This window comes from Solanum tuberosum, unplaced genomic scaffold (genome assembly GCF_000226075.1).
Source record: "Solanum tuberosum cultivar DM 1-3 516 R44 unplaced genomic scaffold, SolTub_3.0 scf00893, whole genome shotgun sequence".
Classification (NCBI taxonomy): Eukaryota; Viridiplantae; Streptophyta; class Magnoliopsida; order Solanales; family Solanaceae; genus Solanum; species Solanum tuberosum.
In genome coordinates, this window is record NW_006239792.1 from 1 (window position 1) to 63,348 (window position 63,348).

General features: G+C 32.8%; 5 protein-coding genes across 7 annotated transcripts; 3 read left to right on the forward strand and 2 right to left on the reverse strand.

The window, feature by feature from the left end:
* Positions 1-7,077: 7,077 nt before the first annotated feature.
* LOC102591452 (calcium-dependent protein kinase 10-like) lies at positions 7,078-13,145 on the reverse strand. Its single transcript, XM_006367643.2, has 7 exons — positions 12,332-13,145; positions 12,036-12,179; positions 11,781-11,933; positions 10,691-10,806; positions 10,268-10,435; positions 7,979-8,209; positions 7,078-7,663 (listed from the first exon to the last, which is right to left on the reverse strand). Exons 1-7 carry the CDS (start codon positions 12,960-12,962, stop codon positions 7,490-7,492), a joined length of 1,617 nt encoding a protein of 538 aa, XP_006367705.1. The 5' UTR covers positions 12,963-13,145; the 3' UTR covers positions 7,078-7,489.
* A 7,774-nt stretch (positions 13,146-20,919) lies between these two features.
* Positions 20,920-25,398, forward strand: LOC102591791 (pentatricopeptide repeat-containing protein At1g74750-like). 2 transcript variants are annotated; one of them, XM_015305603.1, is made up of 2 exons: positions 20,920-20,993; positions 22,637-25,398. In XM_015305603.1, exon 2 carries the CDS (start codon positions 22,640-22,642, stop codon positions 25,232-25,234), a length of 2,595 nt encoding a protein of 864 aa, XP_015161089.1. In that variant the 5' UTR covers positions 20,920-20,993; positions 22,637-22,639; the 3' UTR covers positions 25,235-25,398. The 2 variants fall into 2 exon arrangements, with proteins under 2 accessions (XP_015161089.1, XP_006367706.1); XM_006367644.2 differs by having other exon boundaries at positions 20,988-21,078.
* A 3,070-nt stretch (positions 25,399-28,468) lies between these two features.
* On the forward strand, positions 28,469-37,780 carry LOC102592123 (uncharacterized). 2 transcript variants are annotated; one of them, XM_006367645.2, is made up of 17 exons: positions 28,469-28,660; positions 28,823-31,513; positions 31,605-31,733; positions 31,875-32,066; positions 32,137-32,192; positions 32,297-32,585; positions 32,765-32,834; positions 32,966-33,121; positions 34,006-34,119; positions 34,573-34,760; positions 34,879-35,091; positions 35,192-35,467; positions 35,585-35,732; positions 35,842-35,975; positions 36,814-36,900; positions 36,983-37,087; positions 37,194-37,780. In XM_006367645.2, exons 2-16 carry the CDS (start codon positions 28,832-28,834, stop codon positions 37,067-37,069), a joined length of 4,821 nt encoding a protein of 1,606 aa, XP_006367707.1. In that variant the 5' UTR covers positions 28,469-28,660; positions 28,823-28,831; the 3' UTR covers positions 37,070-37,087; positions 37,194-37,780. The 2 variants fall into 2 exon arrangements, with proteins under 2 accessions (XP_006367707.1, XP_015161091.1); XM_015305605.1 differs by having other exon boundaries at positions 34,618-34,760.
* Positions 37,781-42,046: 4,266 nt separating this feature from the next.
* On the forward strand, positions 42,047-45,290 carry LOC102593139 (LOB domain-containing protein 27-like). Its single transcript, XM_006367646.1, has 2 exons — positions 42,047-42,846; positions 45,185-45,290. The coding sequence occupies exons 1-2, from the start codon at positions 42,047-42,049 to the stop codon at positions 45,288-45,290; spliced, it is 906 nt and encodes a 301-aa protein (XP_006367708.1).
* A 1,423-nt stretch (positions 45,291-46,713) lies between these two features.
* Positions 46,714-53,725, reverse strand: LOC102592459 (uncharacterized). Its single transcript, XM_015305604.1, has 12 exons — positions 53,303-53,725; positions 52,405-52,623; positions 51,903-52,097; positions 51,502-51,824; positions 50,804-51,035; positions 48,977-50,661; positions 48,270-48,488; positions 48,048-48,185; positions 47,520-47,754; positions 47,355-47,414; positions 47,178-47,249; positions 46,714-47,090 (listed from the first exon to the last, which is right to left on the reverse strand). The coding sequence occupies exons 1-12, from the start codon at positions 53,564-53,566 to the stop codon at positions 46,989-46,991; spliced, it is 3,744 nt and encodes a 1,247-aa protein (XP_015161090.1). The 5' UTR covers positions 53,567-53,725; the 3' UTR covers positions 46,714-46,988.
* Between the last annotated feature and the right edge of the window lie 9,623 nt (positions 53,726-63,348).

Here is a 63,348-nt window from a genome sequence, read left to right on the forward strand (position 1 = left end):
GGCCTTCTTCTCCACAGTTGTAGCATTTGCATTTATCTTTAGGTTTGGTTTTTACGAAGTCGTTTTTCTTTTTATAATATTTTTTCCTAGATACATACTTCTGTTTGGAGAAGTTTTTTCTTTTTATTAATCCCTTTTTAGATTGCTTTCTTTTTTTGTAAGGTTTATCATCACATCCCCATTGAGTAGATGCTTTAGTATCTTTACAATAAATTTGTGTATTAATTCTTTTAGCCTTTCTTTGGATGTTATGAGACATGCAAAGTTGACCAAGTCTATTTTTTAGGAAATTTATCCTCTGTCCTAGAGTATCTCCTTTTAAGTTTTCCTTACTGTATTCTTCTCTGAAGTATTTTGCCCAGAAGCCTGGTAGTTTTTGATAGTATTTTTCTAGATAAGGCATCATTTCCTTACCACTATCAAATATTTTATAGTAATATTCTTCGAATTCACAAGTGTATTCTTGAATATAACTCATTTTACATATTTGTAATTTTTCTAGTTGCTCTTTTGCAATTGTTCTTACTGCTTCTTTATTTTCTTTAATGTTTCCTTCTCCACCAAAGAATTCATTTGCAATGTATTGTTTTAGATTTGCTATACCTTCTTGTATGGAATTCTTTAATCCTTCTAAGGTATCATTTTTTATTATCTTTTCTGAATCTTCTGTTAATCCAGAATACCAATCATTTACTTTTCCCATGAAAGTGTTTACCATGATGACATATTTTTCTTCATCGGTATAATTTCCTTTTCCTAAAAGGAAGTATAGGAGCATATTTTGAGACCAAAGGTCTAGGCTATTTTTCGGATCTCTTTTGCATTCTAGATCTAGGAATTGAGCCCCAATGTCTCCAGTTGGAAGTCTATTTGGCATAAATCTTGATTTATCACTATTATGATAATTTTTTGAGAAATCATTATTCTTTTTTGCTTTATTAGCAAAATTTTTATCACTATTTTCTGGCTCTTGCCATTCTTCTTTCATTGAAGTAGATGCTTCGAATTTTCCTTGGGGTCCTCCTGTTTCCTCTTTATTCATGAATACATTAAGTTCTTCTGAAAGCCTGAGATCTTCCATTGAATAAACCAATTCATCTAATTGTTCATTCATTCTTCTTTTGTTTCTGAATTTGTTTCTTCAGAGTTATTTTCTAGATTTGTATCTAAATTATAAAGATCTTTTTCTTTAAGTTTTTGTTTTTCTAGAAATTTTTGGATTAAAATTTCATCCATGCTTCCTTTTTGATAAGTGCTTGCACTTGGTGATTTTTTGCTCAATAATTCTTTTATATATTTTTGACTGATTTTTTATCAATTATTTCAGTTTTTTCAATAAAGTTTGTTATTCTTCCTGGAAGATTCTCTTTGATGTAATTGATTTCAATTTCTATCATTTTTAACCGTAAGGTTAATTGTTTATTACTTTCTATGAGATCTTTAAGAGATTCTAAAATTTCTTTTAGACTCATATTTTATTCTGAAAAGTAATAATCAGAGGTATCCATCATACTAGTTTCACCGTGAAAACTATATGAATTATAAATTAATTCTTGTCTCTCTTCCTCTTTTTTATTTCTAAGAGTAATTATAGAGACTATTTTTCTTTTTAGATCTTCATCTAAAAATTAATTTTCACTCGATCCAGATAGCCAAATTCAAATAATTGAGCAGTGAAACTCGGTATCCCATTGGGAAAAATTGATATTCTAGGAAACAGGCTTGTGGTTCCAAGAACGCCATAAGTTTCTCCGCTTTCTTCCGGGAGATTATAGATATATCCAGTGAAAGCTAGATATTCTTCTTCTTTCGGGTGCTGTTTTCCTACCTGAAATGAAGAAAAACTTTTGTTCCAGATGGAACTTGATTAGCTTTACTCTCTGGTTTCCCAGATGTAATTTTTTCACTTTCTGGTTTCCCAGATATAAGATCTATAAGCAAGTATAAATATGCAAAAGCATGACATGATATGCAAATAGCATGATTATCATCATAAAATCTTATATTTGTTATCTCATGCATTCAGATTAGCAAACCAGAAATTATAAAAGATGAAAAGAAAAACACAAAGAACTATCCGAGTCCACAGAACCCACTGTGTGTCCTTAAGAAATTTAATCCCCTCAAGTACCCGAGGTTGCAGATTAATTCCTCCCAAGATAAAACGGATTAACCATTAAAGAAGTAGCGGTACCTCAAACTTCGATAATTTCAACAAACTCAAAATGACAGCAACGAATCACACACACAGACACGATCGATCGATTTTGTTTTTTAAGAAATGTATGCAAAAGAAGGGAAGAATTTGATGCAGAAAATGAGAGAAAACCACTCTATTTATAGCCAACAAAGGGTAAAGGTCACAACCCTTTGGAAAGAAGACAACCTTTCAGAAAGGTCACAACACTTTGGAAAAGGCACAACCTTTCAAACGGTCACAACCCTTTAGAAAGGACACAACATTTCATAAAAGTCACAACCCTTCGACATAGTCACAACCCTTCATTTCCTGTTCACACCTTTAAAACCCAACAATATATATATACACACACACTCAATTTAAGATTGACAACACAACAAATTAAATCCTACTTTTCTCTATTAATCGTTATAATTTTTATATTCTTTTATCATAGTCCATCAGTAATCATTGTTGAATAACTTTATGAAAATGCTTAATAATAAGACACCTCGTACGAGAAAAAGTTTGTTTTGACCACTTGCTGTTAGCCACTAATTAAGATGTAAGAACACATAATTTGATTGTTTCTATATGCCTAATTATAATTTGATCCAGGACAGCAAGGAAAATTTTCACCAGATAATGAGTTTATTAGATTGAGAAAATCAATTTTATACTGTGTTGGTTAGAGCCAATCTGCAATCTTATGTTACCTATATTAATTATCATCATGTAGATTAATGCATGCTATGTGTATATCTTTAATTTAGTTATGCATAACTAAAAAAAGTTTATAGAAAACAAGCGACTTAATTAGTTTCTCAACTTTTTTCGAAGTCTTTCCAGAGTAGAATGATTGTTTAGTATTGGAATATATCGTCATCAAAGCATTATCACAAAAAGCAAAGGCTTCCAATAATTTCAAAACAAAATTTATTCAATTTACACCATAGTTTGTACGCAATCATATAACCATGTAACCGGTTATTTGGTAGATTGTATCGGCACAATTAATAATCTTAGCGTAAATAATACATTGAAGAGGGCGAGAGTGTTTACTCGAATTCTCTTGGCGAAAATTTGCAATATATATATATATATATATATATATATATATTAAATAAAGATTAGAGAACACAAGCTGGTAATGCTAATTAGCTACTTGCCAACCAGAAATTACACAAAAAAAGAAGAAGAGAGATCATAGCTAGAGAAAAAAATATTCCAGTACTGTATAATTAAGGTGACAAAATTCAGTCACTTGCTCTGGTTGATGGTCCACAAAATAAAATATATACATACCTAATTAATCCGCACATCGGAAATTTTATTTAAAAAACAAGCGAATGGTGATTAGTTGAACATTTTTTTCTTAGACCAATATAAGAAAATAAGGAATTAGCGACAATATATTAGAAATTAGCGATATATTTAGTGTGCTAGAATATTAGGGACGAATTTGTGACAGATTAACTAGAAATTGTAGATAAATTTCATAACTAATTTCATATTTTTCTGCCTGTGAAACAGCTGGTTAGTTATTTTAGTGAGCTGTATACAGAATACATACTTCTATTAAATGTTGTGGAAGGTCCCATAAACAGTGATTTTGTAGTACATATATAGAAAAAAATGGTACTATAATAATAAATAGATTATAAAGTGTGAGGTGTTACGGATTGGTACGGAAAGTACCTTGTGTGCGGAAGGGGACAAATATCATGTGATATGCTTCTCATATTTGGACTTTGTATTTTCCTCCTATTCTATATATGCCCTTTGCTTGAATCCATAAGTCAACCAAATGGTTATATATATATATATGACCATATTTGCATTCCATTTTTGGAAACTTATTGTTATACGTTGCTCTATTTTCTAGAATCATATTTTTATCAGCGAATCCAGAATATAAGACGGTCGAAAAATAAAAATATAGTGTCTAGAATTTGAACTTGGAACCAGATGAATTTTGAATTCTTTATATTATTAAGTCAATGTCTAATCTTGATTCAATATATATATATATATATATATATATATATATATTGAATCAAGATTAGACATTGACTTAATAATATAAAGAATTCAAAATTCATCTGGTTCCAAGTTCAAATTCTAGACACTATATTTTTATTTTTCGACCGTCTTATATTCTGGATTCGCTGATAAAAATATGATTCTAGAAAATAGAGCAACGTATAACAATAAGTTTCCAAAAATGGAATGCAAATATGGTCATATATATATATATAACCATTTGGTTGACTTATGGATTCAAGCAAAGGGCATATATAGAATAGGAGGAAAATACAAAGTCCAAATATGAGAAGCATATCACATGATATTTGTCCCCTTCCGCACACAAGGTACTTTCCGTACCAATCCGTAACACCTCACACTTTATAATCTATTTATTATTATAGTACCATTTTTTTCTATATATGTACTACAAAATCACTGTTTATGGGACCTTCCACAACATTTAATAGAAGTATGTATTCTGTATACAGCTCACTAAAATAACTAACCAGCTGTTTCACAGGCAGAAAAATATGAAATTAGTTATGAAATTTATCTACAATTTCTAGTTAATCTGTCACAAATTCGTCCCTAATATTCTAGCACACTAAATATATCGCTAATTTCTAATATATTGTCGCTAATTCCTTATTTTCTTATATTGGTCTAAGAAAAAAATGTTCAACTAATCACCATTCGCTTGTTTTTTAAATAAAATTTCCGATGTGCGGATTAATTAGGTATGTATATATTTTATTTTGTGGACCATCAACCAGAGCAAGTGACTGAATTTTGTCACCTTAATTATACAGTACTGGAATATTTTTTTCTCTAGCTATGATCTCTCTTCTTCTTTTTTTGTGTAATTTCTGGTTGGCAAGTAGCTAATTAGCATTACCAGCTTGTGTTCAGATTGAGATTTTCATTTTCTGTTGGCATTTTCACTTTATTTTATTTGAAAAGCCAGAGTTTTTAATAATTAATTAAAATGATACGAATTTACAGAAGTGACTACATACGTTGCGGTGGATATATAAAGGAGTTAAAAGATTTTAAACAATGTTCAGTTCTTTCAAACTTTAAATAAATATTCGCTGAATTGAGCCATAAATGCAATTATAATAGACTTTGACAAATTAAAGTAAATTTTGTACGTGTTGAGATGAGGAGGAGGAGGCATTGAATCTTAATTAGATCAAAAGCACTGGAAACGTGTCATTATTAGGATAGCTAAAACACAAATTAAAAAGAAAACATTAGGCAAAGTTGTAAAGGATAATAAAGTGAAGGAGCAGCAAAGCCGCTTAATTTGGCAATTGACACGATGCTTACAAGTCACAGATACCTACTAGGAAGGCAAATTGTTTACCCGTAAAACGATATAATTGAATTTCGATTTAAAGATATGATAAATAGACCTGAAACTTTTTAACTACGATTCAATTCAAAAATTATAATTTCTAGAACTATCTTTGTTAGGTTACTCTGACCGATTATTCCAGCAACGCGTCACCTGCATTATTCGTCCATCTACTGAAAACTATTTTACCACATATAGTCATTTAATTCATCAAGCTAAGCAACAAGAAGATGTACTCATGGAACTCAAACAAGTTGAAACTTGCAAGCATCCTAAATTGTTACTAACACTCTATTTATATATATAAGTCCAAGGAATCTGACGCAATTAGTCTTAATTATGTGCATGATTGATCATTTAACTAACTCTTAGCACACTTGTATCTCCACTAGTTTCCTATAAACTGTTTGGCTGTATTCTAAACGTAGCACATATATATCTCACATGACTTCATCTGCAAATCCTTATTCAGCAAAGTTTACGAGACACGTCCTAGTCTCTTTTTAAAAAAATAAAATTATCAAATGACAACACTTAAAAATCCACTTGCTGATAAATTTTATAGGTATTTGCTATGTAAAGACGACTCTGTAGGTGGGGTATTTGAACTTGAAACCTCTGATTAAGAATGAAGGAGTATTTACAACTCAACCACAAATCGAGATTTCTAGTTAAAAATAAGGTAAATAATTTTATTTTACTAATGTGGAAAGAATGCCTATATAAAAGCTATGTATCAAAAAGTATCAAACCTAGAGAATAGTATGTATAGTTAGTTATAGTTTTGACCAACCATTTCGCCTGACATTAATTATCACCAAAATCCAATGGATTGGTTGGTTTGTAAGAAATCGTCAAATACTGATGGCTTACCTAATCCAAAGATAAGAAGAGCACCCCTTATCCAAAGTTACAAGGTTATTTTGTCGAATTCTATGATATGGCTATCTCAACTGTCCTAGTATATTCTACTTGTTTATCTATGTCTATTTGGTGTACGATCAGAGGGTAGGGTAGGGGTTCTGGAACCTGTGACTTTTGCACGGACTTGTAGTTATATTGAGAAATTCATTAAATTTATAAGAAAATATTTGTTGGAAATTCATTAACAAAGTAGGTGTTAGGACCAATGGCAGAAATTAAAGATGCTAAAGCTAAGTTGCCCCTCCTAATTTGGGTTTGAATCCCAAGGGCACTTTATACCAACTGTTTTTCTTAATTTGAGATTGTTGGAAACCGATAAACTTTAAATGTTGAATCCACCTCTGCTATCAATTCACCAGAAGAATAGTCCTTCCAATTTGAAGTTTTTTTTCCGGAAAGTTTCAACCTTGTTAACTATGATAACAATCGCGATTGCTCTCTCGCAACCCCTACTACTTTAATTAAAGAACCATACAAAATACCCAGTTTAGGCATATGATTAGGAAGAACTATGATTTAGGTCTCTAATTGAAAAATGCATAAATCCATTCCCAAGCAGATCAAGGAAAAACTAGTGCAAAACACAAACTCAAAGGATATTTTTTGTTCATTTCGAGGAAATACATCTGCAGTAAGAGTCATAAATACAAAGCTTCACTTAAAACAATTGTAAGTTTGCAACACCATATACAAAAGTGAGACAAATATGTAGTAAAACTTCTATAAACAAACCTACAAAAGCCTTAAAACAAAGCAATTAATCTACATGTCATCCACTCAAGTTCAAATCCTTCTTCATTTCCCCCTATATCCAAAAAAAATCTCAGCAGTACAACCCAATCATACCTACATATTACTCCCAGTCGCATTCTCAAAGATCTGGTTTTCTGAATATCGATATTTTTCAAGAATTGGAATATCGATGATCAGATTTTGCTATGGAACCCATTAAAACAACCAAAGGAAATCATTAGAATAGTAAAATAAAGCCTTTTATTAACTTAAACAATGACTGTTTGGCCACTGAGTACATCCTGAAGCTGGAGAGACCCATCCTTCATTAGATTAACACTCAAGCTTTTGAATCTTTCTCTTGAGTATTGTCGAGATGCCTTTCTCCAATCAGTTCCTGCCTTCATCATTCCTACAAACTCCTCGTAACTGATTTGCCCATCCTGAGAAAATGCAATAATGATGAAAAACTGGCATGACATATCAGAGCGAGGAGATAGTGCAAGTGGAAATACAAGCAGACAAATTTACAAATGCAGCATTTACTTTTCATGCTACATTCCAAAAAATAATTCCTGTGTCTTTTTTCTTTTTTTGGGTGAATTCTCGGTGTAAATCATGTAGTATTTGATAAGATCCAACAAGCTTCTTTAGCAGTGAATAATGTTGAGAAGTATTCTACTCGTTTCTCTAAATATAATGGAAGAGCAATGAAAAGAGGCAGGGTCACTAAACAGAGAAAAAAAGGTGAGTCTAACCTTGTCGGTATCAACTTCGCGCATGATCTCATTCACTACATCAGTGTCGCATGCTCCTGACTCATCTGCTAAAGCTTCTCGTAGCTCATCTAGCTCAATATAACCACTTCCATCCTTGTCAAAGAACATGAATGCTCTACGAAAATGCTCATCATTTTCCATTCTCTGTAAGTGGATTATAACTGCTACAAACTCCCCATAGTCCAGGACTCCGTTTCCATCAACATCAGCCTAATAAAAAATTAGGTTCAGCAGTCATCAGGCAAAAATATTAAATTAAATCTTTTCTGAATGGAGGAAATTACTGTATCTGCAATAGAATTTATTTAAAAGTCCATTTCCCAAATGGAAAAAAGCTTGGGAATTCGCATATAAAAGCTGCACCAGATTTACAGCAGAATACTAGGGAATATTTGATTGTAGGACTTGAGATACTGCAGAAAGAGAGTTAGTAAAGGCGCCTACAAGATCAATTATTTGGCAGATCAGACATAACCACGACAAAAATGGCAGGTTTAAAACCACAAGTTCCAAAAGACTTTATTTCTTTCTTAAGCCTTATGCCAAATCAAATACTGCCACATCAATTAGAACAGAGAGAGTATATCACAAAGACTGATAACATTTATCCAACAAACATGAGATGCATAAGACCAGAAGTCCAATCCCTGTATTCATTATCCACTTATTACAATGCAAACCAAGTATCACATACATTTTTAATAAAATAATCTAATTGAAACTTTTCAAGAAGCCTACATAAAGAAGGTAGGAAATCATTCTGAAATCTATCGTGTGTCACAGATCACCTTGCAATATCAATCAATTATGTCTCAATTCTAAACAAAAATTGGGGCTGCTATAGCCTATATGAATCCTCCTAAATCTGCTCTGTCCTAGCCCAATTCATTCTAATATTATCGCTTTGCTTGCAAATATCTTGCCTTGGGGAAAACAAAGGATCTTCTAAAACAATTGGATCTTTAAATCTCAAGGTTATCCTTTGATCCTTTGCTTCCTCTACAAACATCAGACCAAGTGGAAGTGTAACAACAACTAACCTTACTCCGAACTAATATGTATCATCTATATAGATCCTTTGCTTCCATTCTCTTGGTCTAGCTTCTTTACCTTCGTCCATCAAATTATATGCAATAGTCTACCTTTCTCACACCATATAGGCGTGACGATGTGATTTCAATAACTTCTTCAGCCACACCATCTATGGTTTGGAACCCTTACTTATACTTCCTCAGTTATGTAATGGAATCTCTTGCCTATTTAATAACCTTCATGCCATGTATGTATGCCTACATATAATGAAACAAGAAGGAAAAAAGCTAATCCTTGAAATAAATGCAAAATGCAGAGTCTTCAGAGCCAATATTTTGTGCAAAATAACCATCTAACAGACGTGAAAAATTACATGATGCTTCCACCAACCAAAAAAGCTAATCTCCGAGCAATGGTAAAGTAAGTGATGCAGGGTGAAAAGACATATGGAACAATCAATTTACACTCCTTCCAAAGTTCGAGTACTTGAAAGAATCAGGAGAAACCAAGCAAAAGAGAAGAGGAATAATGAGATCACAAGAATAAGGTGGCAGTGATTGCTTTAACATCACTTGGAAGAGTAACTTCTGCCAAACTTACAGCTTAAATGAAGAGGGGCAGAGTGTGTGTGTGTGTGGGTTCCACAAAACAGTTTATTATTTGCCCTCATCCAGAATACACAGGGAAAAGACACTATATGACATTACAGAACTTGGGGTAGTTACCATGAAACACATCAGAATACATCTATTTAGAGAGGACAGCAAAAATAAGGAGACAAGGCAAGAAAAACCAGAAGTAGTGAAGAAGATGTTTGTTAGATAAGAAAAACATGCTTTAACTGCTTCGATGTATTGATGAGATAAACTCTAGCAGTAAATTTGTAGTAGTTAAGGACCCTGATACCATGTCTACTATCAGATTTTAGAATCAGATAAAACCCAGCATAGAAGAGAGATCAAACATACACACATATGATGTATACTTGTATTACAAAAAAACTAGGAGGATGAACGTAGAGACTGGTAGAGTGGGATGGTTAAACGTGGAGAAATTCGAATGGAACTACAACTTACAGCAGCACGTACAAAAACTAGGAAGCATACAGGAAACTGAGTAAATAGAAGCAAAATATGTTCTCATATTTTAGCATAAAAAACTTGTACATATCATAAAACCAACAGAAGAACGAACAAAATACTGTTTCAGCGTGTTTTAATAGACAGGAATGCTTACCACATCCATCAGCAACTTCATCTCTGCTTCTGCCAACTGGGAACCAACTTTTCTAAGTCCAGCCTTTAATTCATCATATGTTATTTTCCCATCACCATCAGAGTCCATCAATGCAAACATCTCTCTAATTACTTCAATCTCTTCAAGTTTCAAGTGTTCAGCAATGACCTAAGCAATTTGACAGGTGCAAATATTTTAAACTAAAGTACATCCATTTGATGACGGAAATGACTACCGAAGCAGTAAAACACTAGGAATGTTAGGACATGCGCCCACACACACATCATTTACAGTTGCATAGCAACTCTCTCTATCTCTCTGATTTAATGAAATAAGGCTAAAAATGTTTCCATTGGCATTCTCTTGCGTATCTCCATCCCCAAACTTCAGATTTGTTAGTACTTAAACAAATTAGAGGCTTACCCGCAATGCTTTCTTTTTGAATCTGTTCATGATAGAAAATTGCTTCAGTCTTGTCCTAACAATATCTCCCAGTGGAACATTTGAAGCCTTTTTAGCATTTTGAATCCAGGGGTGATCTGCAATACAGTAAACAGAGTTAAAGAAATAAAACTTATGCGTGATTTGAACAGTTTTACTATATAAATGTTTCTTTGTTAGTGACATTCTTAAAAGTAAAATAAGATCTTTGTTAGAGAGAATTAGCATATGATTCACATTCAATTCATCCAATTATACAGTAGTTGTTGTCTTCATTATTGGTCCTATTAATAATTATTAAGGTATAGGCCACTCTGGATATCCCACATTCAGACATCTGAGTTTTCAAGCATGGTCCTGAATTTTTAGAGATGCCTGAGTTTTCGAGCATGGGCATACAGGTTAATATCTCTAAAAATATTCAGGGGAACAAAGGGCAGGAAAGGTTTTTCATAACTACCATATAACTGGGCCTCACCCAATTCAGGAAAAGACAAAAAATGCAAAGTGAAATATACAACTGGATATTTAGTTAATTAACATTAACTTCAAGATATTTCATAAGTGAGACACAAAGATAGTTGCAATACTAAGACATGCAACTGTTCCCACCAAAACAAATTTGATTCATAGAGATGCCATATAGCTCAATCACGCCCCAGAACCCAGCATACTCAAGGACATAAAAGAATAAAATAAAATGCAATGACAATCCAGAAAAAAAAAATACTCCTTTTTTCCATAAATCAGTATGCCTGAACAGTGGGTCATTGAAACTAAAGCCGTGATTCCTTGAGGAAAGCCTCACTTTTCCAGATTACTGGGAAGAAAATGCTAAAGAGCATCTAGAGAGATACCCGCGATAAATCAGTTTGCATAGAATAGTCTATCAAATCATAAACAGTTTCCAAATGCGTTTGAATGACTATGAATCAAACCCTGCATTTTTCGTCAACTTGAAAAACAACGGTGATCTATCTCAAATCATTTATTTGCGCAACTTATAGTTTTCCATGTACCAGGGGAGCCGTTTACTTGGAAGCTCACAAACTCTGAGTTGAAAAATACTTACCAAGGACCTGTTGAGCAGTCAACCGCTTCTTGGGGTCAGGTTCCAGCATCTGTCTGACAAGACTTTTTGCCTTTTCAGAGACTTGAGGCCATGGTTCCCTCTTAAAATCTATCACTCCCCTCAAAATTGAAAGAGCAACTCCTTGTTCAGTTTCTGCAAAAGACAATCAGATTAAAAAAAGACTTAAATCCGGAACCACAAGGAATTGCAAACATCAGAAGTCAACAGGAAACTGGAAAAGTAATATATGCATACCAGCCCAAAACGGAGGAACCCCACATAGCAAAATATAAAGGATGACACCAGCACTCCAAATATCAACTTCTGGTCCATAATTCCGCTTCAACACCTCTGGTGCCATGTAGTATGGACTTCCCACAATCTCAGAGAATCTTTCACCTGATTAATTACAAAAAATTACTAAGAATCAAACACTTCTCTGCTACTTAAAACATACAGAACAAAGGACTGATTTTTATGAGACAGAGGAAAAGGGTGTCTTTCTAATTCACTTGTGGGGTAAAGAAATTGGAAGAATTTAGAACTCGTACCAGGCTTGAAAAAGACAGATAGGCCAAAATCGATGGCCTTGAGAGCAGAATGCTCTTTCTTATTAGCAAACAGAAAATTCTCAGGTTTCAAGTCTCTATGCATGACCCCATTAGCATGACACATCCTTACAACCTCTGCAACAGTTCTGGCAACCCCAGCTGCAGCTCTTTCACTGTAATGCCCTCTAGCTACAATTCTATCAAATAACTCCCCACCTTCACATAGCTCCATGACAAGATGAACTGCTTCATTATCTTCATAAGTAGCTCTCAACTTCACAATATTTGGGTGATCAGGAAGGCTTGACATAATAGCAACTTCTCTTCTCACATCTTCGATATCCACAGCTGTTCGGAGCTTCTTCTTTGAAATAGATTTGCAAGCAAGGGCATCTCGGGTCTCCCTGTCGGTGCAAAGGTAAGTCACTCCAAATTCGCCCCGACCCAGTTCTCGTCCTAAGATGTATTTGTCAGATATGCGGGTTTTAGGGATGAAGTCTTTGAGTACTCGGATCGGTGCGGGTGACCCGGAATACGGATTGGGTCTACGTTCTCGGGGCTTCTTTGGTTTTGTTTGAGGATCGGTTTTTGAAGCTTCTTCTGGTCTTATGCAAGCGTTACAGTTACCCATGGCGAAGTGAAATGGGTTGCTCCGCCGCTAATAGTGGTTGCCGGAGGTGGTTGTTGCGGTGGTGGAGGTAGAGGACATGGCACGGCCAAGACTTTTGCTATTTTCTGGATTTCGTGAGAGAGAGAAAAGAAAACGCGGGGTCAGTTGGGAAGTAGTAGTTTTTTGAATAAACTCCATTTATTGCCAAATATTCTTTTACTCCTATTTTAAAATTGACCAATATTATTTTATCAAAAAGAAAGAAAATATTGGAGAAATATCACTCATCCTTTAAAAAGAACCTATTCCAATATTGGTAATGAAAAAGATTGGAAGATACACAGAATGAACGCGCACCTATTATTATATGATATGATAGATGTATTCTTATTTTTATTTTTTTTAATTTATACACTTCATAAAGTTAACAAGAGATGAGAATAAATGTTAATTTCTCTTTTCGTTTTAAAATAAGTGATGTTTTTAATTTGAATATACCCCTTAAGAAACTATTCGTTCCTAAAAAATAAGGAGTTTTTTAACTATAACTTATCGTTACTAAATACCTTGAAAAACATGTAACTCTCTTGTAATTTCTTGCTTACATAAAAAAAAAATTGTTTGAAAAAGAGTAAAATTAGAATAATATCTTCTTAGTTATCTAAAAACATCACTTATTTTGAAATGGGAAAAAGCTAAGTGAACACTAAATTCAAAATTGGAACATTTTGATGTGAATTGTGGTATTTTAATATTCTCTATTTCTGTTTAACAATAGTTGTCCATTATTGATTTGACACACACCTTAAGAAATAATAAATAATAGAGGTAATATTATTATATTATCTTTTGAATATATTAAATTGATTGTTTTGGAAAATATATTAGAGGAAATTTTTATTTAATAGAAAAGTAATTTTGGAAGGTATTGTCCAACTGAAAATGAAATAAATGAACTTTACTTGCTCAACTATAGAGTTGGTCAACCAGAAAATAGCAAATTCCTTTCTGGTACTTAGTCATAATTTCTTATATTTATGTTCTCACAATTAAAACAAAGCCTTCTAGAAGTTCATATCCACTAAGATAAAGTAAACTTGGAAATTAATTATTCAACACAAATTTACACATTTAAGGGTAATTTCTTATCTTATTCTATAACGTGTATAAGAAGAAAAAAGAAAATTTTGTTTTGTGCTACTGTTTTTTTCTCCATAGTACAAGCAAAGTGAAAATGAATATGATGAACTATAATTAACAATCCAGTCAATTATAATTTGTTTTTCCTCTTTTTAACTTTTTTTGGTTAAGTTTACCAAGTCTATTTGGTCTCTCTTTCTCTCACCATCAACACCTACCACTGGTTTTCATGATTACTTCAAGGACCATTAATATAACTTCTACAAGATTAATTAATTAGACCAACTTGAAAATATAATAAACTTGGTCTCAAATAAATAATAGTAACTAAAGTCAAGCTAGATATAGCTTGACCTTATACAACTACGAAAATACAGAGTGATTTCAACAAGAAATTTAAGGAGGGGAGAGAGAGTCAAACAAACAAAGATGATGACCGTCGATTAGATATGAATTTAAAATTTAAAATTTAAAATTTTATCGGTTCAATATTTTAGATTTTTTTTTCATTGAACTCATTATTTATTTAAAATCATGAGTTTGTATCTACTATATTTGTTATAATTTTCGTAAATTTTTAAATATAGATTTATATTTCGTGTTGAAAGTATTTCGATGACCCCGATACTAATATTCGGCTATATGTAGGTGCCACCTTTTGATCAGTTTAATTTAATTCCTATGTTTGCATGGACCTAAGTCATGATGATTTGTGTGTACTAATTAAGTCATAGACTCATAGGTGGATTTGGTGGTACATAAAATTAAAAAATGGAATCCAAGGGTTGAGATTAATTTGTATACCATGTAGATGAAGTAGTTGAACAATTTCATTGTTTGATGGAATGGCACACATGTAGTCCTAAAACACTGCCACAAAATAGATTTGTTTGGGCGCTATTCTAACAAACTAACCATATTGGATTAGGAGGGAAAAAAAACTACATTTGGAGTATCTTTCTCTATTTTCGAGAATGTATGCTTATCTTATCGTTATTATAAAGGTAGAAATTAGAGAGGTTGTTTTCAAATGACCCTTAGTTCAATATATAGTCGTTAAAAACTATGCAAATTAAATAATGTTTCAAATGCGTAAAATAGCAAAATTGGAATGACAATCTTATATGTGTGAAATTGTTTGTTTTGAGTTAAATTTACACTTTTTTTAAGGTCTCGCACCATTTAGATATTTCTACATATTAAAATATTGGACTTTATTTGTAGTTTCGCACACATTATTTTGGAGATTAATGATATCACCCCATGTCAATTGAGTATCTATGGCCACTAAAAATCGATTGACTAAATATTAGTATAAAAATACTCTTAACCTAGTATAATGTTAATTGTTTTAAACTAAACTTGCACAATTTTTTATTTTTTAAAAATCTCATACCATTAAAAGTATTCATGAACATAACAACAGATACCAAACAATAAAACCATATACATCGACATAATTACTAATTAGGCAGCAGGTTAAAGGTCACTGTATTATGATAGCATGACCGTTTGACTAAATGTCCTTCTAGCTTATTAACAAGTCAAAATATGGAAACTAATTTAAAGTACTAGTAAAGACTCCAAAAATTCTTCAAAAAAAATCTGCGCGCTAGCGTACAATTGCAAGAAAAGACTTCACCACTACATTTCTATTAGTCTAAAGTAAAGTTTCCATTAATTATTTTTTAATTTAAAGATCACATTTTTTTTTGTAGAATGTAAAAAAGAAAAATATTTAGGTCTTGTCATGAGTGATGATATTTCGAAGTAGTATGTGGTTTAAAGTTGAGTATAATATGTGAAATGATTTTGTGCTAATTAATGGAACGGTTGATGATTTGAGATTGACATGTTGAATTACTTACTGTTGCCGTGGCTACTTCGACAATAACATATAACCAAAGTTTCTTAATCTAATGCTTCCTTACATTGATGTTATGACGAACAACTTGGGTCCCATTAGAACCCATTGCCATATCTTACATTAAATCATCCAAATGATAAACATCTTCAAACAAGTGTAATTGTTTTTTAAATATATAGTTATGGTAGTGTACGAATTAATTTGTGTACATATCTCGATTAATTATGAAATACTACTTATTATATATAGGTATCGAGTAATCTTGTCCATCAATATCAACAACAACAACAATAATGTCTAGGGAGGATAGAATATACACAAATCTTATCATTACCTTATGGAAGTAGAGAGGTTGTTTTTAAAAGACCTTCGGCTCAAGTAAAGAAGAAGAAGACCGTGAAGAAAAGATAGTAAGTAATAATGAAACGGTGCAAGGTCTACCATAAGGGGAGCAAAGACAATGACAAAATAGTGTGATAATCAATAAACAACATATTACGACATATTATAGAAAATAAGAAAAAGATATACTCTATTACATATCAAAAACAAGAACTACAGTGAAACAATTAGTACAAAACAAACCCAACCACCCTAAGCAAGACAATATTACACTAGTATTTTTGCAAACCACTTAGTCTATACTTTGGCAACAACTTAAATTTTATAATTTGCAACTCATTTTATTAATTGCGCTAAATCATACTCTTGAGTACAACAATTAATATGATAACTGATTTCATATTTTTATAATATGGTCGGAAAGGAATTAAATAAGATTTTGAAACAAAGAATCCATATTGGATGAATTTTGTGAGCTTATAAATTCGAATAATGTTGAGTTGAAATTGAGTAAAGATTCTTAATGATAAGAAAGGGACATATTGCCGTAATATTAAATTAAAGTGTGTGGAAGTAGGTGTGGCTAGGATAAAAAAAAATGCGTGGTCAATTAGGAGAGGCTGAGACAAAGTCAACAAAGCAGTTTGTTTCCTCCAAATAATTAAAAGAATTGATTATTAATATGACATTATTTGTGATTTCTCAAATCTAAATAAATTAATCTAAATAGATTATCTATATGAATCATATTAATTATGCTTGTTTGGATAGTTCATTATAAATACTTAATATCTATCCATTACATGTATTATGGCAGACCTAACAACGAGAGTTTTAAGAACCAGAGTTAATTGATAATTTTTTTCCGTGCATTATTGGTACAAATATACAATAAAGACAGGTACGTAAGTAATCCATGCAATTGAGGGGATGGTTGGGGGATAAATCCCATTAATTGTAAGCACACATATTTGAGTGTTGTATTAAATTAAGAGGGGGAAACAATGATGGAAAGACATGAACTTTTTTATTAAGGGGGGTGTCTTTATAACCTGGCAATAGGCCTTATAAGTAGTTGTAGGCCAAACCAAACAGGAAAACATTTAAAAAGACCCATGTTCCCAACATTATTATGTTGTTTGGTGCATGGTGTAATGTGACAAGCAAAATAAAAGGCATAAAGTGTTAAGCTTCCCACAGCTCATCTCATCACGCTAAGCAGAAAAGGAAGAGGAAAAAAAAAAGGAGGTTGTACATAACTTTCCTTTCCTTTTCTAGAATTTTAATATTCTTATCCCCTTTCTTCTTTACGATTAGTTTCTTGAGCTGATTTAATAGATGGTCGCTCAATATTCACTAACGAAAATAATTGGATTAGTTTTTATAATCGAAAAGTCACTCTGTCGTTTTGCTCATAAGTATTATAGAAAGCTAGTCATTGGGGAAAAATGGAAAAGACTTTTATATGATACTTAGGAAAATTAATCGACCTCACGATGTGATTGTTGCAGTGTTTGGTTGAGGAAATTGTTTAATGACTTGTTGTGACTTATATAAAGTCGAGTTATATAGGTTAGTAACTTTCTGGGCTATACTTGGATAAAATTGAGTAATTTTTATGTTATAGAAAATAATTTAGTGATCATTTGCGAAACTATTCCTTATTTTCTTCTGAAAAAGAAAATCAAATAAAATTTATGAATCGTGTATAAGTTCCAATTGCTACCATGCATATTTATCCGGATGAAATGGGAAACATATTCACTTTTTTATTGCTAATTACGTTCAAGTCAACATCTTAAAACTATTCAAAATTTAATAGCCTTTTAAACCGTAAATAAAATTTAAATACAAATCATCGAAGGGGGGCGAGGAAGGTTTTTAAAAATATTATAAAAATTGCAGATACTGTATTATTAGTTATGAGAATTAGCAAACTAACTAAATAAGTTAATTTCTAAATCATGTTTTTTGAAATTTTCTCTTAAAAAAAACCAAAAAAAACCCACCAAAGGTTATGAACCCATCAAAGTGGCCCAAGCCTCTTAAATGATCAAATTCAGCCCAAATACAATTGGTAGGATGTGGAGCCAACGGCCCATTCAAAACTTCATCATAGAAAGTAAAGCAGACCATCAAGTTCTATTTTGTAAAAAGTACAGAATCGTGGACAAAAAAATCTTAAATTTTGAGTCTCGCGGATACATAAGTTAACATTCGGATACATACCTTTGATACATTACCTTTTAGTTTGGTACTTTAATAAAAGAAAAATAACGAAAAATCAATTTATAATCCCATAAATCACACAATCACGTTTTAATCACTATTACTCAATCCCTCATAACGTGTAGGATTCCAAAATTCAAATTTGTTCAAGCAGATCAGCCAACATCCTTTCAACTCTGTCTTGAATACGTGTTAGGAAAAAAAGAAAAGAAAAAGAGTCATCCATTACTTTTTGTCTTTTTTCTCTTGTGGGGAAAAAGAAAACAAAAGGCAAAATATTCCTTATATGCTACTTGATATTATTTACTTAAAATATTACATCTAAAAACATGTAGTAATTGGTAATAATTAACTGTTGCATTTATAAATGTTACTCAGTTTCATTTTGCTTGGGTCTTATTAACTTGACAGTATTTTCTTAAATAAATTGTTTATTTGGAGCTTATTTTTTTCTAAATTATCCTTATTAATTATGTTACAAAAAATTAAGTTTGTCTAGTACTCTATTACTTAATAGCACTAAAAGAGCATTAAGCTATGTCAATATTTTATTAAACTCTTGAGGGGACCATTGGAAGGGTCCATAGATTTTTAGAATTTGGTATTAGTCATACCTAATGTTTGATTTTAACTAATTTTGAGGTTAGTCCCTAGAGGATTAGCTAATGGACGTGAGCTTTGAATGCTGATTGAACTAATTATTTATGTTTTTGTTTAATCCTTCGATTCAATAAAAGGGTACATATCAATTTTCCTATTCATTAGTTCTTAACAAATCAAAGTGTGATTATATAAATACCCACTGCTTCAGTGTTATTCAACTCATATTATAATACTTCAATGATAATAATTTTAGAAGTTCTATGACAAGCATATACGACCTGCTATTTCAATTATTTTCTTCGTCTCAAATTATTTATCGTATGTCGTTTCACACATTCTTTTTAGAAAATATTAATAAGAAACAATTTTGACATCTTTCATATCTTTATTTATGTCTTAAAATATAGTCTCTTATCATTAATTTTTTTATTGTATTTATGTGTAATCGCTTCATAATTAAAGTGCTTATATTATTCAGAAATAATTACTAAGATAAAATAAAATAAAATAACAATTATTTTTTTCGTGAATTTCTAAAATAATAAATAATTTGAGATGGAAGGAGGAGTAGATATCACCTATATAAATTTTCTTAATTCTTCTATTGTAGCCTATGTTTAACTGAGTATGCATTGATTTCACGAATTAATTTATAAATCTTACATGAAAATTTTTCTCTCATATAATTTAGGTCTACCCCATATCCTTTTAACATCTTTATTTATCATAATAATTTTATATTTATGGATCGATATATCTCAAAGCCAACACAATATATGACCAGAGCGTTTCAAGTGAGTAAGTGACCGTTTCTTACAAGGTTTTTGGGTCCAGAAAGAACAAAATCAAAAGTTATGGGTCGAAAATAGAACACATGAGCATTAAGCAGGGCCAGAAGAGCAAAACGAAAAAGAAAAAGATGTTATTGTTAATAAAATAATTTACCGTGTTTGACCTTTCCAAAAAAAAAGAAGAGAAGACTTTCTTGAAGGCCAAGACATGTTTCGCAAGCAGTGTCATATGGATCCCACTTATTTATGGTAACAAAATCAGTAAAAACCTGACTACTTACTGCACAATATTTTTTTTTTAATAATAAATAAACATAATTCTTAACTAGCTTTAGCGGATAATTATGATCTTTAATTTTGGATGTGCATAAAAAAATATTTAAAATTGTATAAATAAAAACATTTGTCCTACCTGACAATTTTATGTCTTACATGTCGTCCTATGTGTATTATGACATATAGAACATATGTATCTACTTATTCAGTTTTATATAAGTGTAAGTGCTTACTTGCGCACTAAAAATTGAAAAGCTTAGATATCAAAAACATATCTATGTGTTTTACTTTTTATATATGTATATTTTAGACCAAGCAATCCCTTAAATGATTAATTCAATAATCCTCAATATGACCAAGAAAATTTATTTATAAAATTTGAATCGCCAACTAAACTAAAACTAAATTATGAGAGTAAGAAAAAAATAGTTTGTCAATTCACAATAATAAAAAAGACAATGTACTATTTTTTTTTCAAAACTTATGTCTAGAAAAGGCTTAAAAATCTAATTACCAAGTCATAACCTAGTAAATAAATAACGAGAACTTCCTAGAATAATGTACTCACCAAAGTGAAATAATCATAAATATAGGAGATTAATCAGAGTAAAACGAAAAGATTAAAAGAAAATAAAACTAAAAATAAAATGTGATATTTTTAAAGAACACGTGGATGAAGTGAATATCAGAGAAAATAAATATAGTCCTTAACAGTCATTGTACTCGTTTCGCCAAATTGCTTGGAAACTCAATATAAAGCTGACGCCAAAAAGAGCCGTCCTCTTTAACCCTTTCCTCTGTGAAGTGAGTATTATTATTTTTCCTCTTTTACTTTTGTTTTCCTTTTCATTCTTTTGGTGGCTCTGAAGCCGCGTCTACCAATTCCCAGGTATTCTATTCTCTCTTTCCTTTGAATCTTTTTTTCTTCTGTTATCTGTTTTTAGTTTTTAGCTCTGAATCACTAGTCAATGATTGTGTTTCTTGAGTTGTTCTGTAATGTGAGTTGCTGTTTGATCTTAGTGTTTGCTGTTGTTAGCTCTGTTTTTTCTTGAATTTCTGTTGAGAGAATGGTGTTGATGAATTGGAATGTGGGGTTGTTTTATTTTTGCTGAATCTGATAAAGATTGGACCTTTTTGTCCATTTTTGTTGTTCTTTACTTTTCCTGTAAATGGAGGGAACCAATTTTATTGCAAAATTTCGTCTTGGTGAAAAGGGTTATTTACCATGGATTTAGTTTACTAGTACAAAATGTATCAAATGTTTGTTTATGTAAAACATGTAGTTATTCAGACTTCTGTCATATGTTTTTGACTTCTTAACTTTCTTTTTTCATATTTTACCCCAATTTTTTTTTTTCTGGAAATGAGAAAAAAAAATCCTTGTAATTTCTTCTAGTATGTGTTATTAAACATCCAGGACTTTCGAACATTAGACTCTAGTCACTAGGTTTTACAGTGCTAATTAGGGCCTGGGTGTGTTCTTGTTAAACAAACATGAATTTGTAGGTGGTAGTATATATTAGTCTTTGTCTATGGTTTTCTGAAATAGCTTTTGATTGATATATTTAGTTTTTTGAAAATGCTTTTAATTGATAAATCTATTAAGGGTTTGTCGAAGTTTTTTAAATTTCTTTGAGTTCAATCCTCTTGTCCTTTCCGTAGAAAACAAGATGTGCTTGAGCTTGTTAACATACTACAAGCCTATGACAGTGTAAGTTTAGCTCATCATTGACTCATAGTGCTGTGATTGAGCATTCTTTTTTTCTAGTACCTATCCTGTAATTATTATAAGTAGGTCATAATTTTGGAGCTTCCCAACTCTATTTTTAGTCCTAGATATTATGAGTTGCTGTATTTCAACCTCTCTATCTTTTGTCTTCTCCTTTGGAAGTCCCCACTGCAATCATGCTGGTCATGCTCAACAATAAGAAGGAGGCATTCCCTTGGTTAATGAGTGGAATATGTGATGATTAATGTTGTGATACCTTTGATGGGTGATGAATACTGATATTGTCTAGTCATGTGTATGAGTCAATGATTGCTGTTCTGGACATGCTTATTTTAGATTTTATGATGACATAGTCTGCTAAGCCAAGTGTCCAAATGATAATTTATCATGTGCCATTAACTAAAGTAGGCAACCAAGAAATAGTCATAGGAGTTGAATGATATTTCCAAAAAAAGTCGTCAATTTATGAATTTCATGTAGAAACATAAGTTAATATGCAGCATTGGTTGAATGCATACTTTTGCCTTGTATTATACTTCTCTATGCCATGATGAACACTTGACTGGCTAAGCAAATAATTTGGTGATTCCTAATTCATTTATGACTTGCTCTGCTGCCTTGAAGATCCTGGAGCATCTTATGGCATTTTCATTATATTTCAATCATGTTTAAGGTCTAAAGATCTTTTTTTCCCTGGCTTTTACAATTTAACTTGCAGACTATGCTTCGGGCAAAGCAGCTCGGCACACTCTCCCAGTCAGCTAGGTCTTTTTTTCTAGGTGGATCACGATGTAGTGCAGGAGATGGAAGTTCCTGCACTTGTTCAGAAGATGACACTTGTATTTCAAAAAGGCCGCAGACTAGAAATGACGTTCGACATCCACAAATATCATCCAACCTAGTGTCAAAATCCTCTGTAGGGGTTGGTGCCTTATTATCTGGAGATGCTGTAAAGGTTGTGAGCTCCAAAAAAAATGAGACTTTAGACTCTCCAGTTTCTAGGCCGCAGGCCATACCAGTATCTACCTTGTCTGGGCGGGTAGACTCTGTTAAATATGGTAACATTGATGCCGAGATAACTGTACAGTCCTCACCTCCCATCTCAGACCAGTTTGTCCGGGCAGGTATTGCAGCAGTCAGTTTTTTATCTGATGTGGTAAACTATAAGATACCTATGTTAGATGGAAGCGAAGTGCTTAGCTCATCCAACAACTGTGTGGTGGATCGTACAAAGCCTGTATCCAATGTGAGACCATCAAATATAAAGACCTCCAGAAATGACAAACTTCAAGGAAAAGCTTCTACTGATACACCTGTAACGTCAACCCTTGCACATAATTCGAATTACACAAAAAACAAAGGTGATAAATGTAATTCAGTCAGAGGCAGGAATCCTGTTTCGAACAATGGTGTTGGGGAAGTGGAGACCCATGGTGTTATCCCAGATTCTTGTGACCGGAGGAGGACAATGCCTCCAAAGCCCAGAACATATCCAAATCGTAACATGACAAATGTGCGTGGCTCTGAAGGAAAGCTTAAGCATGAGATTCCTGAAGGTTTCAGCAGGCCACAACGAGCAACAAAGTTGCAAAATGCAGGAGTAATGGTCAGGCAGTTCTCTAATAGTAGTCATGTTGTTGGAACAGTTTCTCGCATTATACAACAGTTAAATTGGAGTCCTGAGACGGAAAATGCTCTTCGTGAACTCAACTATTTATTAGATCCATACCAAGCAAACCAAGTTCTTAAGCAGATCCATGATCATGCAGTTGCTCTTGGCTTTTTCTACTGGTTGAAGCAGCAACCAGGATTTAAACATGACGGACACACCTATACCACCATGGTTGGCATCCTGGGACGTGCTAGGCAGTTTGGGGCAATTAACAAGTTGCTTGAGCAGATGGTCAAAGATGGGTGCCAACCAAATGTAGTGACATATAACCGTCTCATTCACAGTTACGGCAGAGCAAACTACTTGCGTGAAGCATTACATGTCTTTAGTCAAATGCAGGAAGCTAGAGTTGAACCTGACCGTGTAACCTATTGTACTCTAATTGACATCCATGCAAAAGCTGGTTACCTTGATGTTGCCATGGACTTGTATGAAAGGATGCAAGATGCTGGGCTCTCTCCAGACACTTTCACCTACAGTGTCATTATTAATTGCCTTGGAAAAGCAGGCCACTTAGCTGCTGCGCACAAACTGTTCTGTGAGATGGTTAATCAGGGCTGTGTACCAAACTTGGTAACCTACAACATTATGATTGCATTGCATGCAAAAGCAAGGAACTATTCTAGTGCATTACAATTATATCGAGACATGCAGAATGCTGGATTTGAGCCAGACAAGGTGACATACAGTATTGTGATGGAGGTGCTTGGCCATTGTGGCTATCTGGAGGAAGCTGAGGCAGTTTTTACAGAGATGAAAAGGAAGAATTGGGTACCTGATGAACCTGTATATGGTCTACTAGTGGACTTATGGGGAAAGGCTGGGAATGTAGAAAAGGCTTGGAACTGGTATCATGCGATGATTAATGCAGGTTTATGCCCCAATGTGCCTACTTGCAATTCTCTGCTCAGTGCTTTCCTTAGAGTTCACCGGTTGCCTGATGCGTACAACTTGCTTCAAAGCATGCTTGAATTGGGTCTAAACCCTTCTCTGCAAACTTATACCTTGCTCCTCAGTTGCTGCACAGAAGCTCAAACATCCTTTGACATGTCATTTTGTTGTGAGCTGATGGCAATCACACGTCACCCAGCACACACATTCCTTCTGACCATGCCAGCAGCAGGACCCGATGGGCAAAATGTGAGGGATCATGTGGGCACCTTTTTGGATCTGATGCATAGTGAGGACAGAGAGAGTAAAAGGGGTCTTGTTGATTCAGTTGTTGATTTTCTGCACAAATCAGGACTCAAGGAGGAAGCTGGATCTGTCTGGGAGGTGGCAGCGGACAAGAATGTCTACCCTGATGCAGTTAGAGAGAAAAGCTCCTCATATTGGCTTATAAACCTCCATGTAATGTCAGATGGAACTGCGATCATCGCACTGTCAAGAACACTTGCCTGGTTCCGCCGACAGATGCTTATCTCGGGAATCCGTCCAAGCCGCATTGATATTGTGACAGGATGGGGCCGTAGGAGTCGTGTGACTGGATCCTCTATGGTGAGGCAAGCAGTACAGGAGTTGCTTAACATGTTCGGCTTCCCATTTCTTGCTCAGAATGGGAATTCAGGGTGCTTTGTGGGCTGTGGGGAGCCTCTCAGTAGATGGTTGGTCCAGCCTTATGTCGAGAGGATGCATTTGCTTTAGTGTTTGGTATCAAGAATTTCTAGCATAAATCACAATTTTGTCATTGAAGAGGAACTGGCTTCCTCAGGAATTAGAATGTACTTAATTATGTGCAGCTCATATGGATTTCAGTTAGTTATCCTAATTATGTTTTTTCTTACTAATCTCATATTCCGGATTCTATTTGTTTGAGTCTGACCTGAAATTAGGAGTAAGATCGTGTCTCCTGCTTAGAAGGACGTGGTACTTCTGATCAACCAAAAGAAGGAAGTAGCCCCTGCTTTCTGTATTACGTACCATTGACAGGTGCTCCACTTCAGCTTCGGTATTTTCCTTCAATTGTATTCTGTTCTGCTTTACTTGTTCCAACTCTCAAGGCTGCATGATCTTTTAGAAGAATTCTGTTCATGTTGTATTATGTAAGGCACTTAGTTGATGCAGCTTGTGTCATCCGAAGCCTTCAGAACTCACTACTAGGCCATTGTGATTGACCTCCATTGCTTATTTTAGTACTCCCTCCATTCATTGTCTTGTAGTCTGATTGAAGCTTAGTTAAGAGTAGTTTTTACTAGGCTTACTCCACTTCATGACTCCCTTGGTGCTCACTGAGAATGAAAAACAACTTCTTTTTTATGGCAAATTCAGAATTTATAGTGAGTTCAGAATGATCATTAGTATACGTTTAAAATGTAACTTTAGTGAGTTGAAAGTACCAGTATGAGATCAATAAAAGTGAAATTGAGGAATTACAGGAAGACAACCAAATCAGCTTTGATGAGTGTTATGGACAAGGCATAATTCCTAGAATATTCTGCATGTCTGCGAAGTATTATTACTACCAATTTCGTTGTCAGATGAATTTTGGTGTTTTTTTCTAATTGGACAAAAGGTCGACCAAAGTCGGAAAAACAACTACTAGTAAATTTCCTATTTTTGTGTCATTGCTGAAAGATGCAAACATATATTTCAACCGATATAAGAAAGTAAAAACAAAATTGTATTTTAACAGAAAAAACTAGTCCCTAATTTATTAGACTTTTGTCAATTAATCACAAGCAAGGGGTTCGGTCGGTTATTTTTTAAAAGTTATATCGTCCTAATTTTACGGGTATTTTATAATATGTTAAAATTAGATTTTTTAAATCATTTCAATCATATCGGTTTCTCTTTCATATCGGTACGGTTCGGTTAATTTTCATTTTTTTTACTTTTAAAATATCATCTCAAAATATACTACTATTAAAATACTTCTTTCACAAATATGTTCTTGAAGTAACACTTTAATTCTTCACCAAGAAGACAAGAATGTAAAACCTTGTTGTCATATTGTTTGATCTTAAATATTTAATGGAAGTGTTTGCATAGGTATTGTTGTATTGTTTGATTGAGTATCTATTACAGTACTTTTTAATTTTAAACCTAATTAAGTAAAGGCTAATTAAAGAATAAAGACTCAAAGTTATATAGTCACTAACTAGAGGCCTAGGACTTAGGTTATATTTATATTTGAAAAATGTTATAAAATATATTATATTAAATTTAACATACTGTTAATATATAAAATATATTTACATGTAAGGTTATTCGGTTCGATTCGGGATTTTTTTTTTCATAAATTAAAAAAAAGGAAAAAATTGTATGAAATAGCAAACTATTAATTCAAATTAAACGTTATAGCCATAGTTGATTTTATTTGTAATTCGCAGCAAACATTCCATTTTTTTGTCATCTGATTCGGTATACAATTAGCTATTTTCAGTATACAATTACCCATTTGATATACAAATGTATAAAATATATAAAATGCGTTTGTGTTTGTATAAAAGCGAGAGAAAAGTGTATATATACAAATACATATATTTCGCCTATACACTTATAATTATACAATACATATATTTTGTCCTATACACTTATAATTATACAATACATATATTTTGTCCTATACACTTATAATTATACAATACATATATTTTGTCCTATACACTTATAATTATACAATACATATATTTTGTCCTATACACTTATAATTATACAAATACAAATCTTATTATACAAATTACAATGTATAAATGAATATATACAAAACTGAACAATTTATATAAAATTTGATGTATCTAGCGAATTATACAAATCAAAAGCTCCATAGCTAACATAAATTTTGCTATGAAGCGCAATTATGCAAACTATAGTTATAACATATAAATATGATTTTTATATTTGCTATATGTGAAAGTTGTTCATTAAAAAGACCATCCCAATCGTTCGGGACGGTTATACACTTAAATAAAAGTCCACGATTTTATTGAAAAAATAGCATAAATCAGTTTGAGCGGTTTTTCATATTCTTTTGACATCCCTAATCATAAGTAATTCAATTTTTATTTTTAATTTTTTTTATGTCTATTATCTCACGCATTAAAACCCGACTAATTTAAATTTGTAAATTACCTAACTCATTTCGAATGCTCTTAACATGATTTTTTGGTATAGTTTCCCATAAAATAAATAATTTATAGTAATCATAGCCTGTAAAATTTTTACATCTACATTAAGCCAACACATGTTCACGTTAAAATTCATGAAGCTAAACCTCTTTCACTGTTTTTTTTTTTTTTTTTAAAAAAACTTCTTTTCTCAACTTCGGTAGAATCCTCTTCATTTTTTATTTTAAAATTTTGTATGATGTATATCCATCACATATACACCTTCATATGTATTTAAATTTTTTTTATTTATAAGTAAACAAGGAGATGAACACAATATCTATCAGTTATATCAAAAGTAGTATACATTGTATAGTACTAAATATAAGCAGTGTATAATTATGTTTAAACAATATATTTAACATTATTTTTAGAGAATTTGAAACCAAAAAAAGAAGGATTATATAAAAACCTTAAGAATCTCATTAATTTTAAAGCTTCTTACGTAATTTCAGATTAACATATTTTGTTGCTTAGAAAGTTCATGTTCAAACTCACCTTTTATTTATATGTAAGTTAAAAATGTGAAGTAAGTTATAATTGAAGAGGTTAATAAAGAATGAATATATATTATGTAGATAAATAAAGGAAATAAGGCAAATGTAGAGTATTTAAATAATTAATTAGATGACCAAATAGATACTGTATCTCTTAATTAATTTTCTCATAATTCCTATTTTCATTAGTCAAAGAGTTGTGATTGCCATAATCCATGCTGGCAAGTACTAATAAATAACAAAATCTCCATTTTCTCCTCATGCCAAGAAAGACTGAAAAGTTGCTGATTAGTCAGGACACAACTTTCCAGTTCTCGCCCCTCACGCTGCTAAAATCCCCTCTTCTTCCCCCTTTTTGTTCGTTAGTACTTAGTAGTATAGAGAAACAGAGATACTCTCTGACTCTGTACTTCATCGCCGGTAGATAGCTAATTCTCATTCCGATTCCGACGTTTTGTGCTTCGCCAGTAAGTTTCTGTTATCGCTTTCTGTTTTGTATACATATACATTTACATATATATATATCTGTTCAATTTGAGATAGAATTTCTGTATAGATAGATAAATATGCCTTGTTATACTTGTTTAGGCGCATGAGATACATTTATGCATACGGTTGAATTGTTATAGAATACATTGATGGTGCACAAGAAGCGGACAGTCGCTCCTCGTCCCAAACAGTCGGCTGTCACCGAAGATGCGGCGATTCCGTTGCTTGAATCGGAACAAAACCTAGTTTCAGTGTGTACATCAGTTCAGAAGAAACTTTCGAGAAAAAATGACACTTCGGCTGTTGTTGAAGGTGAAACGAATGCCTTATCAGCTTCAATAAAGCTTGGATGCGAGCGTGTCCTATCATCCCTGCGCAGGGGGAACCATACCAAAGCCCTAAGATTGATAAAGGAATTGGCAAGCAAGCATGAAAACTCGCCTCATGCACCTCTTATTCATCGTGTCCAGGGCTCTGTTTGTGCTAAAATGGCCTCCATGATTGATGATCCCAATGCTAAACATAGACATTTGAAGAATGCCATTGAGAGTGCTAGGAAAGCTGTATCACTGTCTCCAAATTCGATTGAGTTTGCACATTTCTATGCTAGTTTGTTGTATGAGGCTGCAAATGAGGGGAAGGAATATGAGGAAGTTGTGCAGGAGTGTGAGAAGGCATTGGCAATTGAGAACCCCATAGATCCTGCAAAACAGAACTTACAGGAGGAAAGTCAACAGAAGGATGAGACTCCTAATGCTCGGATTGACCATGTACGGATTGAACTCCAAAGTTTAATTCAGAAGTCGAACTTTGCATCCATTTCTGCTTGGGTGAATCAAATAGGCAATGGTGAGGAAAAAATCAGGTTGATCCCGATTAGGAGGGTGCCAGAGGACCCAATGGAGATGAGGTTGGTTCAAGCAAGAAGGCCAATTGAGATTAAAAAGGTGACTAAGATGCCTGAAGAGAGGAGGAAGGAGATTGAGGTCCGAGTGGCTGCTGCAAGGCTGTTGCAAAAGAAGTCTGAAACAGTCCAAACGCACAAAGATGGAGATAAAGCTCTGGATCTGACAACAGGATCAGCGCAGAGAATTGGTGAGAGGAGGAAAAGCAGAAATGCAAGGAAAAACTCGTCTTCCACAGAGAGAAGGGATAGGGTGCAGTCTTATTGGAACTCCTTGACTTTGGATAAGAAGAAAGAGTTGCTTAGAATTAAAATTTCAGATCTTAAGGCTCATTTAAGTGCGTCAAAAGACGGATTGGCTATTGAAGTGCTATCTGAGGCTCTATCATTATATGAAACCAATAAAGATTGGAAGTTTTGGACATGTTATCGCTGCAACAAAAAAATTACTGACTCTGTATCACACAACTATCATGTTGTGCATGAGCACATTGGAACTTTGCATCCTAAATTGCAGTCCGTATTGCCTCAGAATGTGGAGAACGAGTGGGCTGAGATGCTTCTGAACTGTTCCTGGGAACCCTTAGATGGTTGTGCGGCTGCGAAGATGCTTGATAAACAATCAAGATCTCAAGAACAGGGTTTTCTTGATGAAAAGCACCAAAGAGATAACACAGAAGAGTCTAAGTATGGCTTTTCTGAGGTTTTCTGCAATGAAGACAAATTGGATTCATCACTTAGAAATAAGAAATTTGGGGATATACCTAACAGTGATACAGTTGAAAGCAGAGTACATGATAAGATCTCAGACATTGAGTTGATGGATTGTGATAGGAATTATGGTACTAAGAATGGTTTCCTTCCTGACAAGTGGCCACTATCTGATGATCCCGACCGAGCAAATCTTCTTGAAAGAATTTCTGCTGTATTCCAGACGCTTATTGAAAGTAAATATCTTGCTTCAAGTCACCTCAGCAAGGTTATTGATTTTGCAGTGGAAGAGCTTCAGGGTCTTGCTTTTGGCTCTCAGCTTCTTAGCTACAATGTTGATCAAACTCCCTTATGTATATGCTTTCTAGGTGCCGAGGAACTAAAAAATGTGCTAAAGTTTCTGCAAGATCTTTCGTATTCTTGTGGCTTAGGTAGGTATTCCGAGAAAACTAGTTCTCGAGATGGAGCAAGCAATGCTAGTCAAGGATTTGACGATCTGGAGAAATTAATTGTCAGTGAAGATGGTTCATGTTTATTGTTTGATGAACGTTTCCTGCCGTGCAATCTTGCTCGAAGCACATGTCCAGATATAATTTCTATTGACAGAACTGCATATGTTTTGTCTAGTAATCAGTACCAGAATGAGGCTGAACTTGATCCAGAGGCATTTTTGTCCTGGATATTCACTGATTCATCAAGTGTAGAACAATTGGCATCCTGGACATGTGCAAGAGAAGAGAAAGCACAACAAGATATAGAAATTTTTCGTTTTCTTGAGCTTGAGAAGGAGTTTTATGACCTGCAATGTTTATGTGAGAGAAAAATTGAACATTTAAATTATGAGGAAGCACTGCTGGCAATTGAAGTAATTTGTTTAAAAGAGGGTAGGAGAAGAGATCATGGAACTGAAATTGTCGGACGAAGTTATGATTCTCTTTTGCGGAAGCGGCGAGAAGATCTCATAGAAAGTGACAATGATGTTACAGTTATCGCCTATAGGCTTGAGTTGAATGCTATATCAAATGTTCTGAAGGAAGCAGAGTCTCTCAATGCCAATTGGTTTGGTTTTGAGGAAACTTATAGTGGTGGAACATCTCAACTATGTGACATCAAATCTAGTAAAGAGGATGACTGGAGACTGAAGGACTACCTTCATCAAGTGGACTCTTGTGTGGAAGTTGCACTACAGAGACAGAAGGAACGTGTCTCTATTGAGGTTGGTGCATCAGCTATGGTTTAATGCTGTATTATTATTATTTTCTGTTTTTGGTTTAATCGTTTCCTTCTCTACAATTTCTTGAATTCAGCTGAGTAAAGTAGATGCTCGAATCATGCGAGTGGTTGCTGGGATGCAGCAGCTGAGAGTAGATATTGAGCATGCATGTGCCCAGGATCACCGGAGGATTTTAGTGACTCTGTTGAAATCATATATCCGGGTGCCTACTTAGCATCTACTTTTGTGATAGTTCAATTATTGCTTCTGGGATCTTTTACTGCTATTTCTCTCTTCCTTCATACTACCATTTACCTCTGTTGTACTATTCTTTTATGATGATGATTGTCTTTTCTTTCTTTAGGCACATCTGGAGGATCTGGCTGAGAAGGATGCTACCAAGAAGTCTGATGCTGCCAGTGAAGCACTTTTGGCTGAACTTGCTCATGATTCCAAGAATAGTTCTGGTGGAGGCAATGGTTGTTCTAAGCATACACATGAGAAAATTAAAGATAAGAAAAAAAGCAAAGAGTATCGGAAAGCCAAGGGTTCAAAGGTTAGACTTTTTCTGATGCAAATGTTAGTGTGTTTGAGTTGGGAAGTAATCAGTTCACTCTTATTTGCAGCCGACTAGTGGCAGCAACGAACTGCATTTGCTTCGATATCAGACTATGGAAGATGTGTACGTCTTTTCCCAAAGAAATGCTTTCTCCATAAGCTTGAAACACCATGTTATGTAGAAGTCATGATTATCTTTAATATCAGCAAATAACTTTGCTGTTGCAGCTCATTTGCAGTTACTCATGGTGGCGAGAATCAAGGTGATAAAACTGCTGGAAATGGTGATTCCTTGAATGAACAGGAGTATAGACGTACTATTGAACTCGAAGCTGAGGAAAGAAAGCTTGAAGAAACTTTGGAATATCAAAGACAAATGGAGAATGACGCTAAACTGAAGCATCTGGCCGAGCAAACTAAGAGAACTGCAAAAACATGTTTAGGGAGTATTGATACAGTTATGAAGTCTGAAACTTGCTCAAAGTGCAGTGATGAGCAATTGAAGAGTAGTAAGAAGGTCAATACTCTTATGCTTGGATTCTCCTATTTTTGTGAGAGTTTTCCCATTCTATTCTGTACAAAGGAAGTCAATAAATGTTGATGGTGTTACTTTTGAATGATATGCTTCTCTAAATTTTAGACTGAACTAGTCAATTGTAAACATATCTCATGCAAATTTTGGAATGCTTAATGTAGATGAACAAATTTCCGGACAGTTCACGAAGTCTTTCAAAAATCAATGCTGAAGGAATGACACACAAAACTGGTATGGCCTTTGTTTCAATGTCAGGAAGATTTTTTGCTAGCTAAATAAATCCCTTGGCGATACAGTGCCAGTGACTATCTCACCTGATTATGTACTCTACCATTGCTCTTATTCATGACTGTCAAATGAAGTAAGTGTGGATGAGAGTACTCTGGTAACTACTCGACGCTCTGGAAGGAGAGGATGCCAGAACGATTCTAAGCTTAATGATGGGAATTTTCCATCTGCTTCTGATGAAAAGGAAAATACTGAAGTTGGTGAACCAAGAGCTCTGCATTCTTCACATGGTGAGTTGCAATTGTTTGCTTAACTATTCTGTAGTGCCTTGATTTGCTGGCCCTGAAGAAATACCAGCATTTTCTAATTTATATTCTTTTTGGCCTTATTTTATTATGTATACTGTATTTTTTTGCGAATTTTTCGTGTGAATATTTGTCTCACCTGCTATCTTGGGCAGAAGATGGTGGATTCCTAACGAGCAATATATCCATGTCTAGTAGTAGTGTTTTCTTTATGAGACAACCAGATCCAAGCCCTGAGGAAGGAGGAACCAAATGATAAAGTTGAAATACACGTTATATTTCAGGAGCATGCTTATTTCAATTTAGTTGGAGTATATTGGCTAGTTATTAACAGTTGTATGGATGTCTAAAGCTGGCACTTGCTAGTTGATCTGAAGAGCTCAAAGCTTAGTGTTGCTTTCGTTTTGATAACCGTATATTTGTATTTGCATCTTTGAGACAAAGAAATTACCATCAAGTTAGTCCTCAATGAACCTTGTCTCTTTCCATTTTGTCAGAGGTTTAGAGGAGCAATTCGTTTTTCTTTCACTGTTATCACAGTGAAGCTTTGGTATTGCGTAGTTATATCTTCAAGCTGGCATGTTTATATATCTAAACAGTGGGACAAAGTTTGATCCAATTGTATCTGCTATTGGCAAAAGAAAATTGTGGAGTTACGAGTCAATTTGGAGCCAACTAAAGATTAGATCCTATTCCCTTTTACTTCCTCCACCTTTACCCAATAAATGAAAAGCCAAGCTGCTGGGCAACGATAGCTGCTTTTCCTTATCCTTGTAGTTTTGTTATTTATGTTACCTTGTGAATTCTGTTTATAAACAATTAAATATGATGCCTTCTCTGAGTTGATCTACCTTTGATATCAATACTAGGAAATAGTGTTCCAGCAGATAGTGGAACAAAGACATTGAGACAGCTACATGTGGAGGATGATGATGAAGGGAGGTTCCAAGCTGACCTTCAGAAGGCTGTTCGGCAAAGCCTTGGTATGCACATTTATCTTTCTTTTCCTGTCACTGACTCTCCTAAAGTGCTTATTAGTTTAGGCGGTTCTGTATATTGTTTACCACTTGTAAAAGTAATCAGAACAAATGCCTGATGTACCTTCTATTTTTCATTATCTACTGTCAATGTAAAATCTTCTAGAAATATTAATATAAAGTGTAAAATCTTCTTAAAATGTAATGAATTTTGATGAAGAAAATGACATGCTATGGGCAGAGAATTGTTTGTTTATATTTCCTTCAGTTGGCTTGAAAATTTTAACAACCTCAATGTGTACCTCTCTTGCTAGTCGAGATCTCATTCAAACTTATTGAAACTGTTTCACTGTAGTTGGAGTCTGCACAAGTATAGAGTAGTAATTTAATTGTTCCTCCACTTGTTATAGTGTTCTGCCCTCATTCTCATTCTTTTCTATACCTTTTTCATAATGCTAGACATGTTCCATGCACATAAGAAGTTGCCTTTGCTGCCTAGTCCAGGGAACGAACAAAAGGTGTTTCCCAAGGCTGGGACTTTGGGCAATGCAAATAGTTTTGAAGATGTAAATAAAATGGATGCATATGGCACTGGGCTAAAGAATGAAGTTGGGGAATATAATTGCTTTCTTAATGTCATCATACAGGTTTGTGTTCACTGGGACGTACCCTGTTTTTCAATCATAGGAGTGAGTTCACTTATATATTCTTACTGTATTTTCACGTGGAGCATGCTCTGAGAAATATCTTCTTGTGTTTCTTTAGTCGTTGTGGCATGTAAGAAGATTTCGAGATGAATTCCTGAGAACATCATCCGAACATGTTCATGTTGGTGATCCATGTGCGATATGTGCTTTGTACGACATATTTACTGCTTTGAGCACTGCTTCAACTGAAACATGCAGAAAGACGGTTGATCCTACTTCTTTGAGAATTTCCCTCAGCAACCTGTATCCTGATAGTAATTTTTTCCAGGAGGTAAATCCGAAACTGTATCAACTCCCCCCATATTTGTGTAGGAGTCCACCTACTTAAAATAACTGGCTTAAATTATAATTAGCGTTGTATTGATTTACAGGGTCAGATGAATGATGCATCTGAAGTGCTGGGTGTTATATTTGATTCTCTACATCGGTCGTTTACATCAGCTTCAGGTATTTCTGATACTGAATCTGCAGATAGTAGCTGCATGGGCACGTGGGATTGTTCAAATGGTGCTTGTATTGTACATTCTCTTTTCGGGATGGACACATTTGAACAAATGGTTTGCTACAATTGTGGATTGGAGTCCAGACATCTGAAGTATACATCTTTCTTTCACAATATTAATGCCAGTGCCCTCCGTACAATCAAGGCATGTTCTTCAAAACAATTCAGTGATGACACTTTAATATCTCTGTTCAGCATAGTAATCTTATGAGGTCCATCTATAAAGTATCTCCTGTTTAAGTTTCATGTCCTTTCCATTCAGGTTGTGTCCCCAGAAAGCTCCTTTGATGCGCTTCTGAATCTTGTTGAGATGAACCATCAGTTGTCTTGTAATTCTGAGGTTGGTGGATGTGGGAAGCTTAACTACATCCATCATATTCTCTCTACTCCACCGCATGTGTTTACAACAGGTATCGATGGTCTTCGAATTTTCCTTTCTTTTTTCTGTCGTGGGTGATTTATATCTCAAGAAAATCATCACGTGGTCCTCAGTTTCCCTTTCTATTTCTTTTCCTGCAGTTTTAGGCTGGCAAAATACTTGTGAGAGTGTAGGTGACATAACAGCAACATTATCAGCTCTTTCTACTGAGGTGGACATAGGTGTACTATATCATGGTCTAGCTCCTAAAAACAAACATTGCTTGATTTCAATGGTAAACCTTTTCTGACTCTTTTTCATTGTTTTCTGGAAAAACAAACGTTTGATTTTACATGCTGATAGTATCCAGTATCAATTCATCACATCACTAGTATTTTCATATTCTTGGTCTCATCATTTGATTACACAATTTTTTGTGATTTTCTTGGTCCATGACAAGTTATTTTTCTATTTCTGCTAAACATTTACCCAGTAAAATTTTAATTTGGAACCCATTGCATCTAATATTCAATCATCTACGTCCTCTATCACTAGAAGTTCTTTATATTTTCTACTAATGTACAAATATCTAACAAGATTAGAGATGATAAATAAGACTTGAGCAAATAGTAGGCCTTGCCAGCATGACACTATAAGACTTTTGATATTGTTGCTAGCGGGAAACCATCTTAAGTTTGATACTGTCATTGGTGGTTTAAATTTTCTTCCTCTTTTTTTTTTTATGATGGGGTCTGGATGTATGCTCCTACAAAGGTAGGGTGAAGGTCAGCGTACATTCTACCCTCCCCAGACCCCACTTTGTGGGATTACAACTGGGTATGTTGTTGTTGATGTCTGGGCTAGCTGGCATGCCCCTCGACTATTTTATTGGGTACCTACTGTCTTCCGCCAACACAGATATCGGGTAACTTTTCCTACTAAGACTTAGGTAGATGGAAAGAAATCACCTAGATTTTTTTTCTCTATTAGGTTTTGAACCTTGTTCTCCAAGGTTCGCACCCAATTCATTGACCACCAAAACCACACCCTTGGTTTGGGTGTTGGTGAAGGTTTAAGTTTGATCTTGGATTTATCAAAAAAGTGGCTTAATTTATTGCTTGATATTTATTCAGGTTTGCTATTATGGGCAGCATTATCACTGTTTTGCCTACAATTGGGATCATGGGCAGTGGGTTATGTATGACGACAAAACTGTGAAGGTAAAAGTTTTTTCTCATTCTTCAGTTTGTCTTGTTATTATTTAAAGTTTTTTTTGTAAATTACGGATATTTGATATTTCAGGTAATTGGTAGCTGGGATGATGTTCTTGTTATGTGTGAAAGAGGGCATTTGCAACCACAAGTCCTTTTCTTTGAAGCTGTAAAGTAGTTTGACTCGGAAAAGATGGTAACTCTTTTTTATATCTGAAGCTTCAAATGAAGTTTAGCTTATAAAACATGCTTGTCTTATACTGCACCAAATATGTGATCAGCATGTATTTTCATTCATGCAGCAAACACATTGATCTGACCTGCATGTTCTGTATTGATGGAGCAACAAAGGTCGCAAATTCATACTCTGGAAAATATAGGTGTACAAACCCTAGTTGTAGTATACAAACAAGTTGTCTTGATGAAGAGAGAAAAGGAGTCACAGTTGTGTGCAGACAGTTTTCATAGATCTGTCTCATGATTGGAGGACGTCATATTATAGAAAAACAAGTATAGTTCTGATGCCTTGATATACCTGGATATACTGTTGGCAGAAACAAGTTTTTGCATCTGCCAATTCTCTAAAAAAATTGGATCCTTACAATGAGGTGGCATGGTTGAGTATAGTGAAACTTTTGACTTTCCAATGGAAGCAATGTACCTTGTACGTGATATTGCTTCTGTACAATGGAAATGCTAGGATATTTGCATCTTGTATCCATTTTCAGTGTAAGGAAGTTGTATGAATTGTCGTAGTAGTGGTACAGTCTATAGTAAGTCAAATACCTCCCTTTGTGGGAAGTAAATTGAGTTCTGTAGAATTGATGGGGATTTTGTGCATGAGACGATTACAATGAAATGAAAGAAAAATTGCTATTGGTTTGTCAAGGAGGAAAACATCTTGTTGAATGCTGATTGAGTACTTGGCGTCCTAGGTTCCCCCCAACACACACACACACACACTTTCTGTATCTTCTGCACTTACACCTTTGAGTTTGTGGCGTACAGTCGTCATCGGCTCTTGCTTATTTCCTCACAATTGAGATTTGTTTCCTCAACTGTCTCCAACTCCACCTTCTATCAGTGGAGGTGCTAAGTGTGTTGAAAGGGGGTTCAATTGAATCTCCTTTGTCGGAAATTACACCGTACAAATAGGATAAACAAAATCAATTTTGTATCTATGTGAAGTGTTGAATTGCCTTCTTGATAGCTAAATGTATTCACTCACTATGCAGGTTTGCGTTTTTTTATATAAAAAAAACAGGTTTCCTATTTCTCTATTTGACATGCATAACTCCTTGTATTATACTGTATGCTCAAAATAGTAGATCCGTTTGTTCGTTGTGTATTATCTTAAAAATTTTTGGAAGATGATTTTTTTAATTAATTTTGAAGACACAAGTTTATTGCAATAACATCTTTTCTCGACGTATTTAAGTAAATATTCCACTCCTTCCATTAGTTAATTTTACTATTTCTAGTTACTTGCGTTTATGGCCTCCGTCGTTGGTCTTTCTTTTCTTTTGCTATGATATGATTATGGAAGTTTTTTTATTCTTTTCCCCGTATTTAAAAAGATTGATCAATTAATATTCCTCATATTTTGAAGGATTAAGTTCTAAGACAAAAGAGAAATACCTCCAAAAAGTTCTATCAGATAGAAGGCTTATAATTTCCAATGCTTAAATGCATATAAACGTTCTTTGTCAAAATCTGAATTTGGAAAGTCCTCTATAGGAGAAAAATGTATAAACATATATTACAGCTTTTTTTTAGTACACAAAATTTCTGATACGACTCTTATTGGAGTTCTCATTGTACGCTTTGAGTGTATATTTTTGGAATACGAAATACTTTATATTTTTGCGTACAAATGTAATTTTACATGCATGATCAACATCTAACAATGTCTTTTTTTTTTTTTTTTATATATATTTTTAAAAAGATTGTCAATAATGTTAAATCTCAAAAGAGTGATTTGGAGGACAATGTATTTAACAAAATAATAGTGCTATTATTTGAGAGCACTTGTGTAGTTTGTAAGTTTGTACTTTGTGGACAACCAGAAGTAGAAGTGTTTGTGACAGTTATAGAGGGGGATTCAAAATTTTAATCTTGTGGTTCTGGTTATCGGGTGATTCAATTGAATATCTATGCTTAACAAATCAATTTATCAATTTATTTTTAATTATACTAATCGCTCATCAAATTAATAAGATATTTTGAGCTAATTGTTTATGCTTTAACTTTTTTGGGGTATTTTTAAATGGCAACTACATGACTTTACTTCATCGCAATTCGCAATAATAGTTCAATGGTAGATTAATAGACTTTGCTTTAAACCCTAAAATTTTGAAGCTTCAAAAATTTTAATGATAAATTTATTATTTTATTTTTACTTGGGCAATATTTAAGTTTGTATAAGTGAAAAGGTACAAATTCTATATAGAAAAAATAGAAAGAGAAAGAATGAAAGAATCACACATTTTAACAACAAAAATATTTCAGAATTTTGAGATAGATTACTTAAGTCTTCATAAGTAAATAAAGTTTTTTTACACCAATATCTAAGATAATGTGTAAAATCATATTACTATAACAAGTTATCATCTTGAAGGAAGTCTTTCAATATAAGTGATATTATTATTATTATTATTATTATTATGTGAAGTTAAGTACACTATAAACTATTATGAAAAAAAGGAGTTCAAATATTTAATGTATATATTTTTTTAATTAACTTTAGTATTTTTTATTTTAAAAAAAAAAAAACATACCAGAAGTTTAAGTTTATCTCAAGAAACTTCAAGTTGTTCATGCACAACTAGTATTTTATAAATGACAATAATAATGTACAATAACAAAATATTTCATCCTTAACTTTTAATAAATCTATTTTTAGATATAATTTTTTTCTTATTTATCCCAACAAAAAGTAATTAACTATATTCCATCAAAATGTGTCATACACAAAAATGTTATTGTCAATGTTACATTAAAAAATCTTGTGCAAATTGTAGAGAAGCATATGATTTCAAGGTATATTTATTATTTTCGAATTGTTTATTTAAATGATTATGCATGCCAATAAATATTGATACACTAGATCAATCAATTTTCATATATTTTATAATTATTTCATGTGTTATTGTTTTTATATTTATTAGAGTGGCTAAATTCTTCTATCCATTCTGGAAATAACTAAGTTCAATTCTTACAATAAATTATGTGCATGTAATCCTCTCCAATTTCGGTGTATAATTAATTTTTATGACATTATAATTATTCATCTTTAAATTTAAGGGTATAATTTTATTTAAATAACCTCTTATCCTTTGTTAAACTTATTAGTAATATTTTTTACAAATTTTTAGCACAATAAATTAATAAAAGTTCAAAATACTTAATTTTTGTTATCGGTCAAAACTTGGTCAAAACTTAAAAATACATTGTAAATTAAAAAATGAAGATAATATTTCAAAAATAAAAAATACTACTTGATTACCAACACATTGTAGTCTGTTTTCAACAAAGCAATTAAAAACTACACACAAAAAGTAAAGTACAAGGTTTAACAGAAAGGAAGTTGTTTGGTTTCTGAAGAAAGGATAATTTTAATTTTCTATTTTTTTATTTTTAAAAGTTTCTCTCTTGAACATATGATTTTTGTGGAATAAGAAAATCGTTTTTCAATCATAAGGACATTTTGGGTAATTTGTATTTTTTATATACTAATCTAACAATTAATTTTAGTTTAGCTATAATTAAGGGTTATTTAGTTTGAATAAACTTTGACCTTGGATTTAAAAGTGGGCATATTTCATGAAATTAGTTGTGAACTCAATTATAATTTACATTATTATTTAGACACCCAATATAAATAAGTATTTATCGAACTTGATTATATTATTTACACTTTTCCTTTTTATATTCAATTTCAGATTCATGTCAAAGCTTATTTCTTTCATTTCAAGATTCAAGACATTGTAAACTTATTTGGAAACTCTTTAATAACTGACGTGGTATATATTTTTTCTAGTACTTTGGAAACTGTGTGTAATTAATATAATTTTGTTGTATTTAAATATTAGTAACTAACTCAAACCCGATTTTGTTGATCAAGAGTATGTTTGGTAAAGTTTTTAAAAGGTCAAAAATGTTTTTTTCTTTCTTTCAAAAAATGCTTATTTAAAAATAACAAAGGATCAAAACGAAGTATAAAATATATATGAAAGAATATAATTGTTTCTATTCAGAAAAATTCTTTCAATAGGCATTATTATTAGTATTTTTTTTTTGTATTTAGTTTTCAAAGAATTGGGATTGTATTTTATTTTTTAATAACTTATGTCATGTATCTTTTCTTTCAAATTGTATATTAGGTGAAGATTTTTACTGGTCCTCGAATAATAACTCAAGTAATTCGAAGAATTGTAGAAGATCTTTTTAATTTTTCTTTCAAAATGTGAAGCTTGTGCTTCAACATTGACAAATGAAAAATGCTTGTAATCAAAAGAAAGTGATTACCTTTCTTTTAGAGTATTTTTTTTTTTTTGGACTCCTCATTTTTGGAATATACATTACACAACCTTTTATAATTAATGTCAAAGCTAAAAAGTATAGTTTTTTTAGCATTATTATTTTCCCAACTTTATGCCTAGAATCTTATGTCCAAAATGTATAGTAGTCAATTTAGCCTATAAATAAGTAATTTTGTATTTTCTCTATTCGTTTTCTCCGCGGTGATAAAAGCTAGAAAAAATAAGATCAAGAGTATAGTTATAACCACAAGTGTGTCACATAATGAGGAGAAAAAGTCCTATTTTTTTGGTGAGTGAAAAAGTACTAGGCTCTGCTGTTAGTAAAAAAAACAAAACAAAAACCAATCTCCAACATTTCCGTTTTTCACTCTCTTTAACCTCTTACTTTTTACTAAGTCCTTAACCAGCTTTGAGTAAAATCCGCTATTAAATAGACAAGTTCCAAACTTCAAATACTCTGCCATTTGTCTTCTTTCTGTCTTCCCTTTCTCAATACTTGTTCACATTAATTAACACACACACTCCCTTTCATTCCCATCTATTCCTCAATTCTTCAAAATCTTATGTCATTTTTGAAACTTTATCCAAGTGTTTGATGCTTTGCATAGCAAAACATGACTCTCAAGGGTGGCACCAGCCAGGCGTGCGCTGCGTGCAAGTACCAGAGGAGGCGGTGTCACGACTGCCCCTTAGCACCCTATTTCCCTGCTGATCAACCCAAAATGTTTCAGAATGCGCATAGGTTATTCGGGGTCAGCAACATTTTAAAAATACTAAAACAGCTTGATCCCTCTCAAAAAAAAGTTGCTATGAAATCTATTATTTACCAAGCAAATGCCCGTGACAAGCATCCTGTATATGGATGTGTCGCGGAGATACAAAATTTATTATTTAACATTCAACTCTACGAAGAGGAACTTCAAGCTGTTAATGCACAACTATCATTTTACAGACAACAACAGCAACAACAAGAAATCTCAACAAGCCTCAGTGATTCTGTTTCCCAAATACAATTGGGAATGCCTCCTCCAGTTTCTGCACCTACACCCGCTAATGGAAATGGGTTAACACTATTTCATCACCAAGATGTGCCTAATTCCCAATATAATGTTGCTGCCAATGCTGCGTTGCCTGTTCAATCTTATCCCTCCTACTCAAATAACAACTTTGCTGCTTACAACAATACTACCTTTGTGGACCCTAAAGAAAATAATACAGTCAATTCGTTATGGATTCAACAATCATATGGTAATAATGTTTGTAATAACAACATTATGCAATCTCAGTTACCAGCTTCCCAAACAATTCTTGTCCCACAAGAAGTCAATCAAGACTATGATGAGATACACCCATTGTTTGATACTATTGATGACAGACAGTCTTATATTGAGTCTAAAGACCCATATGAATCGAGGTATGCTCATTTTCTTCGAATTGTTTCTTTTATAGTTATGACCAAATGATCATACACTTGAGTTAAGAGATTTTTCATGCAGAGGCGGAAACTCGGAGTATTATTTAGGCAATAAACTGTGAATATTACCATATCAAGTAAAAGTACTACAAAATTAGGGAGCATCTAAACTCTTAATCACCTTAGCAGAAGAGTGTTAAAGAATATCTAGAGACCTCAAAGGAAATTACTACTTACAATCTATCCCATGGACATACCCATATCAATCCTTGACAGTTTCTTGCCTTTCTATACCTTGTACTCGTTCTATTCTACCCTGTAACTCCTTCTGTATTTGTGTGATGATGAAATTTGTATTTATATGTTTCTGTCTAAACTGCTTCAAGTTCCTTGCTTGCCCGGCATAGTATATTGTTGCTCCATACATAGAAGCTACTAATTCATTTTTCAATTGTTTCCAATGTCTTCTTTTTATCCAAGCCAAAATTTGTTAAGTTGCGCCTCTTGCAATACCACACCAATCCAGTCCTCACTGTAATCCGCCAATGACATTCAGTAAACAAATGTTGGTGCGTTTCAGCACAATCTTCCTCACACAAGCAATATGCTTCATTCTCTACTTGTATATGCATATTCTGTAATCTATCTTTAGTGAGCAGTTTTCCTTGGTATGCCAGTCATAAAATAAATCTCTGTCTAGGCTGCATAATAGAGCTCCAAAGCAAGTCTGCCGCTGGATATTTGTGTAACAGACCTAGCATGGCTAGGTAGCTACTAGTCATAGAGTATGTTCCATTTGGTGTCAATGCATATTTTCCCCTTTGGTACCATTGGAGCATCTCTGTCTAAGCATTCAGCATTTCCAATACCAACTTCAATCTTGGGGTGGTGTGTTCTCTTAATGTTATCGGTATCCCCCAATGACATTCAGTAAAAAAATGTTGGTGCGTTTGAGCACAATCTTCCTCACACAAGCAACATGCTGCATTCTCTACTTGTATTTGCATATTCTGTAATCTATCTTTAGTGAGCAGTCTTCCTTGGTATGTTAGCCATTAGGGGCCGGCTCAATAAGATTGGGGGCCTCAGGCGAAACTTAAGAAAGGGCATATATACTTTTAATTTTAAATCTACCTTTCTAGTTTTTTTAGATGCGATCATTAGTTACTATTTTATAATTGATTGGTTTTAATAATCCCTTTTCAATTGATAATATAGCTAATTCATTCAATCTCTCTTGAGACATTGTTGATCTTATATAAGATTTAATCAATTTTAGTTTCGAAAAACTTCTTTCTGCTAAGGCAACAGTTACAAGGACTGTTAACATTATTCTATAAGCAATATCTGTATTGGAAAAGAATCAAATCTTTTTATTTGATTGAGTATTTTTATTAGATCATTATTCTCTACTTGTATTATTTCTCTTAACACTTTTAATTCAAAAAATAAATTTAAACCATCAATATCAAAATAACTATTATGTGTTAAAGAATGTTTAAGGTTAAGACAATGATTTTTTAAATTCTCATCATCTAGTAATCTCAATTTACCACTAAATAAGAAACCAAAAATATTTTCATATACTTTAATTGGTTCAATTCTATTCTAAAGTGAAAAAAAAGCTATATATATATATATATAAAGTAATCAACTCTAATTTCAAGGGACTTTGTGATCAATATTTTCATCAAAGCGTTTCTTACGAAATTCAGGTTCTATATTCATCTCATAAGGAATTTCCTTAGTAAAAATCATAGCACTCACAGTACATATAATTTATTTATTTTAAAATAACATTTATAAGTAAATGAAAATATTTAAAAATGGGGGCTCCAAGTGATGGTTTTAGTGGCCTAGGGGTTGAGACGGCCCTGGGAAGCCATAACATAAATCTCTGTCTAGGCTGCATAATAGAGCTCCAAAGCAAGTCTGCCTCTGGACATCTGTGTAACAGACTAGCATGGCTTGGTAGCTACTGTCATAGAGTATGTTTCATTTAGTGTCAAAGCATATGGTCCCCTTTGGTACCATTGGAGCATCTCTATCTTCAAAGCGTTCAGTTTCTTCCAATACCAACTACAATCTTGGGATGGTGTGTGCTCCCAAATGTTATTGATATCCCCCAATGACATTCAGTAAACAAATGTTGGTGCGTTTCATCACAATCTTCCTCACACAAGCAACATGCTTCATTCTCTACTTGTATATGCATATTTTGTAATCTATCTTTAGTGAACAGTCTTCCTTGGTATGCCAGCCATAAGATAAATCTCTGTCTAGTTATTATTATTGTTGTTGTTTTTGTGTTTCTAAAATGAACTTTTGTCTCATGCAGTTCAGAGTCATCACTGAAAGACACAAGACAGTCTATGGAGCATGTTGCTGAGAATGAGTTAAAGAATGCTGCAGCATGTTTCACTCTTACGAGCATCAATGGATAGAATACAAAGAAATATAAGAAGAATGATAACAGAGTGGCTTTTTCTTTTGCCATTCAAATATAACTATTGAGAATGTACTGCCAGTTTTAGAATACATTTCACATGACATGTTATATTTGGTTTTTGGAAAGTTGGACACTAGCTTGTTTTTCTAGTCTTGGTACACTAGAAAAGACTAAAAAAAAATTCATAACCGACATGGCAAAATTTTGCCAGGAGAAGAAACTTCATGTCCTTGATCACATCTTGAAGATTAGTAAATGTTCTTCATGTTTGAGTCCTTCGTTTGCCAGAAAGTCGGCACATTAGTTTGTCTCTCTCCAAATATATATTAAAGGTGACCTTGTTAGCTTCCAACAAATGTATGTAATCTTCAATAATAGTCCTCGGGAGTGATATAGTATGTCCTTCTCATTGATAAGTTGGGCGGCTATAGGCAATTTGTTTCCGCTTCTAGTTCTTTGTATCACATTTCGTTTACTGATTGTAACCTTTTTTGATGCAACGAGACGTGATTACTTCACCTTACCTGAGTATCTCAACATCCACTTTTCTTGATCATTTTTAAAAATACACTACAAGAATAATGTGAATTACATGGGGATTTTTCTAGAGATTAGTATGAAAATTTGCAGGAAAATAAGTTTCCTGCGGATTTTCATACAAATCTCCAAGAAAATCCCCATGTAATTCACACCTTTTTTGTAGTGATATCTCCAAGAAGGAGCATCTCCAATTTGCATCTTGACACTAGCTTGTTGCCTTCATATAAGATGATTTGCTTCATTTGCTACAATCTGTACCAATCCTTCTATATGTAGACCTCATTATATGTCCTACAACCTAAATACAGACAGTTGCAGTCTTGAAGAGTGGAAAACCACTACTTCTTGTCCCGAATGTAATGTTAACCTTTTTCTTTTTTGGATCATATTTGTTATTTGTTTAACACAATCCTACAAATTTAGGCTAGACATGTAGAGGGAATCAATTCTTTCCTTATGAACTCACTTTTTCAAAAATATTATGAAGGGCTGCCTATTTGAGCTTTAAAGAAGTTGCTTTAAGGTCTACATAAGTGTGAGTTTGGGCTGTCCTTATATAATGAACATACATAGAAGTTTTAATTGGGCTTGGAAAAATTGAAGACATTTGTCATAGAGAACACAAGTACTAGCATGCCCTAGAAGGATTAAAACAGATATACTGTAGGCTGTAGCATTTGCTAATCTATGATCGGAATGAAAAACATAAAGGATTTCATTTCTTTATGTGATCTTTGGTGTTCCAATGACAATGGTTTTTAAGAGAGGCAGAAATTAAATGGAAGCAGTGGTATATTTGACCCAACCATGTATTCATCAAGAAATTGGAAAATGTAGAACTAATCATGTCACAAGTATATTTTGGGAAAATGAACAAGAAACAAATATATTTCTTGTATTATTTCCTTCGACTGACTTGGTCAAAATTGTTCTTATCAGAAGTTAGCAGCATCATCTTGGAGTAAATGCGGAATTTAAAATAGTCCTCACTGGAAATTACTTTAACATGAATCAGAATCCCAGATTCTTTTGATTTTAACACAAGAGGAATTGTTAATATATGTGGTACACACATAAGTTTGTGAAGGAAAAAAAGTGTTCTCTACATTGTGGGAACATAGAATCAGCTGTTAATACTCCTCGTGGATTTTGATCATACAAGTCTTGTGTTGTACGAGCCACAATTGGAGCACTTGTGATAGAGCCAGTGGAAGGAAGCTGTTCCTCTCTTTTCACAGTCATTGCATAGTATAGCCTGTTAGGACCGTTTTAATGTCAATAAATTGGTCTAACCCAACCAGAACATATTCATTTATAAGAATCAATAAATAGAAAAGCAAACCTGAGTCTGGCCTGCATACTCCTCAGGAATTTTCTGTTCAGACAGCAATGCATCTAACATCTCAAAGTACACCTGGAATTTAGCACCAAGTAAGCTACACATTCGGTACAGTTTAAGACTTGTCACAGTTTTAGGAAAAGGGGTATAAGACACTTTTATGCTAAATAGTTTTCTGACCTGCATGTCTCCAAGTGACTTGCTACATATTGGACATGTATAATGACTACAAGTGTATTCCTGGAAGGAGTAGTAAGAAAAAAAGAGAGAGGAATAAGCAAAACAGCCTGCAAGTTCATTTTAAGTTTAGTTGATAAAGAAACAAAGTAAGTATGAACTTAATACCTGAAAACATTTGGAGTGCATCAGATGGCCACAAGGAAGTGCTTTGACAGGATTGGTCGAAGTGAAAATGTACTCGTGGCAGATTGGACAGTTTTCCTCCAAACACTTCTCTCTGCATACGTGAACAGAAAGAGACTTTGACATGCAAGCATTGCAATTCATGCAATGGAAGTAACCAACCCCTAATCCTTTTCCCAACCGACACAGATTGCAGAAAGGGCAGTGGTAGATTTGCCTGTTCAAAATCTCGTGTCAGAACAAGAAATTGTAGTACAGCATATATAACTATTTATTTAAGATATAAGATAAGGACAGATGATAATGCAACTCTATCAAGTAGTACTTATTTGTTGTTCTACATATACATGCCTGTTGATTTTGACCATTAAATAATTCTTCATACTATAAAGCTAAGTAGCTAACTAAACCTGTCACTTTAACCCATTGATTACCCATTTATGCATTATTTTAAGGCAATATATGGTACCCACCCAGACCAATGAGAAAATGTGAACCTGATTTTCTCACCTTTCATCATCAAACAATTTGCAAATTTTGCAATAGTATCTACCCATGGAGAAGCCATCGCAAGAGGGAGTTGAGCAACTAGGACCGATAGGTTGTATTTTCAAGCACTTCATACACATCATCTGAGTGATAGTTTTTCTGCAAGCATGTCATAACCAGAATTGGGATATCTCAAAAACAAAAAACTAAATGAAAGTTCTGAATTTACAACATGGAACTCACCTGTCCAGAGTATGATCAGTAGTTTCATCATGACACCGTATGCATGGAAAAAGCTTCTTGCAGCATGGAGCAAGAAGCTTGCAGTTCCTCTTGTAATGACTGCAACCAAAAATGGATTCCTGTTCATCAAGATAAGAGGGACACTGACCGGGGAATTTCTCCATATCGTTTGCAGCAGCAACCTCAGAATTAGATAGCTTTTGAGTCAGAATCCATTGACTGGCAGAAAGAAATTAGCTCTAGTCAGGTCCCATAAAATTACACAAGAATGATTTTAGAAATTCTTGATATCAACACATATCATTGTTTTTGCATTTAAATATCCATTCGCTAAGTTCCTGTATGATTGGCTGGTAGGAGGGATTGATCATTGTATAAAGTGTAGCATTAGTCTATACATTGTTTTGTTGGATGGTAGGACTAATTAATCAGTAAATAAAATTCAAAATTCTTCTATTACAAGATGGAAAGAAGTTTTGCTGAAGTAGTAGAAAAAAACACAAACCGAAAAATAGACAATCTGGAAATCAGGTGTTGGATTATTTCAGTTGTTTCACCAAAATACGCAATGAAAACCAAGATCTAATGATTGTTTAGGTATTATGAAAAAGTAGATCTTACTTATGTAGTTGATCTGAGACAATAATCAATATCCCTTCCTGCTATTGAAGGAGCAAAACAAAGGATGGAAGTTGAAATATACTTGCCTCATCAGCAAGCTCTGCATGAGGTGTGATTTCATTTCAGAATCCAAAGATGAGTCACAGGATATTTTCCTAATTACAGAAACCAGTTCCTCTTGAGTCAATAGATGATGCTCCTGTATCCTTGATTTATCACATGATTCTATATCCTGGCAAGTTGTCTCTTTCTGAGCAATACTATCAACTGTCTCAGTGCATTTGTTGCTGTCAACCACAGTAGAATATCGTGCCGTATCTTCAGATAGTTCAATATTTTGTTTTCCCTTGGCATTGTGTGCTTTATCTTCAGTAAAAGATTCATGCTGATAAAAATCACGATTAACAAACTCTGATCCTTTCTCATTCCAGATTCCTTGTTTAACACCATTTCTTGATAAATATGTAGAGACAGCTTCTAGAGGATCAATAGACAATAAAGGAGCAATCTTTGGTTCCATTTCTGCATTTACACTCTCTTCTCTCTTTACAGGTTCCCACCATTCTCCTAGCCACTCAAAAAACTTTGTATGTTTTGTAACTTTGCGCCACAACATCATCATGCCGCGCTGTTCATCTGGTGTTAGAGATGCCATCAACCACGGAATCATTTCTTGTAGAATCTCTGTTTTTGTTCTTCCAAGCATGTTTCCGACAATCTTTTCTTGTTCCTCAACAGAAAAATGTTCTCTGAATAGTGGCCAGAGTTCAATTTCCTCATGGTTGATGTGGTCAGTTAATGTTCTTTGCATAGATATGCATGCATTATGGAGCTTTAAGCAAAGCCTTTTGTACTTGAGCTTCTTACCATCAACTACTTCATCACCTTGAAAACTGATGAGTTTATTTAAGATAACACAAATCTTGTTGAAATTCTCTACCTCCAAATTATGGTCAAGGGTGTAGGAATGGCTAACATTTTGGAGTGTTACCCTTGATTCCAAAGCAGGAAAAGCAACTTCATCCTCAGAATTACTATGAATCTTCAATAGGAAGTGTAGATGATGGAAGCGTCTGTGAAATTCAGCGAGAACTCCAACATCTTCAGCCAGCTTAACTGACAAGGATACGACATCCTGTATATCGTTTATCAGGGCTTTGTGAAAGAAATGGACAAAGTCTATTGGTATAAACTCATGAATCGGAACTTTTAAATCATTGCTTGATCTGGAAGAAGTTCCAGGAAAGAAAGATAAACTTTTCTGTGAGTCTGAGGAAAATATTTGTGTATTGATCCCATACGAATAAGATGTATCAAGCTTCTCGATGATGCCAAGGGGAGAAGGGTGATAAGATACAGTATTGTTTGATGTCACGGCTGAAGCTGATTGCAATAACAGATTATTAGATTTATCAAATGATTGCATATCTGATTGTGAAAAAGAGCTTCCAGAATTATTAAATGACTTCTCCAGCAAGGAGCTTCTGCTACTGAACATTTCTTCCAAATCTTTTCTAAACTTTTCAAGTGAAATCTTGCCAGAATAGCCCGTACGAACCCATTCATACAAGAGAGAAGCGAAGGACCTGTTAACTACGGGAGATCCCAGCATTACATTATTTAGGATCAGTTTGGACTCGTCCTCAGATAAATGAGCTGAGAACCAGATAATCATGCACTTTAGCAACCCAAGAGGCAACATCTGCAAGCTTCTGTACAATAACCAGAGCTGCAATTCATGGCTGCAGTTCTCTCGAATGACCCAAAAAACCTGTAAGAAACCAGGGAACAACGAAGAAGTCAACGTAAAATCTAATTTCCAACTACTACGTAATTTAAGTAGATATTGAAGTTTTTTTGCAAGTGTCTTATAAACATTGAGTTGAGTTGTCCATAAGATTTTGAAAATATACCTTTGTTTCTAGAAACTGAAGCTTTTTGCTGATCCTCCCAACAAATGATTCTACTTCCTGGCAAAGCATTTCTACGAGAACATTTAACTGTATTCCATCTTGCAGCTTGCAGTATAGTAATCTCTGTAGTTCCTCAATTTGACTTCCTTCAATAAATTGTTCATGAGAAGCTGATGCGTCATTCTTGTTAAGTTCATCTATCAACGGGTAGAAGATCTGATCCAGTGCAATGCTGTAAATAATGTGACTGTTAGAAAATAATGCAACCTAAAGTTGGGCTATACCTATCAAATTCAAAATGATAAACCATAGTTCAATGACATTGGTCATCTGAATAGAGGCCATTAGTAATGTTGGACATTCTATCTCACAAAAGATCGTCAATTAGTTGCTAGCATAAACAAAGTTTGCTATTTAGAAAACTTCACTAGGCAGAACCACGGATTCAGGATTTGAACTTGATAGGTCCAACCTTTTAAACTCTTAGCACCAAACTTATTGTTCTGAAATTATGAGTTCAAAATGTAATAATTTTAAAAGTTCTAGTGTTCTCCACATATATCCACATGCCGAGTCAAAAATACTGGTTCTAGCCAATAAGCTACATCCACCACTAATGTCAATGAATTAAGATCAAGCTGATTTTATGTCAAGTACAAGAATTTGGCTAAAATATTTAATGATGAGCAAGCTATAACCTGTAGAAGTTGAGAACATCTGCAAAAAACTTCAACTGAGCTACCAACGACATTAAGGTTGATAAACAAAATGAGTTTCTTAATTGATGTAGTTCCTCCAGAATTTCTTTCAGATCTCTTCTGATAGCAGCATGCCAAAGATGGAAACCATCAATCGGGTTCTTCTTTGTCGGTAGCTTCATTTCACTTGAATGAATCACCATGGTTCTCTCTTTTAACATGTGCTTCATATTGGCTATTCCATAATGAGATTTAGCGCCTTTTCCATGTTCCAAGTAGGATTGGGCAGACAGCTCGTTATTATCAAGCCATGAGATGAACACCTTCAAAATAAACATCAATTTGTTAGATAAGCCACTTTAACTATTCAATGTGTAGTTAGAAAGAATGTTGTAATGTACCTCTTGGATAAGTGTCTCTTCGGGTAAAACGACATGAATGAAATTCAGAAAGTCTGTCTTTCCAACTGAGGAAAAAGAAGTTACTACCCAAGGCAAAAAATCTTCCAGTAACAAGAGGGGAACACTACATAGATACTGCCAGACAAGCCTGGCCTGCTCTTTGGATGAAAATCGTTTCATCAACGAAGGGAAGATCTGCAGTGACATATCACATGCCAGAGATTTCAGGAAAAGAGACCAGGAAAAAGAAAAAGAACAGAAATGTTTGTTAAGAACTAAATTCTAAATGACAGAGCAAAAGAATAAAAAATTATAGTAATAATTTTTCAATGTGTTGTATGCTAACAGTAGAGTTAAGTATCTTTTATATAGCTAGAAAGATGTCACATCAACTCTGTGCATCTAAGTATTATGAAGTTTAAAACGAATAGAGGTTAAAAGAACTAAAAATGAAATATGTATTATTCAACCTAAAAGGAAATAGTGAAATTTTAGTGAATACCTGCTCCTCTTCTTTCAGCATATGTTGAGAGATGATAGTCTCAATGGTACCTATGTAACATGTAAGTCCATTGAACAATTTGGCAAACTCCTCCGTTTCCTTTTGTAAGCAATCTATGCATTTGAAGATGGAAATGAACAGATCATCTATACTTTTATGCTCCAAAGAATATGTATAGACTACATTCTTCACTTGCGCATCAAGTGCAAGAAAGACGACCTGTCAAGATTAACACTCCGACCTCAGAAGAGCTGGAGGAACATTCAGTGTCTCTGCAATGGGTTCAACTGAATCCATTATCTTTGACAAGGAACGTAAATATATACTTGAAAACCACTAAAATTTCAACAAGTGTGCATTAAATTGAAACTGTAGTTTACAAAAGCATAACAAGTTCAGCTTAAGAACATTAAAGGTTGAATTCATCAAGTTTAAATCTTGAATCCACCTAGCTCTGAGAAGACAAGATGGATCTTCTTCGAAACTGAAGATGAACACGATTATGTTGATATTTCATATTGTCCTATCCATCATTATTCATTAGTACAAATAAAAAAGTGCAGACTAATATGAAGATGCTACTCTGTACAAGTTTGAAATAGAAATAACAGAGTAGGTATCATTAAATAATGAGTCCATTGCACTAAATTACTGTGTTTGTGTTGATAATTTGGGACTTTTTGAACTGCTCCCTTAGTTTCCTAAAGTCAACGTCTTTCTTTGCAGCTCCTCGTGATAATGAATTACTATAATTGTCACAATAATTAACAACAAACACCAAAGTTTAATTGCTGGTTGCATATAATGAATCTAAAAAAGAAAAAACTGTAATTCGCCTTGTTATAAATTCATTCAAGCATAGATACAAATAAGTATCATTAATTAACAACCATTTTACCTCATCTTCAGCAGCGCAATGATACTTATATACAATTTTCAGGAACTCTAACCGCCTGCTAAGATCACGAACTAATTCAACGTCTTGTGAGCCAGTATCCAACGCCTCCACAGCTACACGATGGATGTCGGCAAGCTCAAGTATAATAGCCTTATGAGAAATAACGAAAAATAGAATAGGTGCGTCAACCAGTTTCACACCAGCTAAAGAAGAGGGCAAGTCCACCATGTCCACATCCTTTTCGAGTTCTCCTACGTGTTCCATTTGCAGCGCCACCGCCACAATCACCACCAATCATCAATGGTAACAGAGACCAAAGGGGAAGCTTCAACATTGAAGGTCAATGGACATATAATGGCAAGATTAGCTTCTTCCTTGTTTCAATTTAGGCCTCTTCAGTGCCTCTTTCAGTTCAAACTTATTCTTTTTTTAATGTTTTTTTTTTTAATAATGAATTAGTTACTATTTTTATATTGATCTATGTTTTGATTTGTTGTGAAGCTGCCATGCTGGCTGATTGAGACGTCGAACCTAACGGCAATTGGCGCCTTGTCTAGTTCATCAGTTGACATTGATTGATTTTGTCTGGGAGCCACACGTCCAGGACGCCTTACCCAGTCATTGTGTGAGGTAGACATGAGTCTAACTCAACCTAAAAAGAGTATTATTCAAGTGCAGGTAAAGAGATACACATTCATTTCCCAATCAATGTGGAATATTTACCCACTATAACATCAAGCCATTTTATTTGGCCACCTAGGGCCAATTCGAACCCATTTAAACCAAACTCGCCTATCCTTTTAAAAATTATACTGTTTATACATAGTTAAAATTATTTTTTATGTTTTTTTAATTTCTTTTGGCTTTTTGTATGCTTACTTCTCTCTATTTGGCGACAACACATGTTTAATTAAGTAGTTATTATTTGTTTTATTTTATTGCGATAAAGATTCGAAATATATTTGAACTTTGATCGATATTGCTATAACAATCTCAAACTTTGTAAAAAAAAAATGACATGTTCCTTTTGACAACTATAACTAATAGGAGTATTAAGCTATTAGCATCCTTGCTATATTTTAAAAATTATTTGGATGGTAAACAAATTATATTGAAATTATAATAAGTGGATCAAATAATACCGAATGATTTAGAAATATTAATTATATTACTAGATAATTCGTGTATTGGACTATAAATAAAAATATGTGAGGCTTAATATAGTTTAATTTTATATTTTAAAAAAATTATTTTAAATTTTAACCGTGATTTCTTAAGAGGCTTTAGAAAAAAAAGGTTTGGAGAAGCATTTTTATCATTTTTTTTCTGTTAATAAAAGTTCAATCAAACTAGGTATAAACTTTTTTTTCTTCCTGTTAATATAAACTAGTTACACATGTTATGTTTGAAATTGTTATTCTTTATTATACCAAATGATCTATTAGTGAAGTGATTTATTCAGACCTGTTTGATATAAGAATTTTTTATTACAAAGAGAGATAAAATGAAAAATACTTAAAACTTTAATATCACTCATTTAAAAGGATTATTTTAGTCTTTTGCATTTATTGACTTACATATGAAAAATCTTTCATTTTTAATGTTTCATGCTCAATGAAACATATTCACATAAATGAAAAGAAAGAAATATTTCTATTTTCTCAGGTAGAATAGTGTTTTTGGTGCCTCAATTTCTGCTAAATTCTATTTGTAATTTTATGATATATGACTCAACTAATTAAACTTCCAATTAATTAACATGTGCTCTTTGCCTTTAGGTTGAAATAAGTTATATTTCAGTTGTTTGTAAAAGTATATTACCTTTATTAACGAAGTAATTATACAAATTTAACATGCGTTTGGATACTTAAACAATTGTATTGTTAATAACTCTGGAAAATTATGAATACTCTTACGCAAAAGGATAAAAGTACACATTTTATGTAGTTAAAGAGTAAATATACTTAGTCAAATGTCATAAGGCTAAAATTAAGATTTACCAATAATTAAGGGATAAAAAAAATAATACTATTAACAGTTTTTTAACAACATATTTATTTAAAAAGTTGAATTAATGTTATTAGATAGAATAATATTTTGATAAAACTTTTTACTCCCTATAGATTTGAACATTGTTTAAGTGTTAGTTAAAACAGTAATATAAAGTTAAAAATATGATATAATAGCAAAATTAAATGACAATTACTTTTACTTTATATATTCCTTTTATCTGTTTTCTAATTGTCTCTTGTGCGTTATTTGTGCCTTTGTGGCATCTGGTGGAATAAAATTATTACTACGTGTTACGTAACATGATACATGACACGTGTACATGTCCAGCTCAGCTTAGGCACGTGTCCAACACATTATACCTCGTGTCCATCGGCTTTTGACCATTGATTTCCAGTGACTAAATTAAATTAGCAGAAGCAAAGCTTAAGCACTTGTTTGATCTTAAATTAAGGACGGATTCGATTATTAATTAGTGTGGCCTTTTGGTGTTTCTGATGAGACATTAGCACATTGATTAAGTACCTTCATCGATGTTGACTAAGTACGATCTCACATTGATTAGTTCTTATTTTAATCCAACTTATTGTTTTTATCTGTCTATTATTAATGTTAATAACATGATTAGTTCTCTGATTAGCATTAATTAGCTCCCACTCCCCTCCCTTGTTCCAGAAGCTTCTTTCGAATATCCATTGTCCAAAATATCAACTGTTCATTTCATTAACACCTTGTTTGGATGGTTGTTACCCGTTGTGTATTGTATTGTTAATTTAAATACAATTTTGTTTTGATTGTTACTTAAATTCTATTGTGTCGTATCGTTTAAATTCATCATTAGGTAAAGACTTATTTTGTATAACGAACGATGTGGTGTGATCGCATCTTTACCTTAATATTTTCTTCTCATTTTTTCTTTACTTATTATTTAATAATTATATTTATTTCATTCATCCTACCTACTCATAGTAGCTCTATCCCGTACTCTACGATTTCTTGTAGGATTGTCATTGAAATTATGAATATCTGACATGATGTAACGACAGAGGACATACAATTTATCCAAACATTGTATTCATTAAAACAATACAGTACATTACAAATTTACAATGCAATACATTATGAAACAATACTTAACAACTATCTAAATAAAGTGTAAACATAGAAATTTTAAATGAGTGATATATAGGGTTGTATAACATGAAAATATTCAAACTCATCCTTGTTGAATCTCTCATAAAATAATATCAAGATTGCAATATAAGATTAAATCAGTTTTCTTTTTAATGTTAGAAGCAACGTGCCAACCAAATGCAATATAAAATAATCTCGAATTTTATATTGATTGTCATTATTTTTAATCATGATAACCTAACGACCCTAAAAGTCTGCTTGAACATTTAAATTTCAAGATTAAAAAAGGAGACCGATAGAATTTAAAATAAAAAGGAAAAAAAAGGCACATTGAATGATATGATATATACCGTCTTCATTGTTTGGTAGCGACAACATTCATTTAAATATTAACAATTTTCAAGTTTTGTTTAGATTTAAGTTGTCCACACTATTAATTAACAGAACTTGTAACCTTCACAGTCGACAAAGTTTTTTTTTTTCCTTCACAAAAATAAAAATAAAAATAAAAAATTAGCTTTGTTAACTAATAATATACTCCTCCGTTCCTATTTATATGTCACCATTTTGGATTTCACGTGCATTAAGAAAGTGAGTAAGTTTACTATTCTACCCTTATTTAAATTTTTTGGAACTCAAGTTTTCAATCAATTATGAATTAATTTATTTTGATTAATTAATTTAACCAATGAACATGAATCATTTACTTGCTTTTCTAAGTTGGTCAAGCGTATATTTTCAAGGCTAATAATTCACAAGGGTAAAAAAAATGAACAATATAATAATTTATGCATTGATTTTATGAAATGACAAGTATTATGGACCAACTATTTATAAAAAAGAACGGAGAGAGTAATGCATTGACCGTACATGTTACAAGTGTCAGAACAGTAATGATTTTCCCAGAAATTTCCTAAACTATATATATATATATAAACAACTAAATAATGGCTATATTATAAAGCATGCGCCTAATAGTTAAAGAAAATACAACACCAACTCAACAAGCATGAATTGGTGCGCACAAGCCCGATATCAAACAGAGTTCGTTTATTAACATGCAAAGACTATTTTTTGTCAACTTGTTTAATTTGAGAAATAATAATTAACTTCAACTTATAAACATTCTAATTTTTTAAAAATAAAAAATTTATGTCCAAACATGATTTTAATTTCCAAATATTCTTTGTTAAATTCAAATTTAAATTATACTTTTTGCATTTTCAAACACATATTTTTCAAACACTTACTAAGGTAGCGTCATAGAATTATCTTTGTAACTTCAGTAACATATATCGATTTTTTGTTATGAACAAAGTTTTCTCGATAATGGATTATGGGCCAGAAGTGTTGAACAATGTTGTTCCAGTTGGGATTATTGCGCCAGGAGAAGAATGTTGAAGTGTACAAATTCATGTTCGATTTAGGCATTTTTGTCTAAAGTGTGTCCTTGTGAAAGTCGAACATCAAATATTATTGCTTACGTTAGACATTATTTTTTCCAACAATTTATAACAATCTTGAGATATCTCAAATACTACCCAAATTAAAAGTGTATGATATAATTAGTCTCCAATTAACAACAATTAGCCGTGTTTGTAAAAGTTGCAAAGGTTTGATCTTCCATCATAGCCATTGGGCCATGAATGACATGGGCCCTACCAAGATTAATCTGTGGCCCAAACTGTCCTCTTGAGTTTCTTGTTTTTTGTTAGTATTTTTTTGAGCAACTTTCACATATACTAAACATAAAAATCACATTTGTATGTTATAGCTATAGTTTGTATAATTGCGCTCCATAGCAAATTTTATGTTTGCTATGGAGCTTTTGATTTGTATAATTCGCTACAAACATCAAATTTTATACAAATTGTTTAGTTTTGTATAAATTCATTTATACATTGTAATTTGTATAATTATAAGTATATAGGGCGAAAATATATGTATTTGTATATACACTTTTCTCTAGCTTTATACAAACACAAACACATTTTATACATTTTATACCGAAAATGTATAAAATGGCTAATTGTATACCAAAAATGGCTAATTGTATATCGAATCAGATGGCAAAAAAAAGGGATGTTTGCTGTGAATTACAATTAAAATAAACTATGACTATACCATTTAATTTGAATTAGTAGTTTGCTATTTCATACAATTTTCTCTATTTATTTTTAGTTATAATTCTTTTTGAAATTTTTGGTCCTTCATGGCTCCATCCTTCCATCACCCTAATCATGTGCAACAACCATTACTGATTTTTCAAAATAATAATAATAATAATAGAATTATCTTTTATTTGAATAAAATACTAGAAATTTGAACATGAATACATGATGATTGATTAAAGACTAATATTGTTGGAAATTCCTTCTTCACCTACTATCGGTCTATCACCGCTTATATTTTAAAAAACTTAGAAATACTAAAAATAAGAGTTGATTGTTTATATGATCACTTAACTTTTAGTTGAAGTTACGTTTAATTAATATTCATAGACTGTATAAAAGAATATTTTCACTATCAAGTTATATTTAATACTTGTTATAATAAATAATATGTCTTGTTTTTAAAATTGTATCTCTCGTTTTTTTTTTGGAAGAATCACTTGTTATCTATTAATTTGATATTTATCGATGTATAAATTAAACTAATCATATTTGTATTTCAAAAGGCAAAACCTTCTAAGATTGGATAATCATTAAAAAAAATGATAATGTTTGAAATATAAAATTTATCTACCTACTACATTCGATGTTTATATCAAATCATAAATACATGATATACATTTACACATAAAATTTTAATATTTGATCATATAATTAATAAACATGCATCTTTATCTTATTAAATCACTTAATTACAATAATTTACATAAGTCGACGAAGAAGATTTATTGTAAGTTACAGTTGTTGACCTATAGTACGTGGCATCTTAATCCAAAACATGAGGGACTTAAGTCTGATGTGGACCACAATAATAAAATCCATAAGTAGCATTGGTTCCACATAGTGCTTGTATCTTTTACTCTATCTGTTTTTAATTACTTATTCAATTTTCTTTTTTATGACAAATAAAAAAAAAAATTATTTGTTATACCCTCAATTAGTTAATTTTTATAAAAGTAAGACTTGTTAAAAATCTTAAATTTTTAACCCATCAATAGGGTAGAATGATAAAGTCATTACGTCAATTATTGTGTTCTTAATAAATATGTCAATTCAAAATTGGATAAATAATTAATAACAGATGAATATTTTTTTCAAGTTGGGTGCAAATTCCAAAAGGAGTGTTTGATATGAAGGTCTAACTCTTTTGTTAAAATTTATATTTTGTTAGCTTGAATGTTATGAAAAAATGTTTTTGATGGATTTCTTTTCTTTCAATTTAAGAATTATGACTTTGCTTATCTAAAGTAATGAAGTATTTTCAAGACTCGTTCTCTTTTAACCACACTATCAATCCATTACGGAGCATGATGATGTCCGATCTTGATTCGAGACTAGATTCTCAATCTAAAGTTGAAATTTGACTTCAGATCTTAATGTGGCACCTAATTCTCAATTCCGAACAAGATCCCAATCCTAATTTCGACCCCAGCTTTAGATTTGATCTTAATTTGCGATCCAACTCTTAACCAACATCTAATCTGGTTCATCTTTTCTTATTTTAGGAACTCATTTAGAGTCTGTTTGGATTGACTTAAAAAGTAATTTTTAAGTCAAACTTAATAACTTTTAAATCAAAAACTAAAAAGTAAGGTTAGACCTATTTTGCGTTTTTAACTTTTTTTAAAAAAAAAATCATTCAAAACTTATTTTAAATTATTTTTAACTTTGTCAAACACTTGCAAAAGCTAAAAATGACTAAAAAGTGGGTTTGACCAACTTTTAAACTAATCCAAACAAACTCTTAGTCATAGATATTGCAAACATCTTTTGGGAATTGTTTTTTACTTATAGTTGACATCACTTGATATTAATACTCTAATCAATCTTTAATCCATTTTTTTACCAGAAAATAAATAAAAAATTTAAATCATTTATATCAAATATTAAAATTACTCTCACCAACCAAATTTAAATCATTTTATATCATATATAATCAGGATTGATTTTACGAATGCTCAAAGAGTGTCACGTGACACTACTTTTTCAAAAAGAATTACTATACATATATAATTAAATGTAAAAGGAAAAATAGAGAATATACTTTATAAAATGACATTTTTGATACAAACGTGCACTCAGCTTAGCTGGTTAGGTGTGTAAGTTCCGTGGTCAAAGTGTCATGTTTGTATCTAGAGGTCGTCATTTTTTATACGTTTTAAGTTCTTATTTAGATACATTTGAAGTTCCCCATACACCCTTTTCATAGGCTTATTTTTATGTTCTTTTTTTTTTTTCACCTTCTTTCTCACTAATAAAATTAATTTAAGAAGAATTTATGAAACATTTAATATTATTATTTTAAAAAAAGTTATTTTGAATATGTATATTTTAAAAAGCTCATGGATTTTTTTTTTTAAAAAAACTATTATTAGAAAAGGTGTAGTAGTGGGTGTGAATTGTATTTTATTTATATATTATTTTAAAAATAATAATAATATGATATCATATTAATTTATTTATTGTTTTTCCTTTTAAAAGGTGACACCCTTACAAAAATTCTTGTGTACATCACTATATAACTATTACTTTATACGTGATAAGATTGTTTGTCAGGGGCGAATCTACGTGGAAGTGAGGAGGTTCATGACCCGAACCCTCTCGATCAAAAGATTACATTGTATATATAAATGTCATTGAGGTTGTTGCGTGTTCAGTTTCCCCTGACATCATATTTTGTAGTTTTCACCATTTTTAGTTAGGTACATTTGTATGTATTTATTTTTTAAATAGCTAATTTTCCTCATCCTGTAATTTTACGTATTTTCTCCCTTCATATTTTGAACCCGCAGAATAAATTTTTTGCGTTCGTCACTGTTGTCTTAATTATATGAGAGGATTATATTAAAGAATAATACATTATAATTCATGTTAGAAAATATTACTCTTTTATTGACCTAAAATTCTATCGATAAAAGTTGTAGTCTTTTAAGAATAGTTTTGTGATAGTGTATTATCTTTTTGTTATGAACTTTTGCTTATTTGATATAAGATTATATATAAAAATAAAATAAAAAAACTAGGGCAATTTTCATAGTTTTCACGACTTTTTATGCTTATGAGCAAAAAATATAACTTAAAAAAGTGTAACATACACATACAATTCACTTAATATGGACTAGAAGAGGTATGTCTTATAATTAACCAATAAACCATAATGTGAAAAATGAATTAGAACTAAATTTAGCATAAAAACACATATTATCGTGGTAGTGACGTTTTTAATTACTATCGACCATATGGATGATATTATTATTCCATTAATTAAATTTAGCAATAAAACATATATTAATGTGCTAATCATGATCTTTAATTTTAACTACTAAGACACCTCCTCTACCATGTGGATATTAACAACAATAGTTGTGGCATTTTTCTTTATGTGCAACTGTGCAAGCGATAGAGAAGAAAAATTTATGGTTGACATTTCATTTATGAAAAAGGGTATGTACTAATTAAAAATAGTTTAAATATATTATTTATTATATTTTTGGTTCAAATAAATTCCTTCTATTATATATTGATACAAATTTATTCTTAATTCTAATAAAGGGACACATTTCAAACTTAAAATTAAATAATCCTTCCTCAAATTTAAAATCAGATTTTTAAAGAACTCATTGATTTTGCTACTATACACATGGTCGATAATACACATGTCACGACCCAAATCGTCGTGATTGACACCGACACTAACCATCCAGTGGGAGAACCACTACTACAACCCAAACTAAGCAACTAAAACAATACTAAGACAATTAAGTTACGGAAGCAAGTTAATTAACTAAACAAATGCGGAATAAACAACCTAGAACCTGAAAGTCAATTGACAGTACATCAGCTGATTAGAGCCAAATATCCTTGGCTATGAAATGTTCCTTATCACTGGGCTGGAATGATTGATCTGCTTCAGAATTATAAACCCAATCTTTACTTTCATATTGTCAAGTGGAGGTACCAGATGAAGGATGGGTCAAGTGCAATACAAATGGGGCAAGCAAAGGCAACTCAGGGGAGAGTTCATATGGTTTATGTCTAAGAAATAGTACGGGGGATCTGTTATATGCTGAGGCGCAGAATATTGGTATAACTACAAACATGGAAGCAGAAATAATAACTATGTGGAATGCAATAAATATTGCAAAAGACAAGGCATCAATAACATCATCTTAGAGACCGACTCTTTGAGCCTTAAGAATATGATTATGAGGGATTAGAAGATACCATGGAGCTTAACCGAGAAAATAGAGGAGATGCAGGAAATTATGGTTAACATACATATTCAGGTGATGCACATTTCCAGAGAAGCAAACCAATTAACAGATTGCATTGCTAACTTAGTGTAATGACCCTCTTGGTCATTTCTGTGTCTTGCCTTATGTGTGTCGTTTAGAGCGTTCCTATAGCGATCCCAAGTCATTTATGACTTGCTGGGACTGACAGTTCGGTCACCTGGTCGTTTGTTTGGTCTTGGTGCGAGTTTTTGTGTTTTGGAGCTTATGAACCTTGAATAATCATTTTCGATCAAAAGTTTAAGAAGATGACATCGGAATCCAATTCTGACGATTCCATCAGCTCTGGAGGAGTCATTTTAGGCTAGTAGCATGGTCGACATGACTCCCGAGGTTTTCAGTGTGAGTCGGTGCGATTAGGCGTTTTAGCTTTTGAAATTTGGCTTAAGTTTGACTTTGGTCAACATTCTGAGTAAACGCGCTCGGATGAGAATTCCGT

Excerpts from the sequence above, each read along its gene's own strand:
- LOC102591452 (XM_006367643.2), bottom strand. The coding sequence starts at position 12,962 with ATGGGTAACTGTAACGCTTGCATAAGACCAGAAGAAGCTTCAAAAACC. Across the intron at positions 10,807-11,780 it reads GACTGCTCAACAGGTCCTTG|ATCACCCCTGGATTCAAAAT; the intron begins GTAAGTATTTTT and ends ACTGTATTGCAG. Across the intron at positions 8,210-10,267 it reads TGAAGTTGCTGATGGATGTG|GCTGATGTTGATGGAAACGG; the intron begins GTAAGCATTCCT and ends ATTTTTTATTAG.
- LOC102591791 (XM_015305603.1), top strand. The coding sequence starts at position 22,640 with ATGCTTCGGGCAAAGCAGCTCGGCACACTCTCCCAGTCAGCTAGGTCT.
- LOC102592123 (XM_006367645.2), top strand. The coding sequence starts at position 28,832 with ATGGTGCACAAGAAGCGGACAGTCGCTCCTCGTCCCAAACAGTCGGCT. Across the intron at positions 32,067-32,136 it reads GGAAAGCCAAGGGTTCAAAG|CCGACTAGTGGCAGCAACGA; the intron begins GTTAGACTTTTT and ends TCTTATTTGCAG. Across the intron at positions 36,901-36,982 it reads ATGACGACAAAACTGTGAAG|GTAATTGGTAGCTGGGATGA; the intron begins GTAAAAGTTTTT and ends TTGATATTTCAG.
- LOC102593139 (XM_006367646.1), top strand. The coding sequence starts at position 42,047 with ATGACTCTCAAGGGTGGCACCAGCCAGGCGTGCGCTGCGTGCAAGTAC. Across the intron at positions 42,847-45,184 it reads AAAGACCCATATGAATCGAG|TTCAGAGTCATCACTGAAAG; the intron begins GTATGCTCATTT and ends TGTCTCATGCAG.
- LOC102592459 (XM_015305604.1), bottom strand. The coding sequence starts at position 53,566 with ATGGAACACGTAGGAGAACTCGAAAAGGATGTGGACATGGTGGACTTG. Across the intron at positions 52,624-53,302 it reads ATTGCGCTGCTGAAGATGAG|GTCGTCTTTCTTGCACTTGA; the intron begins GTAAAATGGTTG and ends TAATCTTGACAG. Across the intron at positions 47,091-47,177 it reads AGTATGCAGGCCAGACTCAG|GCTATACTATGCAATGACTG; the intron begins GTTTGCTTTTCT and ends CGGTCCTAACAG.